Source organism: Helianthus annuus, chromosome 13, assembly GCF_002127325.2.
Source record: "Helianthus annuus cultivar XRQ/B chromosome 13, HanXRQr2.0-SUNRISE, whole genome shotgun sequence".
NCBI classification, from domain to species: Eukaryota; Viridiplantae; Streptophyta; class Magnoliopsida; order Asterales; family Asteraceae; genus Helianthus; species Helianthus annuus.
Window position 1 is genome coordinate 101,572,252 of NC_035445.2, and position 72,089 is coordinate 101,644,340.

Genomic DNA, 72,089 nt, shown 5'->3' on the forward strand with positions numbered 1-72,089 from the left:
ATATGTGTTTAACTTGGGCTATCTGTTGACTGGGTTATGTGTTGCTGTTGACTGCTTAATTGCTTAGGTCGGCCCAGTAACCCACTGTTTACTTATGTGCTTGATACGTGTTAGTTACGTACCTATATGTGTTTTACGTGAATGCTTGTACACCGAACCTGACCTATACCGGTAACCATGTTAGGACGTGGTGACCAACGTGATTGACAAGTAACCTAGACCTACCGAGCAACCCAAGGTGAGTTCACAACTTAAAAGCATGCGTTCCGGTGGTTTGGGACACGAGACTAACAACCCTATCCCCTGGTAAAAAGGGGATATCATTTACATACCTTCCCTAGTTATTGGGAACACAACTTACTTTTCCTTCCCTGGTATTGGGAAACCTTTTGGTTAATTACTGTTTATACAGATTGCAACTAACGGCACTAAACGAAACTCTATCACTCAAGTCCCTACTACAAATACCGATTAGTCGCCGGGTTAGGCGAACGGGTTATTAGTTGATAGCGCTATTTAGGTGTTTACCAGCCTCACACCGTGCCCTGGTTTGGGACGGTCATGAACTAATGTACTCAGAAATCCGTCAATGATGATAGAACATTGACATCGGGGCATCCTGCGGATACGCAACGGTTACCTAGTGTTCGGTATTGGAAAAACAGTTTAGTCGCTAACTTTTGGGGTAGCTCCTCAGGGCATGTATAAACGGATAAATTAACCGGTGAAACAAAGTTTTTGGTAATTAAAACTGGACAACTAGTGAACTCACTCAGCATTATTGTTGACCCCTTACTGCATGCTTTGCAGGTAACCAGTGACGAAGGAGCTTGCAGCTTGGGAACGTGTAGTGTCTGTTCACCCTTGTATTGGGTGTTACCTTATTTTGAATCATGAACTTTGTTTTAACTACCTTACTTATGCTTCCGCTACTTATTACTGTTTTGAACCTAAAACTTTAAACTCTGAACTTAATATTTGCTAAGCTTATGAATAGTAAGTATTACTTTTGTTATCAACTTAAGTATTCGGTATAATTGGTGGCTGGATCCTGGTCAGTCACGCCCTCGAAGCGGGTGTTATCCGCAGGTGGATTTTGGGGGTGTGACAAATTGCCTATCTTAAAATGAGTAACGATTAATAAGGTATATGTTATCATTATTTTTTTTTTTCCTTTTTAATCTAACATCTTAAATGGAATAAACTATTTTAAAAAGAAATTATAGAAGATAAGACTTTGTATTTATAGTAAACTTCGAATTTAAAATTATATTTAGGTATATTATTTCCAAAATTACATGGACTCATCTATTATAAATACCCTTCTCCTACCTTTTAATTCATACATATCCAACCTTCTTACCTTCTTTCATCGATACACAAACAGAGGTATGGTTACTATGGATGTTATTATAATGCATCATTATATATATTGTCTAAGTAATATAAAATGTTTTTCTTCATCATTGTTATTGCATTTTGTTTTAATAATAATGAAATTGTTTATACTGATGTTACAGTATTGAATGTTCATAGTTGTATTCTTTTCTGTTGCATACTTGCTTTTTCAACTGTGTATATGTTAATCTTATTTAATGTTAATATGAATTTAAATTAAACGATAGTGTTGTAATCAGTTTATATAAAATAAATATATTTCAACATCACTTATTTTTGTTTCAATATGCAGATGTAGATATGCTGAATTCTCTTAGTCACCCATTCTAAAATTACTATACGTACACTAAAATGTTTTATATATACAAATATATATATTTTTATTTTTATGTTCATCCATTATACTCAAATACGTTATACGTTGTTAGCTTTTAGATGTTAGTTTTTACATTGTTAGACAATAATATAAATGTTTTCATTATTTAAAGTAGTAAATTGTTAATTTTTATTTTATATAATATAAAATAAACAAATACTCACTGTATAGTTCTATATCATTAAAATATATATATATACAATTTATTATTGCTAGATCCTATTGTTCAATATGAAGTTACAATTTAAATATATGTATCCTTTTAATTTTAAGTAATTGTGTAATATTAAATTGATTTCAATCTTAATACAATTTTTAATTTCTCTGAATGTGTATGCTATCAACCTTATGTGGTCTTATTTTTTTAAATATCCCAACTGTATTTTTGTTTTTCAATATATTCTTATATAGTAATACTTATTTTTTTTTCTAAACATCTACATACATCAATTGTATTTCATTTGTTAGGTTTTCTATTCTAGCACAATAGATCGTAAAATGGAAAAGATTGGCATGGAAATGGTTGTCGACGAGATTTTCTCAAGGCTCCCTGCCAAAGCTGTAGATCGTTTCAAAAGTCTTTCGAAATATTTTCGTAAGGAACTATCAACTCATAATTTTGAGTTGAAGCATTCTCGCCGGGCTGGAAATTCACTACAAAAGAAAATACTGTCCTTGAAACATGAGTCGATAGTCATTGACGATATAGTAGGTGGGAATTTGGAAGTCGATACAAGCAAAACAATAACTTTCCCATACAATATCTATCCTTCCTTCTTACGTATTATATCGTCTTTTAACGGACTGTTGTTAGTTTGCAATGAAAGGATTTTTTGTGAGCTCATCCTTTGGAATCCAACAACGGGGCGCTTTAAATTGATATCCGACGACTACTTTAATCATCATTTTGATCGTAACTTCGATACCGGTGGAATGTACTTTGACCAGTTCGACGATCTCAAAGTGCTTCACATCAAGTGTTACCGTAACGTTGCTACTGCCCGTGTTTACTCACGACGTCTTGACTCATGGAGAAAAATAAATTTCCTCAACGAATCTAAATTTGCTTCATCGTCTTATTCATGGTCTCCTGCAACTTATTCCGGCAAAACCATATATTTCATGGTTTCAAATTATTGGTTTCCACCTGGCGAGAGGAACATAGTTACTTTTGATGTTATTTCTGAATCTTTCAACGTACTTTGTTTTCCCGAGCGTATGGAAGTCAATCCTTGCCAAGGACATTTTCTAACCATTTCGAACAAGCTGCATGTGATTGTCGTTGGACGGGACGATGAACTAATCGCTGATTTGTACAAATTTAAACATGATGACTGGGTCAAGGTGTTTTCTTTCGATAAACCTCACATACTTGATTATCAGGCAAGGCAACAAAGGACAAATATAATTCAAGACAACAAGTGGCTGATAACAAGTATTTGGGGTGATTTTGTTGAAGTTGACTTGTGCATTGAAGCTTTCAACTACCTCCAACATGTTAACAACTACAACGGTCCGAAAGGAGCCTTATTTATCGAGACCACTGTTTCTCCTATCGAATCTAAATTATGATTGTATTTTATACTTTTTTGTCTTTTGGTTCTAGAACTTTATTATTTGTTTCAAGTATCTGATGTTATTTGCTTTTTTATGTTTAATAATAAAATAACTTCTTATTGTATTGCATTTTTTCCATATGTATAATAAATGTATTCAGTAACTTATATTTTAGTTTGGTCTTATGGAATGATATTATTTCAAACTTTTGTCATGCTACTATTCTTTCATTGTATAATAGTATTTTTGGATCTAGGATAACATAAGGTACATATGAATTAGTATCTTAAGTTTAATTTCGACAATCTGATCCTTAGTTTCAATTAAAATGGAGTTAAATTTTGGATTGTCGTATTCTTACATCGTACCAGAATTTCAGGAATGTCTAAAAGCAAAAATATCGACTCTTCATCTTTATCTAATAACACCGGAAAGGAAAACATTTCAAGCGGTAATGTCGTAAATTTAACACTTCATTCATCTTTTATAAAATTTGTTTATGAACATGTTTAACTTTTATATAATCATTTTAATTACAGATGCTACAGCTTTTGTACCTACTAATCCATCCTCCAATATTACATCCGGTACGAATCTAACTTCGCAATAATATAAGTTATTATTTAATTATAGATATTAGTATTTAATACATAAATTAGCTTTGCCATTGCCCAAAGGAAATAAAGTAAATTTAATACATTATACTACGATTACTAATATGAATATCAGCCATGTCTTAAAAGTTAATGCGTTTTTCTAAAGTTAACATCCTTTTTCTTCCCGCGCAGTTCGTCGAGGAAGAAGACCACTGTCGAACATTACAAACGGTACTACTTAACAATATGTTTTACTTTGATTTGTTTTTAACTTTAATTTGAACTTTCTGTTAAAGTATATTTTGCAATTTATGTATGCTTTTTTATTTAAAAAACATCATTGTTATGCATTTATGTGTTAAATTATTAATTGTGATCTCTGTTGATGGTGTTGTAGCTGTTATCCCTATTGTTACTCAAGATCAGGCAAAACAGAGTCGGAAAATAAGGAAATTATTATTGGATAACAAGAAGTGTAATTTACATGGATGTCCATCAGATTCTGTCAATACTAATGTCACAACCGATGATTCGATAGTAATTCCGTCTGTTTCACGTATTGTTACAAAAGACGTATCGGTTTTATCAGAAGGTTAATTATTATGCTTCTTTTTAATAGACGCCTTTAAACTAACATATAATAATAAACTTGCATTTTACAATATTGATATCTATATTTATTTTAACTGAATCTTATGTTTTATTTTCATGCTTTCTTTATTTCCCACCTTCTATTGTATTTGAATACATAGATAACAGCCGATTAAGGGAATTAATTTTGGATAATAAAAGATCTCTTACGAGACCCATCATATCAGACACCAATATAAATTTACCGACTTCTTATCCATCGAAGTCAACTCCAAATGTCATCGCTAATGTTACAGCAACCCGACCATTCAGGCCACGAAGTAAGGACTTATTAACCTTGATATATTTCACTGTTATGCATTTGTGTTAAATTATTAATTGTGATCTCTGTTGCTGGTGTTGTAGCTAATATTCCCATTGTTAGTCAAGATCAGGCAAAACAGAGTCGGAAAATAAGGAAATTATTATTGGATAACAAGAGGTGTAACTTACACGGATGTCCATCAGAATCTGTCACTAATAATGCCACAACCAATGATTCGATAACAACTCCTGGTACGCGCATTGTTACAAAAGACTTATCGGTTTTATCAGAAGGTTAATTATTATGATTCTTTTTAATACCCCCCTTTAAAGTATCATATAATACTAAACTTGCATTTTACAATATTGGTATCTATATTTATTGTTTACTGAATCGTTTGTTTTATTTTCATGCTTTCTTTATTTCCCACATTCGATTGTATTTGAATACATAGATAACAGCCGATTAAGGGAAGTTATTTTGGATAATAAAAGATCTGATACGAGACACATCATATCATACACCAATATAAATTTACCGACTTCTTCTCCAACCGAGTCAACTCCAAATGTCATCGCTAATGTTACAGCAACCACACCATTGATGCCAACAAGTAAGGACTTATTAACCTTCGTATATTTTTCTGTTCTTTATATAAATTAATATCTTTAGGTTTTTTTATAAACTTTGTTTGTATATCTTAATAGGTAATGTTAGTTGTATTACTAACAATGTCACTCAACCAACAAACTGTACTCCGGGTCATATTTCTTTTAACCTGACATCATTCACCGGCACCTCCAGTATGCTTCGAAATACACCTTTGGAAAGGTTGTCATCCGGAAAACGAAAGTTAATTAGCACACCACGAATTACATCTCCAATACCAATTATGGATTTCAATACAGAGGAAATCGTAGATCAAGATCCGTTCAAGGGTCTTTCAAAAGGTACATGTCTAATGATTTGTAGTATAGCCTCCGTAAACTATAAAATGTTACAAGTAGATATTATTTTTCTTATTAAATCACTATTTTATTTGCTTTTTATTAATTTTCAAAACAGATTATTTGGATCATGGTGACCAATGCGTTACCTGTGAAGTATGTAATGCAAAGTTATGGGATGCAGAAAAAGGAAGAGGAAGAGGAAGAAGAAAGGATGGGAAAATGTGTTATTTCTTATGTTGTTCTTACGGCATAGTAGAGCTTCCAGATTACAAAGATGCCAGAGGAAGTTATCGGATCCTATTTAGTAACAAAAATAAGGAAAGCAAGCACTTTTTGAAAAATATTCGCCGTTACAATTCCATGTTCGCATTTACTTCAATGGGTGGTAAGGTTGACTCAACGGTTAATAGAGGCAATGCTCCTTTTTGCTTTAGAATTAGTGGAGAAAATTACCATACAATTGGAAGTCTTATGCCAAACAACGGAGCGCAACCAAAATTTTGCCAACTATACATATACGATACTGAGAACGAACTTTCAAACAGGCAAGCGATATTTAGGTAATTTCCATTGAATATTATTAACATTCGCATATTTATTTACATTATTCTTTTGTATTATATGTCAATCTTAATAATATTTGATAACTTTTGTTAACAGTCGTTCAGAGGATGCATCGTCTTCTTATTCTGCTACTCTTGATCGTAAGTTAATAGAACATATAAAAGATGTTTTAGATAACGACAATGAGATGGTCAAAACTTACAGAAGAGCTAGGGATTCTTTTCAAGATAGCCCTCATGTAAATTTGAAGCTTCGCCTAATCGGAACAAGAGAAAAAGATGGTCGGACGTATAACTTACCAACGGCGGGTGAGATTGCCGCTCTCATTATTGGAGATATTGAAAATGTAATTGACAGTAGAGATATTGTTGTTGAGACTCAAACTGGTACAGTGAAAAGAATTAGTGAGTTGCACCCGTCATATCTCGCACTACAGTATCCGATTTTGTTTCCGTACGGAGACGATAGCTACAGAATTGATATCCCTCACAGAGGTGTCATTGATGTTGTTAATAAGAAACGTCCAAATTGTACTATGAGAGAGTTCTTTGCTTATCGTATGCAGGATCGGATAAATCAGTTTTCGTTAATCTTGAATTCTAAGAGGCTATTCCAGCAGTTCTTGGTTGATGCTTATACTATGATAGAGAGCGAGAGACTTAGCTATATACGATATCAACAGAAAGATCTTAGGTCTGACACATATGAAAGCCTCCGTAAATTAAAAACACACGATCAAGATGATATATCTAAGGCTGGAAAACGTATCTTCTTGCCATCTTCCTTTACTGGTGGAGCACGATATATGATGCAAAACTATTTAGACGCTATGGCTCTGTGTAAATGCTTTGGTTATCCGGATTTTTTTATAACCATAACATGCAATCCCAAATGGCCAGAAGTTCAACGCTTTCTCAAAGACACCAATCTCAGTCCGGAAGATAGGCCTGATATCCTTTCCAGATTGTTCAAAATTAAGCTTGATTCAATTTGCAAAGATTTAAAAAAGAATCATCTATTTGGCAAAGCTTCAGCAGGTACTGTTTTTAAAATACTATTCAAATTAATATTATGCCGTAAAATGTACCAATTTGTTTGTTTTTTGTAGTTGTTTACACAATCGAGTTTCAAAAACGTGGTTTGCCTCATGCCCATTTATGCTTATTCATGGAGCCTGAATCGAAATTACCTACGGTGGACCATGTTGATGCATTTATATGCGTAGAAATACCAGACAGAAATCAAGATCCAGAATTATACATGCTTGTGAAAGAATATATGATACACGGTCCATGTGGTAATGCTAGGTTGAGCTCTCCATGTATGGTTGATAGGAAGTATTCAAAAGGCTTTCCCAAAGACTTTCAAGATCATACTACACTAGATTCAAACGGGTTTCCATTATACAGAAGGAGAAACAATGGCTCTTTTGTTGTGAAAAATAAAATGTTGGATCTGAGTTTGATTTTGATTGTATTTTATGTTTGTAAATAAGATGAAGATGGATGAGTGTGCAGCGGAAAATATAATGAACACAAACTTTGCATACAATCAAACGAGAGTAATACTTTTATCAAACATCTTTACACAATGAACCGAAAGATTGAATTTATTTCAAACACGATTACAATGATTGATGAATGAATGCAAACTCCCCCTCAGCCAGAGCTCAGTAGTTTGTTCGTGCAAAGAAGACGAATGATGCAAAGAGCTAATAGAACAGTACAAAGTACTGAACTATTTATAGGCACTTGCAAACTACTGAGCATCTTAGCTGACGTCACCATGAAAGTGACATCTAACCTCCTAACAAACTCTAACCTCTGATCTATACAGACACTGCTTGTGTTAACTACTGCTAATAGATTCTATTACAAAGCAGACTTTAGAACAGCTGATGCAACCTTCTACTGCTGTGAACCCAGCAGCACTTGTCCGGATTAGCAGTGCTTGACTCAAGGCAGTAGATTGAATCAGCAGGACTTTAGTCTTCCATCAGATCTTTAGTTGAGCAGCAGTTATGGGTCAGCAGTTTAGCAAGATCAGCAGATAGGAGGTCATCAGTAGTTGTAATCACTTTCAAGGGGAGAGATTTGTATATCAACATCTGCTTATTCAGGATCCACTGCTCTGATCCAGTTTTGGCTTTAATTATCTGCTCCTCTGATAGGGTTCAATCCCAACAATCTCCCCCTGGAACAGATAATGCCAAAACCCTTCATTATTTGTGGACATTTTATTACCTCATTAACAGCTCCCTTATCTGACCTTTAAATTGTAATTCAAAGTCAAGGGCATCTGTATCTTCATCATCCCTGCTAAGTGGAAGATCAAGGAGATCCTGCAAATCTTCAAGACTCAGGCCAAGAGCTTGTTCCCTTGATATTTTCTCCACTTCTCCACCAGACCTGAGCAAAGTCAATACGCAGGTCTGTTTGTCAGTTTCCCACTTTTGTATTTTTGAGCCTGGTGGGTTTCTTGGGAGATGCTTATTTGCAGAAGTATTTGGTGAGGCTGGCCTGTTCATCACTGGCTGAGCAGTGGTAGCAGAGTTTTCCTGTTCAAGTTCTTCTTTTAACTTTCTTAACAAGCCTTCTTTTACAACAGCATTTCCAGTAAGAATTTCTTGAACTGTTTCAGCTCCTAACTGGCTTTGTTTCCTTCTTTTGTAAAAGGCAGTACCAGTAGGAGCAGTGGTTTTCCTGGTGTGCAGCTTTGTTGGCCTTTTTGAAACCTCTGCTTCAGGATAGTCAGGTTTTTGAGGAATTTTTGGATCTTTCTTTCTTAATTCCTCCAACCTTTTGTAGGTTGACCTGACCATATCTTCTTTCCATCTAGCAATTTGTCTTTTTGTACCAAAATCAGCAGCAACCAGTTCTTCTTTCATTCTCTTTAGTTCCAACTGTTTGTCAGGTACATTATTTTTGAACTTTGCCCAATCAGGAGGAGTGTGAGTGACTTTCCTTTTTATCATGTCTTGAATTCTTGCTGCTTCAACTTCAAGCTCAGGAACAGTCCACTCTTTGTACATGTGTCTCTCTCCTTTGTATCTCTTGTGAAACATAATGCTTTCAATGTAGTCTTTCTTCAAAGTTTCAGCTGCTCTTTCTGAAATTTGTTGACTGACATTCTTTGCAAAACGTTCTAGGGAACTGACTTGTGTGAGCAGATATTGATAGTATCTTGAAACTTCTTTGTCAGATTTCCCTTGTGTGTTTCTTTTCGAGATATCTTCTGCTTGCTTGGCCTTTATCTTCAAATATTCATCAATATTTTTGGGCCATGGATATCCTTTGATTGAAGGCAAACTCCTTTTGGCAGTGTCATCCTCAATATAAAAAGATTTTATTTCTTCTCTAACAGCTTCTAGTTCAAGAGGAAATTGAACACCTGCAGGAGGTAAGGGTTTGTGCATTGGAACTGAAGAAAGTGGAACTGGTTTTGGTACATTGACAAGAGCTAAAGATTTTGAAGATGTTTGTGATGGTGAAGAGACATCATCTTTAGGAATTAGCCTTCTCCTCTTTATTTGAGGAGGGACTGATGATGTTTTGGATGGAAAGGTGGTTGTAGTGGCAGTGGTGGGTGATAGACTAATAGCTGTTGAAACAACTGGTGTTCCAACCACTGTTGTCTTTACAACAGAAGTTATAACAACTGTTGTCTTCTGCCTTTTGACAGGAGGTGATTTTGATTTTGGTGGTGATGGTGGTAAAGCAGTGGATGTAGTGTGTGTTGAGATGGTGTGTGTTGAAGTGGGAGCAGATGTTGAAACTACTGAAGTGCCAACAGCAGCTGATACAACAGGAGTTACAACAGCTGTTTTAGGTGGTGGTTTTTGAGCAGACTTTGAACGTCTGACTGGAATGGATTTGGGTAGCCTTACTTTTCTTGTAGGCTTCTTCTTTTCATCAATAAGATTTTCATCATCTCTTGACCCTGAAGTACCCTGATCCGGATAATCCACCCTGGCTTTCTTTTTGGCCTCTCTATCCCTTTTCACACATGCAAGTGCTTCTGCAAGTGCATTTGTGGTCACATCAATTTTCTTACTCCCATCTGGCAAAGGAATCTGTTTGGTCATATTTGAATTTTCTGGTGCAAGGTAGAGACCATCTGTTATTCCTTTCCTTCTCCACTCCTGAATTTTCTCCCCCTTTTTGGCATTATCTTCAGGGAGGTGATCAATGAAGAACACAGGTGGAGGAGCAGTGCCAGAGTTGTGCAGGATCTGAGTTTTGAGAGCCTTTAGATCAGCCTGAGTGTCTTTGAACCTAGACTCCATAGCATTTCTCAGCTCTTGAACATGTTTTTCATGTTGCTGATCTGCTACTTGTGCTTGTTGATGGAGAAAAGGTTGAAAGAGATTCCAGAGCTCATTTGTAGCAGGTGCTTGTTGGAGAGCAGGTGCTTGAGGTGGAACAGCAGTGGATTGTACCTTTTGTACCTGTAACAACTGTTGGAGCATATCTTTGAGCTCTGCAACAGAGTTATCGAGTTTTTCAACACGAGCCGTCAATTTCTGGTACTTTAAATCATCACCCAATTTAATGGGGTCATCTGATTTCCCACTAGCAGTGGTTTTATCAGTGGTTGAAGTAGGGAGTTTACTCCAAACATTTACCACTGATGCCCCTTTTTCTTGGTACTGGGGTCTTCTTCCTTCAACACTTGACAACCTTTTGATGTTGCCAGTAGGATAAATAAATCCACTGGTGGTTGGCAGAGGTGCTATAAAAGGAATTGCCTCCAAGGAAGTCTTATTGATGTAACCACTGTCCAACTGTAAACCAGTGGGTTCAACAGTTGTAGTGGCTGCTTCACTTGGATTACCACAAAGAGTTACTTGTAACTCAATGGGTGTAACCTCCTCAGGTTGTGTTGGTGGGTTAGCAATGAATGATACAGTAGGCTCAGTCATTTGTTGAGGCATATTCTCATTGACAGGTGAGTGAGAAGGACTGGGTAATGCCTGGTTCAAATCAATTGCATCCAACAGTAGTTGTGTTTTTGGTGGAATTGTGGATGTGATGGTTGGTGTAGAAAGCGGACTTGCTCCGGGCATTGAGCTGTGGATGATGGAAACGAGTGTATCCAGAGCATCATAAAGTGGTGGCCCTTTGTGTACAACCTGTTCTTTTTGTGAAGAAGCAGGAGGAGTTAAGGTTATGGGTTGAGATATTTGTACCAACTGCTGTGAGGAAGAAGCAGCAGTGGTTTCTTGTGACATTTGTGTTGTCACAGGCATTAACTCTGGTATCTCATCCTCCAGAGTTGCCGTTTTGATTGGTTTGGGGGGTTTTTGATTTTTCTTTTTGTAAAGCCTTTTGGGTTTTGTAGGTGTGGGTTTCAAAACAGTTGGTCTGCTGCTTTGATCACCTAGAGCAGTAGGCTCAGCAGCAGATACCTGAGGAGCAGTGGTAGCTGCTAAATTCTGCTCAGGCACCCCTGCTTGTGTTTTGCAAGGTGCTAACATACGTGAAAAAGTTTCAGATGTTAGGCAGTTTATTACAGTTATCTCACCTTGGTTTATTAAAGTTAAATCATCCTTACTGAATTTCTTTGCAAAATAGTAACTTAAAAACCTTGGAAATAGTAAGAATGATTTGGTTTCAACATTATTAACCAAATCTTTAAAGATTTCCCGAGAATAGTTAAAATTTTCTTCTTGAAGAATTGCATATCCCAGATTTTGAATCTTTATAGGGATCTCATTAAAAGAAGTGGTTTTGTTTGAAACACATAGTAGGAGGGTATGAAATTCTGGGTGCAGGAGGAAAATAACCTTTTTCTAAGGTTAGTTTCTTCATCATTGTGGCTTCATACCCTCGTTCAATGAAGTCAATGTGCAACTCGTTTTTAGTGAAGGAAGTTTTACCTGCCTGTTCATCGAGTTGAAAGACTTCGGAGATGGATTGTGGCGTGATTTGGACCTTTTTACCCTTTATAGAAGAGTGTATGGTGGTTGCAATGTCTCCTTGTTCGGCAAGGGTTGCATTCTTCCAAAATTCCCTTTGGGTCGCCAAATAGATTGGTGCATCGGCGGTGAACAAAGTTTTGTACTTTGATTTTGCCATGATGTTGATGATGGAATCGAAAACATCGGTGGTTCCTGGTTTTGTTAGAAGACCCAGGAGATTGTGAGATGATTTGTATGGAATTTCAGTGGAAGTTGCCTTTTGAGAGGCTGTTTTTGATGATTTTGATGTGGGTTTTGCAGATGACTTCGATTTTGTCATTTTTTAAACGAATGATCGAAGGAATTTGTGAGAGATGAAAAGAAAAACTGCTTTGAGAAGAGAATTTTTAAGAATTCAATTCGACAGTAAAACCCTGTTTTGGTGGTGAGTGGGGAATTTTATAGGAAAGAGAATGAATGCTGACGTGGCAGCCGTTACAAAAGGTCTGACTGCTATGTATTGCCCATGTGACAACCACTGGTGAAAATGAAGGACAGTACTTTTGATGAAAGCAACTGATGAAAGCAGTGGAAAGGGGACAGTGCATGATTTTCACTATCAGTGTATAGCATATCAGTGGATAAGACACTGCTTTTGAACAACAAAGGTTATCAAGAAATGAGAGAACAGAGGTTGCCTTTCAGCAGTGGGCAGGCTTTTTGAAGTAGAGCAGACTTTTGGACAATCAGTGGTTATGGCAGGCTTTTAAGGATTTTAATGAAATTTTCATTTTTAGCTATTTTTAAGGATGGATTTTTGATTTTCTGAAAACATTTTGTTGCTTTTATTCATAGAAAAACAAGATGTTGCTTGTTATTCCATGTTTAGCATCCCAATTCTAGAGACCAAGCTTTCAAAAGTGGCTGTATCAAGTGCTTTTGTGAGCACATCTGCCAGCTGGTCTTTAGTTGGGACATGATGCAGAGAAATCAAACCTTTTTCATAGCAATCCCTCACAAAGTGATGTCTGATGTCGATGTGCTTTGTGGTAGAGTGGGAAACTGGATTTTTTATGATATTTTTTGCTGCCTGGCTGTCCAACATGAGTGGTGTCTTTAAGGCAGTGATACCAAAATCCAGCAACTGATTTTGAAGCCACAGGAGTTGGGTTGTACAGCTTGCAGCAGCAATGTATTCAGCCTCAGCAGTGGATGTTGAAACTGCTGCTTGCTTTTTGCTTTGCCAAGAAACTAAGCAATCACCTAGAAACTGGCACCATCCTGAAGTGGACTTCCTTGTGGTATGACATCCAGCAAAGTCACTGTCTGAAAAACCTGAAAGCTTGATATTCCCATTAGCTGGATACCAGATACCAAGTGTGGGAGCACCTTTTATGTATCTGAGAATCCTTTTTACAGCACTGAGATTTGATTTTCTGGGAGCTGATTGACTTCTTGCACAGACACATGTTGCAAACATGATGTCTGGTCTAGATGTAGTTAGGTACAATAAAGACCCAATCATGCTTCTATAAAGTGTTTGGTCAATCAGCTCATCCTTTTCATCAGACATGACCAGCTTATTTGTGGCCATGGGTGTGCTGCATGATTTACAATCATTCATATCAAATTTGGTTAAAAGTTCTTTAGCATATTTGCTTTGATGAATGAAGGTTCCATTTTGCAATTGCTGTACTTGGAGACAAGAAAGCATTGCAGCTCACCTATTGCACTCATTTCAAACTCAGCTGTCATGAGTTCTCTAAACTCTTCACACATTTTGGTACATGTGCTTCCATAAATAATGTCATCCACATAAATTTGGACAATCATTAAATCTTTCCCTCTCCATTTAAGAAACAATGTTTTATCAATGGTACCTCTTTTGAAACCATTTGAGAGTAGAAAGTTGGAAAGAGTTTCATACCAGGCCCTTGGTGCTTGTTTCAGGCCATACAAGGCTTTGTTTAGCCTATAGACATGATCAGGATAAAATGGATCCTCAAAGCCTGGAGGTTGACATACATACACCTCTTCTTGCAATGTACCATAGAGGAAAGCACTTTTGATATCCATCTGAAACACCTTCATGTTGTGGTTGACAGAAAAGGCCAGGAACAGTCTGATAGCTTCCAATCTTGCAACAGGGGCGAATGTTTCATCATAATCAATCCCCTCTTCCTGTCTGTAACCTTGAACCACAAGCCTGGCTTTGTTCTTGACAACAATGCCCCTTTCATCTGTTTTGTTCTTGAAGACCCACTTTGTGCCAATGGGACTAACCTCTTTTGGCAGTGGTACAAGCTCCCATACTTGTTGTCTTTTAAACTGTTGGAGCTCCTCTTGCATGGCTTCTACCCAGCTGTTGTCTTTTAGTGCCTCTTGGTACTTGACTGGCTGATGGAGTGATAGAGAACCAGCAAAAAGACAAATGTTTTGGGTTTGGCTTCTTGTGAGCACCCCTTCATTTATGTTGCCAATGATTTGATTAGGTGGATGAGATCTCAAGAAGATTAAGTCTCCTTGGTATGGTATGATGGCATTTGTTGGTGAAGGCTGCAAATGTGTAGCATCTGAGCTAACCACTGCTGGAGACTTTGATGACCCAGCAGTGGCTTCAAAAGGTGGTGGAATGGGTAGTAATGAAGTGGACCACTGCTGACTTTTATCCACTGTTTGAGGACTTTTGTCAGCAGTGTTTGAGGATGTGGAAGCAGTGGTAGATGGGCTACTTTGGTCAACAACTGTTGAGGTAGCAGTGGTTGAGCTTTGGCAGCTGTTTTGAACAACTGGTGCTTTTCCCTTTGTGGCAGACCTTTGAGGGATGATGATTTCATACCCATAGTCTGGTGATGTATCCTCTGATGGACCTGCACTGTTAGTCTTGATAGCAGTATTTTCAAAAGTGAATTTTTCAAGATCAAACAGATCAGCAAGATTTGCTGGGATTTTCATTGATGAAAGTTCATTGAACTTTACATCCAAAGTCTCCTCCACTACCTTGGTCCGTGCATTGAACACTTTGTAGGCCTTGGCAGTGGTTGAGTATCCCAGAAAATAACCACAATCAATTTTGGCTGCAAATTTTGAAATGGAATCTTTTAAGTTCAAAATAAAGCATGGGCAACCAAACACCTTGAAGTGTGAGATCAGTGGTTTGATTTTATACAGAATTTCATAGGCAGTCTTTTTGTGCCTGGGGTTTATTAAAACTCTGTTCTGGACATAGGAAGCAGTGTTTACTGCCTCTGCCCAGAAAGTTAATGGCAAACCTGAATATGCAAGCATAGTTCTGGCAGCCTCAATCAAAGTTCTGTTCTTTCTTTCAACAACCCCATTTTGCTCTGGTGTTCTAGGGATGCTGTACTGCCTTACAATCCCTTTCTTCACACAGAAGGCATCCAACTCCTTATTTTTAAATTCTGTGCCATTGTCACTCCTAAAGCTTTTTACTGGAAGATCAAATTGCTTTTCAACCTGTGTCACAAAGTCTTGCAAAATGCCTGCAGTTTCATCTTTAGAGTGCAAAAAGAAAGTCCATGTAAACCTAGAAAAGTCATCAACTATAACCAAACAATATCTTTTCTTTTTGAGGCTCATGACTTGAACTGGGCCAAACAAATCCATGTGTAGCATTTGCAAACACTGGGTTGTTTTGGACTCTTCAATGGACTTGTAAGAACTTTTATGTTGTTTTCCTTTTAAACAGGAAATACAATGTTCAGGACATGAAAACAATTTTTGTGGTAGGCCTCTCACCAAACCATTTTTTGAAATTTCTGTTATTGTCTTAAGATTTGTGTGCCCCAGTCTTCTGTGCCAAAGTTTTGTCTCTTTGTTAGAGGCAGCTGAGAACAGACAGGCATCAGCTCTGGGACACTCTTTAGACATGTCAACAACATAAACATTGCCACTTCTTTGAGCAACAAGTTTAGTGTGACCAGTTTTGATTATTGCTTCAATCTTTTTGACCATTTCTGGTCCAACAATCCTACAACAGTCTTTTGTGAAGAATGACCCAAACCCTTTGTCACTCATTTGAGATACACTCAGAAGGTTGAATTTCAGATTGTCTATTAGATTGACATTTTCAAATTTTACATTACCAGATTGCACTGTTCCAGACCCCAGAACTTTCCCTTTACTATTATTTCCAAAGGATATATCACCCCCACCATGGATTTTAAAGTCTTTGAGGAGGGCTTTACATCCTGTCATGTGCCTGGAGCCTCCACTATCTACATACCAAAGGCTATCAAAGCATGCAGAAGCTCCCTGCACATGAAGTAAAAGGATTAGTTCATTAAGGACTCCAAAGCCAACAGGGCTTTGGATGGAGTCTCAACAGTGTCTGGTATGGATGCAGTGTGATGGACAGTGGTTAAGTAAGGGGTTTGGACAGTTTTAATACTGTTTCTTGCTAACCACTGTTGAGGGTCTTGCCCAATCAGCTGCTGATACCCAAAAGGATGCCTATTCACTCTGGGTTTAGAGGGCTTTTTGTAGACCTCATAAACGTGTGGAATCCTTTGGTAAGACTGTTTTTCCTTGCCTTTTCTGAACTGATTGGCAGGAGGTGCATCAGTAACCTGAACATCTCTTTTGACAGATGTTTGGTTCAGCTGTTTTGTGACAACTGTTTGAACTGGCACAAACAGTGGTTGTTTCTTTGTGAATTTGACAGATGGTGATGATGCTGATGAACTCAAAGATGTTTTAGCCATGTACTCATTCTTCTTCTCATTAAAGTTTTTGAGATACACACATGCCTGAGTTTTATGGTTTGTTTTACCGCAAACACTGCAACTTTCAGCTGAAGTAGTGACACTTGTTTTAGTTAAATCATAAGCTTTTAAGTGGAAGCAATCTTTTGTTAGATGGTTCCTCTTCTCACAGAATTCACAAAACAAGTTATCAATTTTTCTTTCTTCTTCCTCTTTTCAGACTCCTTTGCAGCAGAGGTTTTGACCACTGCTGGGATGTCCTTAAGAGGAATGACTTTAGCTTTTGGAGCTTTAACACCATCAGTTGATGTAAAGTCCATTGGCTTGAAATTTTCAAGAATATCACACTCATCAGACCATTTTGGTTTAAATTGATGATTTTCAATCTCCTCAAAAACAGAGGGGCCCATAGGTCTGTCAAGTGTGATTTTGTTACCAAGTTTGTCAGTGATTTTCACTTCTTAGCCATTCTTGTTTGTGGGGATGAACTCAGCAGTTACATCAGTGGTTAAAACAGATTTTTCAAAAGCAGTGTTTTCATCATCATGTTTTCTATAACCAACCCCAAATTTCACATTGCTTTTTATCTGTTTCTCAAGCATAACTTCATACCCTTTGCATGATTCCACCCATCTCTCACATGTGATCTGGGTGGATTCTAACTCCTTTTTGCAACCTTGGTATTTTTCTACCAAAGTTTGAAGTTCGGTTTTGGTTATGCTTTGCTCTTCTTTCATGCTGCAAATCTCTTTCTCTTTTTCAGCCAATTTGTTTTTAAGTTCTTTTAGAGACCTTTCAAATATGACTTCATTAGATAAGATTTTATCACGAAGGGTTTCATTCACCTCTTTGATGTTAGCAAAAGCAATAATGCAATTGTCAGAACACAATTTTTCAAGAACTTGAGGTGATACCTTTGCAGCAGCCATCATTGCACAATCACATTTAGGATTTTCCTCATCTTCAGCTCTCTCTTCTATCTCACCTGTCTTTTCTTCTTTGGACCATGGATCTGTCAGTGGTTCAATCAGGGTGCCTGAACTTTCTTCCAACAGTACTTCATTAGCCACAGCAGTAACCACTTCTTCAATCACCTCATCCACTGTTTCAGAGACCAGCTGTTCCTCTTCAGATTCAACACCCTCCTGTATTGACTCTAATGCCATCAAACAAAATTCATCATGAGAAGAAACATTAGAAGCATAGAGTGCAAAATTTTCATCACTAAGGTCTTCAGGCATACTGCTCCAGTCAATAAATTCTTGAGTAAAGAAACTTTGTTGATCTGGTTGTGTTGCTACTGGAGCAGTGGTTTGTGGTGCAGGTTGCACTTGTGCCTGGGGAGCAGGGGTTTGAACATATTGGATCTGTGGAGCAGCTGTTTGGACATAATGCACTGGCACAGGAGCAACAGCATAGTGAGTAGTGTTCACATGTGCTGCTGGGGCATATTGGGCATAGTGCACAGTGTTTTGATTTTGAGGTCTAGGATTTAAACTAGGGTGAGTGATTATGGGACCAGTTGTTTGACTCCTACACTCTCTAGCAAAATGTCCTAACTTGTTACACTTATAACACTTGATTTTCGATTTATCCAACCCAACCCTTAGATTACCATGCAACCCTGGGAATTTTCGCCCTGTTCTTTTATAAAACTTGCTAGTTCTAACACTTAGCAAGGCCAGTTGGTGCAAGATGTCCATTTCCTCTAGATCAGTGGGGTCGAAATGTTGTAGATCATTGAGTTCAAAGCTTAAATTGTCTGACATCTGGTTTTCATTTGCAGTGAATGCATAACCTGTAGAGTGAGGATCAGGGTTGTTAAAATTTGCACCAGCAGTTACGTCAATGAAGTGATCATAACCCTGACCCTTACCACTACCACCAGATTCTTCTTGACCCAGAAGAGCAGTGTTACCAAATGAATAATCATCAACGGTTTTCCCTGACTCTTGTTGTAACACCTTGAAAATTTGTGTCCAATAAAGTATAAACACGTGTCATAAGCTCTGAACGTTAGAAAGAATACTTTGGAGGGACTAAAGTTGACAAACAGGGAAACTATGTGAATATAAGGGTCCAAAGTGTCAACAATGGATAAATATATTCTAAAATAGCCCTACATAATGTTTATACCTTCCAACGAATAAATCATGGATCATACGAAGCGAAACATAAAGGAAAGTGAGAAATTACAAACTACAGGGGCTAAAAGTGTCAACATGTGCAAAGTATACCTCTGAGTGACCTTTTGGCAGACCCGAAGCTTTGTAATGATAAAATATACTCACTAGAATATGTGGTTAAAATTTCATAAAGTTTCGTTATCGTATGAGAAAGTTATGATCAAATTCGTGTTCGAGGGGTTAAAAGCGTCAACATTGAATTCTATGGCCTTATGAGTGGTTACAAGGTTAGTCAAGGACTTAACCAAGTTAGTAAATGTCCCAAGGCCCTTAAAAATCAAGTTTGGAGGCTGAAATGGCAATTTAGAAGCTCAAAACCACGTTACAAAGGACCAGGGACCAAAAGTGCAAACTTTGAAAATTTGTTGACTGATCAGACAGGTCAGGCGGCCCGCGTTAGAATTCCCTATATCCTCAGGCGGGCCGCGTCAGGGTGCCAGCGACAGAAAACACCTGCAGGTGTCTGTCCAGCCTGTTTAACCGACTTTGTGGCCTATGAAATGATACCAGGGGCTGTGCAAATTGTTTTTCATGCACTAGGGACAGTTGTGATGATCAGGAAGCATGCATAGGGTCTTGTGGCATCATCTTGTAAGATCAAAGAGGCTATATAAAGGCCTCATGTTGTAACCATTTGAACACCCACTTCCAAGAAGTTCACAACTCTTTTCCTGGAGCTCTCTGGACAGCAAGCAAGCCTCTTAGTGGTCCCTAAGCATAATTAGGACTCTAGTAAGTGCCCTTAACCCTTCCTAATTCGTTTTAGCTTAGTTAATTAGCTAAAAGTCAAACCGTCGTAATTAAGGTTTGACTTCGTGATTAATTAAAATGTGCTCTGTCAAATCACGAATTAAAAGTACCTTTAAGTAGGTAATTATATGGGTAACAAACCCTTAAAAGGGTATTTCCAGTTTCCCACTCTAACTATGTTAATTGTCGAGTCAAAGCTTGTTATAAAAAGTCAACAGAAAGGTTAATTGCGAATTAATACATAATTAGCAATGTAGGATCCATGCAACCTGTTTAATCATTAAAATAACTTGGTAATTAATGTAAGAACATGTTCCAACATGTTCAACTCGACAATTTTCAGTTTAGGCTCGGTTTGGAACCGAAAGTCGCAAAGTTTGACTTCTTCTCTGACTTTCAGTTCTGACCCGTTTAAGCCAAGATTAGGATTTCCTTAGAGCTTCTTTTGAACCTATTTACATGTTAGTATAACTCTCTGAGATTATACAACTTGGTTCATTAGATATCCTATTCACATGCATGTTTCCGTTAATCGCTTATATGTTGACCATTATGCCCATTTGACCTTAAAACGGGATTTTTGAAAATGTAAAAGGGGAAGCACCTTAGCTTCTAATTTATAAACTTGCACCCAAAATTTGAAGTCAGTTTGAGGTCTAGATTAAGAGTTATGCTCAATAGCGTAATTAAGAGCTTCTTTGATAATTAATTAGCGTAAATTATGTATAGCCCATCAAAACCCAAATTTTTATACCAAACTTTATACCTACTGTTATAAGATAATATTTTGGGATTTTTGAAAATTTTTATTTATTTTTAGGCTGAGCATAACTTAGTGTTCTAAGATTAATTCGGTTTATGCCGGTTTTGCCCTTTTTAGCCATAAATTGAGTTTTACAAATCCTTTTGACCTCAAACCAATTTCTACTGATTTCTACTGATTTGTTATGATAAATTGAGCTTTTTACAGAAAACCCGGAAATGGCTCCAAATCGCCTTTTTAGGCATTTTTAACACATAAGTGTGCACTAGAACCTTATTAAGCACAAAGGTTGATACCTACTGATATGTTTAGTAAATTTTTATACTTTAAACAGTAGGCAAATGTTTTGAACTCAGAATTCCAGAATTGACCTTTTAGGCACATGTGAAATTACCAAAATGCCCCTACGGTGCATAGTAAGGTTAAAGATAATAAATTTCACATAAATTTGATACCCTACTGTTATAACTTAGTAAATTAAGTATATTTACTAATTTAATCAGACCTGTAACTCAGGTTATTATTTTAACCCTTTTTCACCTTATAAAATGACCAAAACGCCCTTATGAGGCATAGTTTGGTTTAAAATCATTTGGGGCATAATGGAAGGTATCATTCTGATATCACAACATATTTTGAGCATATTGACTTCAGAAACTTGTATTTGACTCTTATGGTTACTCGTTACACTTTTTACGCGTTCGGATCGGCTTAAGTGACTAGTTTGGCCATTTTAGCCGAAACGGGTCAAACCATATCTTTTTAGCCGAAACGGGTCAAACCATATCTTTTCAGTCTCAAAATTCAGAATGTGATTATGTTACCCATATAAGACAAGTGTGCAAGCTTGATGGGTCAAAACCACATTCTAAAACGGTCTTCGCCTTATTGTGCGTTTAAAACCGTAATCTTTATATGAAACTAACCGGTCTAAGCTTAAGACCCGTTAGGATTCTAATAGGTTATTAAAACCTTAATTTCCAGATCTAGGAGCCTAGTAAAAGCTACTTGCACTCGTTATATTTGGTTTATACTTGCTCAGGTAAATACGTTTAACTTATTTTCCCTATACGGGCTTGGGGTACGGTATATAAAATACCGCTTGGTCGGGAAATTGACCATAACCGGTCTTGGTTATGTGTAGTCAAATGAACCCGTTTGAAAATGCTATTTTGTTTGTTTAACGCCTTTGGGGGCTTAATGACCATGTCCCGGATATCCTTGGCATCATTCAAAGAATGGCCACGACCTTAGCACTCGGGTGTAGGCGTACACCCGTAGCGCTGTATAACATATATAATCGTCGGTACGAGAGAAGTCTCGCGGCGGAATTATATTAAGTGGTGTGTCTATTAATCCTTAACCCGGAACGAACCCGGGCTACTGAACGCAGAATGAACATGTAATTCTTTTACAAGATTATTAAGCAAATAATTATCCCAAGTTATAAAAAGTTTTATGCCACGTGCATTTAAATCAATTTTAAACGTTTTCAAAATGAGTCAGTTAAATTGTATTTACCAGTGTAAACTGACGTATTTTCCAAAAAGACTAAGTGCAGGTACTACGCGTAATAGGCTGGTCACTCCTTAAGCATCCATAGAAGTCTCGCAAGCTTAGGATGCATGGAGTCTGTTGAAATGAAGTTTCCTGTTTATTTGATTCTGCCTGTGGATCTTATTTCGACATTTTGTGATACTTGGATATTACAATAATTTTAAGTTGAAATAAATCTTTCTTTGCTTCCGCTGTGCATTATAATTTGTGTTGTTTGACTATGATGATATCAACTACGTCACGGCAATCCCCCACCGGGCCCACCGGTGACACGTGGAATTTAGGGGTGTGACACTTGTAACTTCCTTTTCTGGTTCAACTCCCTTTCGTAGGTCAGGAGTCGACCATGGAGTTGGGTCAAGGTCAGATCCTTGAACTCAGGTGAATTTCGGGTGACAAAAGCTATGGTGTCCCATTTTTCTGGCAGTGACCTGAGGAACCTGCTATTTTGAGTTGAGTTTGTAAAAGTGGTTTTAACAAGCCTCAGTTCACTGATGAGACAACTGAAATGCTCAAATTGTTGCGTCAGTGATTCACCTTTAACATGACAAAATGTTTCATACTGTTGGTTCAGGATTTCCCTATTGTTTTCTATGACTTCTTCGGTACCCCCAAACTGTTTGATGTGCGTGAAGTGTGTTATATTTTTGATGAGTATTTAAGCCCCTTTTTACACTTTTAGCCAAGTTTTAAATTTATAAAACACGATATTTACTAACACTAAACACACATATGGGCAAGTGCACCCATCGTGGGCGTAGTATAGTGTTGGTAAGATACCGAGGTCGTCCAAGGACACAAGAGCTTTTAATACCGGTTTATCCTCAACGTCTAATCAAATCAAAAAGTGAGAAAAATGTTTTAAACTAAGAAAAATAAAAACTAACTAAATGCTGAAAAATAAAATAAAATAAAAACAGTTAGACAAGATGAATCACTTGGATCCGACACGTGTATTAGTATAACCTTTGATTATTTTCGCACTTTTGCACTTGTTTAAGAGATTATCTTAGTTATTGTAGTAGGCCCCTCTTTTGAAGGCGACGTTACCCTCAACCCAGTAGTTTGAGTCAGCAAGGATACAATCCTAAAGGGTCGGATTATTGAAAGATAATGAATTAAGTTATTAATGCAAATTGTGGTAGGCCCCGCTTTCGGCGGTGACGTTACCCTCGGCTAAGTAGTCTGAGTCAGCAGGGATACAGTCCTAAATAGCCGGGTTATAGTATTAATAGTAGTTAACTTATGAGGGGGTCAAAGAGTTTGGATCCCCGCCATCCAATACCTATGGGCATTGAAGGAGATCCTACTAAATTTGACCCAGGTCCCAAGCAGGACCTCTAAACACTGAACAAGGGCAAGACCCTTACCAAACCGTTCCCTTAACCCCCGACCAGGTAGCCAACATATCTCCATATAGACCGTGGAGATATGAATGGTGAAAATCTTTTATTTTATATAGACAGTAGAATAACGCCAAGACACCACGGACAAACGATAAGGAAAGATCACCTTCAACATAAGTAACTAGTTATTAAAGTCATTAATACAAAACCAAATAAAAAGTGCAAAAGATTAAAAATAAAAAGTATTATACTAAACACTTGTCTTCACCAAGTGATGTAAGAGACTTAGGCAAACATGGCCTTGATTGTCAAGAACTCTTACGATCAATCTTGGATCCCGAGACGACTCACACACTCTATGATGGACAATGGATGATGGTGGTGGATGATGGTGTTATGGTGGTGGTGGGTGGTGGATGACGTGTGAGAGAGGTGGTGTGCCAAGGGATGAAATGGAATGAAACCAAGCACCCATATTTATAGGCTGAACAGAAGGCTGGGCATGGCCCCGTGTCCGCTGGACACGCCCCCGTGCCCGTCTGACATTCTCTCTCTTCATTAATTGTAATTCGCAATTACAATTAATGCGCCTGCTGTACTTTCACCACGCCCCCGTGCCCACGGGACACGGCCCCGTGGTGGGCAATGGAAGCTTCTACTGGTTTGTCTTTTCTGCTGCTTCCTGGGCACGCCCCCGTGTTCGCTGGACACGGGGCGTGTTCAGTCTCTGTTTTCTCTTCTTTGCCTTGGGAGGTGCCGTTGAGGGTCCGGGCAGTCTACTTTTGTTCCTTTTCTTGTATTTATGCTAGAATTAGTTGTCTTTTTGCTTCTTTTGTGATTTTGAGCTCATTTCATCCTGAAAATACAAAAGGAAGACAAAAACACTCTTTTTCCACCATTAGTACTAAAAAAGGGTTAGTTTTATGTCTTAATTGATGTGATTTATATGTTGCATTTTACACACATCAAATACCCCCACACTTGAACTTTTGCTTGTCCTCAAGCAAAACTCTTTAAATGTGGCTTACACTCCCAAATGGAATAGGTAGAAGAGAAGGTTTTTAGCTTGTCCTAGAGTGTCGGGAATCCAAGGTCTTTGTAAGTTTTATTTTTATTTATTTACAATCCTATTCGTTATGATTTATTTTGAACGTTTCATAAGATAAACTACTTATTTGGGCATAGCATGCCTTATTAAAATTCCATTTATATACAAGTTCACATACCTCATGGGGGATCACTCAACACTCGGCCGAAGGTGTATATTTTTAGTGAATCACTCGAGAGCGGCATGGAACTTACGCCTTCCATAGGCTTGCCAAGCAATCAATCCTCCTCCTTTTTAACTTTTTACCTTTGTAAATATCAAGAGGACTTTTGGGTGAAGGGTTAGGCTTGGGTTAAAGGTGGGTGTTGGGTTAGTGGTCAGTAAAAAGGGCGAAAAATCGTAAAAGCGTCGGTTTTCGTAAAATACCTTGTCTTTAGCGACTTTTTATTTTGAAGTATTTCTCCAAACAAGCTTTTATATAGCTTTTGTTTGTTTTTGACTTCATCATTGGGTTTTTTTTTTTCATCACATAAAAAGGCGAGTTTACGAAAAACCGAGCTTGTTACTGAAATAAAGGGTGAAAAATAAAAAAGATTTTTGGTGGGTGAAAAGGGTTTTGGGGTAATGAAATGAAAAGGTTTAGGCTCAAAGGGGCTATCTAGGGGGATTTTGGGTAGGTGAAAAAAAATGAAAAATAATGGTTTTGAAAGAAAAAATGGTTAGTCCTAATGCCTCCATCATTTACTTACTTGGGTTTAAGTTGGTAAGGACCGGGAATGTATTGTCGTGGCAAGTTCTAGATTTGTAAGAACCAAGCGGCTATTCACACAAGAAACGAAAAATGAGCATTTAATCTAAATATGTATATTTTTATGCTCAATAAAGGCTCAAAACTCACTTTTGTGGGAATGGGTTTTTAATGTGATCAAGTATATATAATCGAATTTTTAACTAGACTTGTTATGCCGTTTCATAATTTTCTTATGTTGGTTCTTTGTTATCACGACGCTATCGGTTGTAAACTTATAAAAATATAACCTTTTTAGAACTTGTTATTCCCAACTTAAACTAAGACAAGTAAATAAATAAAAAAAATGAAAAAGTTTTTGAAAAAATTTGGGGTGTTTAGCGGTTCCAATAGAGTTTTGTGTAAGGCTTGTATTTAGGATTTGCAAAATTCAAGGTTTTAGCATCCCCCCCACACTTAAATTACACATTGTCCTCAATGTGTCCAAAAACAATGTTTTTGGTTGATTAGAATGTGTAAAAGTGGGTTAAAAAGCAAAGATTTATGTTACTGGCATCCTGGACACGGCCCCGTGGTGACCGGGCACGGCCCCGTGGTCAAGTGCCAGTAACAAAAATTAGAGAATTGAAACAGAAGCCTGGACACGGGGGCGTGTCCGCTGAACACGGCCCGTGTCCAGTTACCTGAACTGGGTGTTTTCCTGCAGGTGGCTCAGCACGGGGCCGTGTTGGTTGGGCACGGCCCGTGTTGAGCCTTCTGTGATGGAGATTTGTGTCGGGTTGCTCTATTCTTCGTGCATGGTTCCATTTTTCTCGTTCCCTTTTTCATCCATTACCACCATGAGTGTGTTTTATTCTCAAAACAACCATCAATCTTAAAAACCATCATAACATTGCGAACATAGAGAGACATTACATAAAGTTAAAGATGAAAGTACATAAATATTAAACTATGGAGTTCTAGCCCTATGTTTTATTTTAATTTAGCAAAATTTCCAAGAAGCTACTAATCTTGGTTAGATAAGGCTTTTTAGAACTCCTTCTTCTGGGTGTGGTTCTCCTCATATGTCGGCGAGCCACTCCTCTACCTCCCTTGGAAGGAGAAAAGAGGGTTCATTTGCATTAGTTTGAGGAGTTGCAACTTCCGCTGGAATTTCTTGTGGGTTTTCCATGAGAGGTTCTGCGGGAAAGTCTCCCCACCCGGTAGGGTTGTTAACCCCGAGTGCCAAGTTCCAGTCTTTTTGTGGAAGGACTGGTTCCATAGGAGGTGCTACCAGAATGTTTAACCTTTGGTGCAAAAGGTTAATCTCTTGGAAGCTGCTTTCAAGTCCCATCGTAAGATCGTTAATACGGTCAATGAGGACCTCCTCTACTGACGTCATTTCGTCGAGAGCTTCCCTCAGTGCTATCACATAGTGCACAAGTGTAGCTTCAACGGAGGGCCTTCTTCCCCTTCGGCTGTTTGAGGAATGAACGGATGATGTTTCGCTGTTCTCACTCGCCATTCTACGAAAAATAAACCAAAAGCAGTTTATATGACGAAACAGTTTCTGGACACGGCCCCGTGCTCACTGAGCACGGCCCCGTGTTCATCTTTCTGCAGAATTTTGGAGCAAGGAATCTTGGGTTTTTAAGTTATTTCCTGAATTTATGTAGACTTTTCGGCAATAAATAACTTTAAACAATGTTACACAACATGTTTTTACCAAGATTCCATGATCAAAACTCATTGTTTCCTACCACAAAGGTTGAAGAATTCAAACTTTTCATGGTAGTTCTTGAAGAAAGATGAAAAAGAAGGAAATGTCTAGAAGAGGAAAGGACAAGATGGGTTGTTGGAAACTTCTTTTAGACTTACCTAGGATTGTTTGAGAGAAGATTCCTTCAAATCTCTGTCCCAAGTTGGTCCAAATGTGCAGGATTTTTGGCTGCATTTATAGAAAACGACAGCCTTCTGGACACGGCCCCGTGTCCGCTGGACACGGCCCCGTGTGCAGATGAAATTCTGACACAGTTTGTCCGTATTCTGACGTTCTGATCAGAAGGGAATCTTTTGGTGGACACGGGGGCGTGTTGGCCGGGCACGGCCCCGTGTCGGAAAGCTGTTTTATGAAGTTTTGTCTCTTACTAAGGAGTTAATTTATATCGGGTGGCTCTTGATTTGTTGGAACAACCCCAAAGTGCCTAAGATACCTTAATTGTCCTATACTAAGGCGAGAACACAAGAGGTTATCGGTGAGGGTAATTCCTATTTTCATTCTAGGTGGACAAGTCCAACCCTTTTCCGGGCTCTCGTTAAAGAAGGTGTATGCCGAATCGCTCAGGTCTATGTATGCACCGAACGAAGTCGATGGGGAGTCCTTCACGGCACAATCGACACAGGGACGACTATCGTCCACGTCTTTTCTAGGTATGAAGGTATTTTCGGGAGCAACGAGGTTGTCGGAATGCAGTTCCAACATTTCCTCATGGTCATCATCTTGGGATGGATCTCTAAAATCCTTCCTAAGTTCTTTTGACCAATTGAGAATTAGTTCTTCTAGTTGAAATAACTCGTCAAGGAGCATTTCTCCTAGAATATCTGGCTGGGCGTATTCGAGGAAGAGATAGTGCTTATTTTTACTTTCGCTCCTCTTAAGGTTACAAGGAATCGGTGGGTCTATATAGTGGGGCCTATAATTGAGAAAATAACATTTTAATTCCTCATGTTCGCCTCCACATAATCGACACCACAAACCATAAGAGTGCCGAAAGTAAAAAGAATTACTATCACTCATGTTTGTGTCAGAAATTACCAACCGCCGGGATCTAACGGTTCTGTTTTCAGTAACTGAATCTTGGGCACGGGGGCGTGTTGAGTGGACACGGCCCCGTGTTCAGCTTACTGTCTGACTTAAAACAGGATTGCCAGTTCCAATGATTGAGCACGGGGGCGTGTTCAGCAGGCACGGCCCCGTGTTGAGCTCTGCAAAAGCTGAAAATCTAAGAAAAAATCCTAAAAAATTAAAAAAAAATAAAAATATGATTAGGCCGTTGATTCCTAACTTTCTTAAAATCCTTGTGTCCCCGGCAACGGCGCCAAAAACTTGATGTGCGTGAAGTGTGTTATATTTTTGATGAGTATTTAAGCCCCTTTTTACACTTTTAGCCAAGTTTTAAATTTATAAAACACGATATTTACTAACACTAAACACACATATGGGCAAGTGCACCCATCGTGGGCGTAGTATAGTGTTGGTAAGATACCGAGGTCGTCCAAGGACACAAGAGCTTTTAATACCGGTTTATCCTCAACGTCTAATCAAATCAAAAAGTGAGAAAAATGTTTTAAACTAAGAAAAATAAAAACTAACTAAATGCTGAAAAATAAAATAAAATAAAAACAGTTAGACAAGATGAATCACTTGGATCCGACACGTGTATTAGTATAACCTTTGATTATTTTCACACTTTTGCACTTGTTTAAGAGATTATCTTAGTTATTGTAGTAGGCCCCTCTTTTGAAGGCGACGTTACCCTCAACCCAGTAGTTTGAGTCAGCAAGGATACAATCCTAAAGGGTCGGATTATTGAAAGATAATGAATTAAGTTATTAATGCAAATTGTGGTAGGCCCCGCTTTCGGCGGTGACGTTACCCTCGGCTAAGTAGTCTGAGTCAGCAGGGATACAGTCCTAAATAGCCGGGTTATAGTATTAATAGTAGTTAACTTATGAGGGGGTCAAAGAGTTTGGATCCCCGCCATCCAATACCTATGGGCATTGAAGGAGATCCTACTAAATTTGACCCAGGTCCCAAGCAGGACCTCTAAACGCTGAACAAGGGCAAGACCCTTACCAAACCGTTCCCTTAACCCCCGACCAGGTAGCCAACATATCTCCATATAGACCGTGTAGATATGAATGGTGAAAATCTTTTATTTTATATAGACAGTAAAATAACGCCAAGACACCACGGACAAACGATAAGGAAAGATCACCTTCAACATAAGTAACTAGTTATTAAAGTCATTAATACAAAACCAAATAAAAAGTGCAAAAGATTAAAAATAAAAAGTATTATACTAAACACTTGTCTTCACCAAGTGATGTAAAAGACTTAGGCAAACATGGCCTTGATTGTCAAGAACTCTTACTATCAATCTTGGATCCCGAGACGACTCACACACTCTATGATGGACAATGGATGATGGTGGTGGATGATGGTGTTATGGTGGTGGTGGGTGGTGGATGAAGTGTGAGAGAGGTGGTGTGCCAAGGGATGAAATGGAATGAAACCAAGCACCCCTATTTATAGGCTGAACAGAAGGTTGGGCACGGCCCCGTGTCCGCTGGACACGCCCCCGTGCCCGTCTGACATTCTCTCTCTTCATTAATTGTAATTCGCAATTACAATTAATGCGCCTGCTGTACTTTCACCACGCCCCCGTGCCCACTGGACACGGCCCCGTGGTGGGCAATGGAAGCTTCTACTGGTTTGTCTTTTATGCTGCTTCCTGGGCACGCCCCCGTGTTCGCTGGACACGGGGCGTGTTCAGTCTCTGTTTTCTCTTCTTTGCCTTGGGAGGTGCCGTTGAGGGTCCGGGCAGTCTACTTTTGTTCCTTTTCTTGTATTTATGCTAGAATTAGTTGTCTTTTTGCTTCTTTTGTGATTTTGAGCTCATTTCATCCTGAAAATACAAAAGGAAGACAAAAACACTCTTTTTCCAACATTAGTACTAAAAAAGGGTTAGTTTTATTCCTTAATTGATGTGATTTATATGTTGCATTTTACACACATCACTGTTCCTTAAGCGCGTCCCACAACTCTTTGGCACTGTCACAATGTAACTGTCCAGCATATATTTCGTTGGGCAGCGCTGATGCTATGATACTAAACGCTTTAGCATCTAGTTCAAATTTTTGATAATCTGTTTCAGTATAATTTTCAACAGGTTTTGGAACTTGTTTTTTAGCATCTTCAGCGCTTGGCACTGTAGGAACATGAGGACCAAAGATGACAGACTTCCAACAACCTGTGCTTTGTTGAGCGAGGATGTGACCCATCCTCCTCTGCCAGATGTTGTACTCATTTCTTTTTAGCATAGGTGGTTTAAAAAGCGAACCAATGTTGTTTTTATCGTCCTGAGATTGTGACGTCATTCTTGTTGTTTTACAGATACTGAGAAATCAACTTTAATGGTGATTAATCCTTACTATGTTTTTCAACGACGAACAAACGATCAGTATCAACTATTATGAGCTGAACTATTTACGTCAAAATGATTGTTAAATCAAATTTGACTGTCCAAGCTCTGATACCAATTGTTGGATCTGAGTTTGATTTTGATTGTATTTTATGTTTGTAAATAAGATGAAGATGGATGAGTGTGCAGCGGAAAATATAATGAACACAAACTTTGCATACAATCAAACGAGAGTAATACTTTTATCAAACATCTTTACACAATGAACCGAAAGATTGAATTTATTTCAAACACGATTACAATGATTGATGAATGAATGCAAACTCCCCCTCAGCCAGAGCTCAGTAGTTTGTTCGTGCAAAGAAGACGAATGATGCAAAGAGCTAATAGAACAGTACAAAGTACTGAACTATTTATAGGCACTTGCAAACTACTGAGCATCTTAGCTGACGTCACCATGAAAGTGACATCTAACCTCCTAACAAACTCTAACCTCTGATCTATACAGACACTGCTTGTGTTAACTACTGCTAATAGATTCTATTACAAAGCAGACTTTAGAACAGCTGATGCAACCTTCTACTGCTGTGAACCCAGCAGCACTTGTCCGGATTAGCAGTGCTTGACTCAAGGCAGTAGATTGAATCAGCAGGACTTTAGTCTTCCATCAGATCTTTAGTTGAGCAGCAGTTATGGGTCAGCAGTTTAGCAAGATCAGCAGATAGGAGGTCATCAGTAGTTGTAATCACTTTCAAGGGAGAGATTTGTATATCAACATCTGCTTATTCAGGATCCACTGCTCTGATCCAGTTTTGGCTTTAATTATCTATTCCTCTGATAGGGTTCAATCCCAACATAAAATTGACCTTGATAATAGAAGTGTGGTACCATATAACAAAAAATTATTGAAAAGGTATCAAGCTCATATAAATGTTGAATGGTGCAATCAGGCCGCTTCGATAAAGTATCTGTTGAAATACATTAATAAAGGGCCTGATAGAGCCACTATAGCTGTTGTGCAAAGCGATAATCAATCTGAAGAACAAGTACAAGACGAGATAAAAGAGTATTACGATTGTTGGTATATATTAGCTTGCGAAGCATCTTGGAGGATATTTGCCAATGAAGTACATTATAGAAGACCTTCTGTTATGAGGCTTCCGTTCCATCTACCTGGCCAACAACCTGTTGTTTTCGTCCCTGACGAGGATATTAACTATGTTCTAAACAAACCATCTGTTAAATCTTCAATGTTTCTCTCATGGATGGAACGTAATAAAGACCCAAATGACACGTTGGCCTGTACACTTACATATGTTCAGTTCCCCAATTTTTATGTTTGGAAGCTTGATAAGCGAGTCTGGGAACCTAGACAAAGGAAAACAGCAATTGGCAAGATTCATTCCGTCCCTCCGTCACTAGGTGAAGCTTATTTTTTGAGAATTCTGCTTAACAAGGTCAGAGGACCAACATCGTTTGATGACATTAAAACAGTTAATGGTCATGTTTACCATACATATAGAGATGCTTGCTACGTGCTCGGTCTTTTGGATGACGACTCCGAGTATGTGGAGGCAATAAAGGAAGCAAGTTTATCAGGAAGCGCTTCATATATTCGTAATTTATTTTGTACCATGCTGTTATCCAGTAGTCTTTCTAGACCTGAGGTTGTTTGGGAAAGTTCATGGAAATACATGACAGACGATTTTTTATATAGACTTCAGAAATACCATCGAGTTACAGGTAAGTTTTGTTTACAATAAATGTTAGTATTTATATTATCAAATACATTATTTAATGTTTTAGATATTATTTAATCTCGGTTATGTTATTATGATGAGTTTGATATATTTTTCGTATTGCACAGCGTTATCAATTCCGGAGCACCAACTGAAAAACTATGCTTTGTGCGAGATTGAGAAGTTTTTACTGCGAAATAATTCATCCTTGCGAAGATTTCAAACAATGCCATTTCCAGATATGTCGTCTTCAGGTAGTTCAGATAGTCGTTTGATATACGAGGAGCGGGCCTATGATATAACACATCTTGGAAATCTTTACGATAGTCAGTTGACAATGTTAACTGATGAACAACGCTCTGTGTTTGAAGAAATTATGGCAGCAGTTAACGGTGATAACGGTGGGATTTTTTTCCTTTACGGCTATGGTGGAACAGGTAAAACATTTCTATGGAAGACATTGTCCGCTGCAATCAGATCAAAAGGTCAAATCGTCTTAAATGTGGCTTCAAGTGGAATTGCATCGTTGTTGTTAGATGGTGGCAGGACTGCACATTCCAGGTTTCACATACCTTTGAATCTTACTGAAGACTCTGTATGTAATATAAAACCAGAAAGTGACGTGTCTAAATTACTGCATGAGACGAAATTAATAATTTGGGATGAAGCACCTATGGTACACAAACATGCATTCGAAGCGCTGGATAGAACAATGAATGACGTTTTCAACATCCACCCATCTCTCAATTCAGACATCCGGTTTGGAGGTAAGGTAATTGTTTTTGGTGGCGATTTTAGACAAATATTACCTGTCGTTCCAAACGGTAGAAGACAAGAGATTGTTAATGCCTCCTTATGTTCGTCTTACTTGTGGAGTAAATGTAAATTGCTAAGATTAACAAGAAACATGAGGTTAACCGTTGGAAGGTCGACGGTAGATATTGAAGAAATAAACAGTTTTGCCAAATGGCTTTTGGATTTGGGTGAGGGTAATGTTGGTAGTCCAAATGATGGGGAAGCAACTATTCAAATACCACAAGATCTTCTGATTACTGATGAAGCTGACCCAATTGCAAGTTTAATTGATTTTGTTTATCCATCAATCTTGCAAAACAGCAACAACCATAATTATTCCAGTGAGCGCGCTATACTTGCACCGAAGAATGATGTTGTGCATGAGATTAATGACATGTTGCTATCAATGTTTCCTGGTGAAGAAAGAGAGTATCTTAGCTCTGACAGTCTTTGTTCGACTGAAGATGTAAATGCTATACAACAAAGAATATACTCTCCGGATGTGCTCAATGGTCTTAAAATATCAGGCTTACCAAATCATAGGTTGGTGCTAAAAGTTGGTGTTCCAGTAATGTTATTACGAAATATTGACCAACGGAATGGTTTGTGCAACGGTACAAGGCTACAAGTAAAAAAGTTGTACAACCGTTTAATAGAAGCCGAGATAATATCTGGTGCAAATATTGGTACTTCTACATATATACCTCGAATTAATTTGATTCCTTCTGATAAAAAGATTCCTTTTGCTTTTCAAAGGAGGCAATTTCCATTTTCCGTATGTTTTGCAATGACAATAAACAAAAGTCAAGGCCAGTCGCTTTCGAGAGTTGGTTTGTACCTGAAACAACCCGTCTTCTCTCATGGTCAATTGTATGTTGCTTTGTCAAGGGTGAAAACAAGAGATGGGGTCAAACTACTCATACTTGACAACAATGGAAAACCGACAGATAAAACAAGTAATATTGTTTATAAAGAGATTTTCAATGAATTGTAATTGCTAAAGGTATAGCATTGCTTCTAATTAATGACAAACATTTGATGATTTGTGATTGTTGCATATTCATGTATTTTTATTTAAACACTCTTCCTAATAAATTTTATTTCAATCAAATGATTTATTCATTATCCATACACAACATTAGTGTCACACCCCGGCCGCGTATAACATGCAACCGCGGCGGAAACGCCGGGGAGTGTTGTGGACAGAATTAATTGTTATACAACCATGGAAATTAAAGTTACATTTTATTTATTAACAAGGGTGTTACATTGTCTTAAAAGGAAGTACAGAATTCAAAACACAGTTATTCTAGTTCTATCTTCAGTTTTTAGTCTCTAAGGCACAGGTCCGCCCTAGTGTCGTGTTCATCGTCCTATGGAACAGCTCCTGAAAACACATGTGAAAGTAGGTACGTCAGCATAAAAATGCTTGTGAGATACATAGGTTTTGTAAAAATGGGATTCATGACTTGGGTTTAGAGAAAACGTTCAATAACAGTCAATCATGAACCTTGTAAATTGTTTTGTTTTGTAAATCATGTGAAAAACGATAACATCAAATGATATGTATAGATAAGTGCAAGGTTAAACGAGTAACCAAGTAAAATGAGTTGAATATAATAAGTTGTTTTGTAAGACAATGTTTTATGAAGAGTATGTTATTTGTATAAAATGTTTTATGTCTGAACTGAAATGATTTAGATAACGCCCCGATATGTAATATTATACAAACATTTATATATAGGAAGTACCAGCGGCGTATCCACCATGTTTGTATCATATTACATACGGCACGTTACTCCAACCATTTACCCAAACCAATCCACCATGTAAATTGTTCATGTATAAACCAAATGTCAAGTGTTATTGTGTAAACCATGTCAAATGTTTATGTTCAATGTAAATCATGTAATGTGTATCCCAAAATGTATCATGTATGGTAAGCGAAATGTATCAGCTTAAACCATATGTAAAATGTACAAAACAAGTCGTTGAAGTAACACGTGGTTTAAATCAACGTTGTGTTCTGTGGAAAAATGCATGCTCTATTGATATTAACATTTATGCGGTATTGTAAACTATGCATACATCCAAGCCTTGAGACTGCGGCGATAAACCCTTAAACAAATTAAAGGTTTATCTAAGTTATGTATATCGAATTCGGTCATTCCTTCCAATCCTATCAAACCCAGGATTTCAGGAACGGGAGTTGTCAATTCCTATGGTACCACTACCTACTAACGAACGGCGTAGCTAATGTTAATGAATGTATTGTCCCATGTTAAACAAACCAAATGTCATAACAAAATGAAGGCATGTGATGTAAACAATTGTACTAAGTATGCTAAGTAAACATACGAAGCAGAAATGTTCATGTAAATCAATGTGTCCATATGCTGAGTAAACATATACAACAGAAATGTTCATGTAAATCAATGTGTCCATATGCTGAGTAAACATATGCAACAGAAATGTTCATGTAAATCAATGTGTCCATATGCTGAGTAAACATATGCAACAGAAATGTTCATGTAAATCAATGTGTCCATATGCCGAGTAAACATATGCAACAGAAATGTTTATGTAAATCAAATGTACTAAGTACGCACACAATGGGCATACATAGCATGAAATGTAATGAAATCGTGTACTATAATGTACTAACAACATAGCAGGCATATGATGTGAAAACATGGAAAGCATGAAAGTAACAGATAGGCACATGTGTTTCACCCCAAAACAGTTTGGAAAACAGTAAAAGATGGGGTTCTATGTACTCACCTGAGATTGCTTTGAATTCCTTGTATAATAACCAGATAACGCTGGTGATCACAGGATATCAAACGGCACCTAATAGGTAGCTATATTAATATACCGGACCAAAATCGGAAGGATCGGATAGTATGCGGGTTCGTAAACCAAACGAGTATGGAGACTCGTGTAATATGGTTTAACAAAGCCTACATACTAAAATGAAACCTAACCTAAGTGCTTACGCCCCATCATGACCCGTTTAGGTAGCTTAGGCTACCCTAACGCGTCGTTCGTGTAGAACGCGTCTGGAACGCCTAACATCGTGACCACAAGGTATAACCTCGGAAGGTTATAGCTATGGTCACCAAATGTGTTTGGTCGGGTCCTAATGACCGACCAAATCGGTCGGGTTCGAAAGGATAAGCGATGGTTTAGATCGCTTCCCTTACGACCCTATATAAGCACTAAACTAAAAGTGACGAGCTAAGCATGTTAGAACATGCTTAACTAAGTTTAGAAAACAGGGTTGACATCAAAACAAACGGCTTTGATGCTCACGAGTAGTTTGGTTACAAAATACGCAAGAATGCGTATTTTGGCCGAAACTACGACTCGTCACTGAGCCTAGATAACGGGGTAATCAGTAGGTATGGTCACTACGGACCATAACCATCGTGATCACGCTCACGTTATGAAGTTCCATGAACTTCGCATCGACCATAAGCTGGTCAACGCAGAAAGTCAACTAAACGTCGACTTTCGGACTCGAAAAGCGAATAAAAGAGCGAAAGAAGACTTACGGAGGGTCCCCGAGTGCTAATCTAGATCAAATAGCTCAGGTATGAAACAATGGTTTCAACTTAGAGCTTTAGATCTGATTCTTGTGGGTTTTTACACAAAAGGGGGGGGGTGTTTATAGGAAAAGTGGAACCGTTAGGATCGTTTATCGAATATCGTGTCGCGATCTCGAGCGTACACTTGTCAAATTCTTGTGGTAAGTCAGAAAATGCCCCTTGGCTCTTGATTGGGTAAAAGGGCATCGCCTCTTGATCGAACGAAGGGCCAAGTTGCATTAAATGCAAAATATATTCTGTCAGACACCCTCACGCGGCCCGCGTGAAAGTGTGTGCAGATCTTACGCGGGCCGCCTGGCCCCGTCTGATCTGCACCACTTGCAGAATTTACATATTTGGTCCCTGTTGCGTGTTTAAGCTATTTCCAGCCCTTCTAAGACCTGTAAAGCCATCTTTAAGGCCCTAAAATGATGCCTAAACATTGTGGACATGATACATGCCCAAAAATATGTCGGACGTCGGTTCGTTTGGCCGTACGATCGCGATGTTCGCTTAATTACGACGGAATGCGCATAAGCGCGAAAGACGATCCAAATGACGCGACGAATGGATTTTTCTCATGCCAAACACTAAAGCATAATATTATAATGCTTACATAAATTTTTGGGTGTCCGGATGTATTCAGAACGTAGGTTATGCGCGAAAGTGCAAACTTGTGCACTTTTTGACACTTTTAGCCCCTGAATGATCCAAAAAGTTTGTTTTAGCAGACCAAACCCCTCAAAGCCTATTTCTAAGCTATGTAAAGGATATTTATGGTATGTTTAACTTATGGACATGTTCTGGAATGTTCGTTACAGTTCGAATTGGCATACTTTCGCAGTTTGTCAATTTTAGTCCCTGTAAGCGAATTAACTTGTTTTTGCTATACCAAAGCCTTCAAAACTTATTTCTAAGTTATGTAAAGGTTATTTAAGGTATGTTGAGTATATGTTGATGTTCCAGAGTATTTGTCGCATTAAACTGAGTACGTTTACGCACCAGTTTGCGTATAATGCTCCAGGAAGCGATGTAGAGTTTGAAATTGAACAAAAGTTAAAACATGAAAAATGTAAAACACAACCAAACAAACATTGGGATCAAATAACATTATTTTATTGATAATAGAACTGTTCATGATGATTACAAGCACAAATGTTACAATTAGAAATAAAACAACTAATATCGTTTATAGAGAGATTTTCAACGACTTGTGATTGTTGCATATTCATGTATTTCAATTTGTGGTTGAAATCTTATATATTTGTTCGTGTTTTAACGTGTATGAAATTATAATATTTATGTTAACGGTGATATTAAAGATATTTCCTTTTCGCATCCCATGAAATTCACGGGTACTTAAACTAGTAAGTATAATATCAAAATATAATTGTAAATGCATGCAAGCCTCCACGTGAGATGATACATGTGCTACGTAACCCATTACTAGGCACATATCAACTATTTGGGGTGGTGGTCCGGTCCCCGATACAGCCCCGTCATCAGTAGCTAAAACCAAGGCCCTAGAAACCGGTGTGAAAGAGAGAGGGAGAGAATAGTTAAGATTTCACCCTTCTTTGAGAAACCTATAAATTCCATCTATTAGACCACCTATAGTGGTTGGGCGGTTTTTGTCCTAATCCACGCCTAAACACGTTCGACCACCGTTTTCTTGGGCGTTTTTTTGGAAAAAAAAAAGCTCCGAGCGTTTAATTTAAAACGCCAAAATTTTGAAAGTTTTCATGTATTGACCGTTGTGAAGGGTCATTTAACTGTAATAAAAAAATATTTTTTTCTTTATTTTTAATCCATTTTTTACCTATAATAAAAACCCCACTTTCAACTCCATTTTTTATAAACTTTTCCCTCTTCTCTTCACTGCTTCATATTTTATAAAAAAAATATATCATGAATCCCTTCTGACCCCCTTTCAGTGTTCCATCTAGACCCGGAAACCAAATTTCATATCGCCCGAACACCACCCAACCGCAATCGTCTTACAATTTCCAAGATATGGACCCGAGTATAATGGCTTACACACAATTATTAAACATGCCTCCGCAATTATTTCACGGTCCAATCAGCTTTGCATCCATGGGCGGTTCGCATGCGGCTCAAGCAAATGAACCGATATAAACCATAAATGTCATTCGTTCCAAGAAGTTTTCCAACGCACAAAAGATAACTGGGGTAGCGGTCAAAACAACCGAATATACTAACAAGAGCGTTGGAGGAGTTCAACCACACGAGAGACGGTTTTACATACTTGAATTGTTGGGAGCTTCTACGCGGAAGTACCGAGCATGACGTCTAGTAGTAGACGTAAAGCAAAACGGTCCAAAACATCCTCCTCAGTTGATCCAGAAACATCCACTTCTGATGCTCGAAACGTCGACTTAAACAATAATGTGGATGACGAGTATGAGGAAGTGGAGTTGGTCCGACCGCCCGGCAGAATAAGTGAGAAAAAAAGGGGAAGGGCGGAGTCGTCTTCGGCGGGCTTCAAAATGAAGCAAGATTCGAAGAGATGAATTGACGCCTACAAGACATACGAGACCTCAGACATAGGCGTTTGGAGATAATGCAAGAAATAAACGCCGAAAAGAAAATTTAGAGCTACAAGAATCAAGGCAAATGGAGAAAGACTTAGAATTTTTGTCTAAATCGATCGATCACCTCGAAGGACACGCGATGATCCTAGCGCAAATACGTCGACAACAAATCCCTAACAAATACGGACTCTAGATTTTATGTTTTGTTAGCATTTTATCGGGTTTTTTTTTAATTTTTAGTAATGTAATTTTTTTATTTAATGAAATATTATTAGTATTCATTTTAAAAGAAAAAAAATATAATTGGGTAATCATTGGATGAGACGTTATAACACTACATCTATTTTAAACTAATGCGTCATTGCTAACTGGACTGGCACGTATTTAATCATGCGCAAGAAAAGGGCATTAGATTCAAGCCCCAATAGACCAATACACATGGTTTTAAAGAAAAACCCACCACCCAAGTTTTTACATCCATTAGTTACATCTTTGAGAAACCAATTGATTCCCTATGCCAACAACTACCGGGAGACAAGAGAGATGGCCGGTTACCGTAGGGGGGATGATGTGGGTTTGGGTATTTATTTATTGCTTTTATTATTTCTTTAACAAGTGATCATCATCCATTTTATAACATGGTAAAATAATCATGGGAAAAGATCAAATAGGAAGTTTATTTTGGCTAGGAAGTGTAGGAAGCAATAGGATTAGGACACGTGGCAACATTTAAAATAAAGAAAAAGGGTATTTTAGTCAATCCAATCATTTCTTCTTCATTTTCAAAACCCAGTAACTTCAAAACCCACCATTTTCAAAACCCACCATCTTCAACCATTTCTTCACTTTCTATCTCAATAATCACTACATTATAGTGTGATTTTCATCACCAATCAATGATTCAAACACCCGATCAACGTGTTCTTCAGTTTTTTTTGAAGAAAACCCAGTTTAATTTCATAAAAAATCTTGTTTTTTCCGGTGATTTTGGAGATAATCACTCAATTCGTTCGACTCGAGCGCTGATAACTGTTTCAATCATTCAAAATTCGTCAATTGTTGAAGAAATCACTTCGATCCATGTAAGAAATTCTTTAATTTCGTTTTTACGATCTGGGTTTTTTATTTAGTCATTGCGTTTTACGATTAAGGGGGTGTCCGGGGGCAGCGCCCCTGGTAGCGGGGTCCCAGGGGCGGCAGCCCCTGGCGGGGTCCAAGGGGCAGAGATTGGCTCATTTCGAAGACAGTAATTCGTAGACAATTCACAGACAGTTCCTAGACAGTTTTATGTGTCCATTGCGATTTAGAAATAAGAGAGTTTTATGTGTTTTCTGGCTATTGGGTTTTAGAAAAAAAAAAACACATTTTTAAGTGTTTTTAGTCATTGCGTTTTAGGTAAAACACATTTTTTAGGCGTTTTCAGTCCATTGCGTTTTAGAATGAGTCATTTTTAAGTGTTTTCTGGCCATTGCGTTTTACAAATAAGACATTTCTTTGTGTTTTTGGTGCATTGCGTTTTAGGTAAAACACATTTTTATGTGTTTTTAGTCCATTGCGTTTTAGAAAGTACATTGTCTTTTGAGTTTTTTTGGCTATTGCGTTTTAGAAATAAGACATTTCTTTGTGTTTTCTGGCCATTGCGTTTTACAAATAAGTCATTTCTTTGTGTTTTTGGTGCATTGCGTTTTAGAAAAATGTCATTTTTTAGGTTTTTTTTCATTGCGTTTTACGTAACTGGGGTTTTTTCTATTGCGTTTTACGCAACTGGGTTTTATTATTATTTTTTTGAAAATATAGCAATAGTATACTCGTTTTAAAGATAAAAAACGCTCGTTTTTTGGTGCAATTTTTATAAAAAAAAATAATGTCGTATGAAAAAGTTATTAACGTTTAAAAAATGGGGGGAATTGGAGGAGAGAGAAACTAGTGGCTTGGATTGACTCATTTGCCCCTAAACAAACTCATGCGCCTCTTTTATTCCCTTCAATTTCCATCATTTAATCTTAGCCCGTGATTTACTAAATGGATGGTCAAGATCACTTTCTAGCCTTACTAGCCAAATAAACTTCCTATTGTATCTCCACCCAAATAATCATTTCCAAAAATTTAACATAAACTTTAACGAAAGTTAGTGTTAGACATCAATTTTATTATACAAATTTAATACGCAAAACTCAAGTGACAAACATCTAACCTCTAAACTCAGGTCACACATGTATAACAAAGGACAAACCAAAAACTATTTATGTAATTAACTTCTTGGAAAATACTATATATAACCATTAGATTTTTTTTGAACAGCAACAACAAAGATTTTATTCATCCAGTAAAAAATTAAGCAACATATAGCAAGATGCTATATATCGCCATTTACAGCTCAAGTATACAATCGAGAATCATCAAAAAATTACATCAAGGGTACAGAAGGAAATTATCTAGTGACAAAATACCTATATCTTGAAAACTGCTTACTCCATAAAAGAAAAATTCTTCCACTCGTTCCATGTTACCCTGATGCGTCTTGTTCTTAAGCTTATCCATTCAAACGACTCCTCTTTAATCTCTTCTACCAGCTTCATTGGCTCCGTGATTTTATCGTTATATACCTTGTTGTTCCTATTTTTCCATAGGCTCCATGCGGCTAAAAGGTGTATTGCATATATGATCTTTTCTTTTTTCCTTGGCCAATCCGACTTTTCATTGAGTCTTGTTTTCATACTCTCTCTATGATCGCGGATGGGGATTTTCATCCAAGACCATAAACGCAGCCAAACCTCCTTCGCAACCGGGCAATGAATAACGACATGGTCAGCCGTTTCCGATGCAAGACCACACAGTTTGCATACATCCACACCGACCTGCAGCCCCCTCTTCTTTAAAGCCACCATTGACAGAATTCTTTCTTCGACCGCTCTCCACACGAATAAGTTTACTTTTGTTGTTGCGATTTTGCTCCACTCAAGGTTATTTGGTTCAGCGTTTACATCAATAATTCCAGCCAAATCTCTCCTAACGTCCTTAACCGAGAACCCAGTCAAGTTGTTTTCCTTCCAGCCCCACATATCACTGTTTTGACTCAAATTTTGCTGTAACAGTAATGCCTTCATCAGTTCCCATTCGTTTTTTTCTTTGACGCAATTAGGTAGCCTTATCCACTTCCAATCCCATAGCACTCCACCTTGGTTATTTACATAATTTTGCTGCACTTTATTCATTTTATTTTTTGCCAATCCAAACATACGTGGAAATTCCTTTCTTAGTGGCCTATTAGTCGCCCATGAATCCAACCAAAAAAGTGTTTTATCTCCAATACCAACTCTGCTCCTTAGACATCGGGTCGCTTCAATGCCTACCTTTCTGAATTCTTCTTCCATCCCTACTATTGCTTTCCATACGCCTGATGCTGACTTCTTTAACGGTACGTCTTTCGTGATCCTACTATTCCTATGTATTGCTTCAACAACCTTAACCCAAAGCTGTTCCGGTTCTACTTTAAATCTCCACCTCCACTTCATCAATAGTGCCATATTCATTTCTTTGATCCCCCCTATCCTGAGACCCCCCATATTTTTTGCCGCCACTATTTTTCCCATTTCATCCAACGTATTTTGTTCACACCCCCGCACCCTCCCCATAGGAACCGTCTTCTAATTCCTTCTAGCAATTTTATCACCCTCTTTGATGCTTTATACAAGGATAAAAAGTAGTTCGGTAAGGACCCAAGTACCGATTTGACTAGCGTAAGTCTCCCCCCGAAAGATAATAGTTTTGCCTTCCAGTTTGACAATCTCTTATTGAATTTGTCTATTACCTCCTTCCAATTTCCCACCCTGTTCATGTTTGCGCCAACTTTCAATCCTAGGTACGTGAACGGGAACCAACCCATTTTGCATTTCAACGTATTGGCCATGTCTTCAATCTCTGCTTCACTCAAACCGATCCCGTATAGACAGCTTTTATTGTGGTTAACCTTCAACCCCGACATCATGAAAAAAATTCTCAATATTCTACGCATTGATTTCAAATTTTCAATATCCCATAAACCCATAAAAATTGAATCATCTGCATAGAATAAATGCGATACGCATGGTCCATTGTTCGGTAGCTGAATCCCCTTGAATACACCCGACCCCACTGCCTTTACCATAAGTACATGTAGAGCTTCCATTGCTATCGTGAATAAGAATGGGGATAACGGGTCGCCCTGTCTTAAACCCCTCTTGTATTGAAACTCCCCCGTTGGAGTTCCATTGACCAAGACCGACGCTTTGCCAGAAAAAAGAATTCCCATAACCCACGTTTTCCACCGGGAAGGGAAACCCATGTGTGTGAGTACTGAGATTAAAAACTTCCAATTTAAAGTATCATAAGCTTTTTCAAGATCTGCTTTGAATAAGAAAACCTGTTTCTTTTGTTTTTTTGCCCACGACACTACTTCATTTAAAACCAAGGGCCCATCCACTATGTTCCGACTAGCGACAAAAGCAGATTGTTCATGTGATATTACACTATTCAAGACCCCTTTCAAACGGTTAGCCAAGGTTTTAGAGATAATTTTATTAATGACTCCGATAAGTGAAATAGGTCTGAAGTCGGATAAGGTGACTGGATCACTTACTTTTGGTATCAAAGAAATGAAAGATGCGCTACACGATTTTTGTATAGACTCGTGAGTATGAAATTGCTCCAACATTTCCATCACGTTTCCTTCGAGCTCCTTCCAGAATTTTTTAACAATGGCAAAGCTAATACCATCGGGTCCCGGCGCCTTTTCCGAGCCGCACTCCCAGATTGCAGCCTTAACTTCCTCCCGTGTGAATTTCTCAACTAGTTTATTTGCATCCAAATCTGATAACCTTGAGAACCCATCGGGTGGCATCCGGGGTCTTGACGCCACCGGTTCCATAAATTTCTTTTTCATACAATCTTGAATATACTTCATAATGGTTGGCGGATCAACCACCCAAGACCCATCAATCCAGAAGCCATTAATTTTGTTTCTCGCCATATTACTATTAACTATTGTGTGGAAATACCTGGAATTTTCATCCCCATCTAGTATCCATTTTGCTCTAGCCTTCTGTTTATAATCCTTCGCTTTCCTGCGAAACCAATCCCTGACTTTGCTTTTACAATCTCTCCAATTTTCGATTTCGCTTTCCCCTAGTACCCTTTCTTCCGCAGCTGCGTCCAGATCTCTTATCCGATTTATTGCTTCTTTGAATTCTTTTTCTTCAGCCTCTTTATTTTCTTTTCTCCATATCTTGACTTCATCCTTGATGCCCTTTAATTTTGCCCCCAACATCATATCTTTGAAATTATGTTCCACGCGATGTTCAAGACCCTTTTTCACCGCCTCCTCCAGTCCCGGGATATCCAACCAACTATTAAAAAATCTAAATGGGACTGGGCCATAATCCATTCTGCCCGTAGCTAGTATTATCGGGCTATGATCCGATATTGTTCTTTCGAGAGCTCTGAATGTTGCATTTGGCCACCTCATCATGAACTCACTGCTAACTAAGGCTCTGTCTATCTTGCTCATTTTCTTGCCATCTCCTGACAGGAATGTGAATTTTCTCCCCGACATCGGGTATTCTAATAATCCAGCTCCCCCAATAAAATTATTAAAATGTAAAGCATTGTTGATATCAAAATTGGAGTTCAATCTATCTTCTGGCACCCGTACTTCGTTGAAATCTCCAATTAATATCCACAAACCTTGTACCGAACCATGAATAGACAGTAGTCTGTTCCATAACCGTCTTCTCTCTGAGCCAGTACTTGGAGCATACACATTCACTACCACTATCTCAACACCTTCTCCAATCAAAGTTTTTGAAATAGCCTACGAACGATTTTCATGCCCACAGTTTTAACGTGTCCGCGTCACGGTTAAAATACATCACCGAGCACTCTTCCGGTGTACCATTCTTCTTGTTTCCCAACAACACATCCTTCCAATGACTTTGACCAGCCCCGTAGCCTGATTGTTTCTGTGTCTGACTTACCTCAACATGTTTTCTCTGGTTTTCTTGTCTCATGTTACCATTCTTAGCTGTTGGACCATTGTTTCTCCAGATATTGTCCTTCTCGGTCTTCCTTTTCCTATTGTCATTTTGCAATATTTGCCTTGAGTCTACCATCCTTTAGGTCCACCATATTGATTGCTTTCACCATTTTGTCTGCGTCTCGGACATAAGCATAACGTAGAAAACCGAATCTCCTCCCTAATGTGTCTTTCTTCTTGGCAATATAAGCATCAACCAGCCATCCTAAATTTCTGCATTTTGTCCATAATTCAGCATACGACATCCATAGTGGTATGTTGGTCACATAAAAAGTAGTGGCGTCCTCTCTCCTTGGTTTAACCTCTGCGTTTCCACCCGATTTAGGATTTTGTTCTGTTGATGGTAGTTCCCCTTCTTCTAACTCCTCAGTTCCTTTTTCCTTTGTCATTTTGTGATCTGGACCTCACTTGGATACGGCCCCAATGAGCAAACAATACCAAGTAAGCGAATGGAAAAATCGGAAAATCGAGATAGTATGGACGGAAGGGTTAGTTCCACAAACCAGTGTTCGGATCAATAACCTGACCACACACACTATCCCAATAACCTCCTTTTCGTCGAGCTACCGGTGAATTGTTCCCCAACAACAGAAAGTTCTCACAATACCGTATCCCAGACGGCGCGAATGGAAGGAGATGGAAGAACGAGATAGGATGAAAGGTTGGATCTGATTCACAGTATGGTTGTGAATCGAAACACCCTCGCACACTATTCCAAACTTCCTTTCTTCGTCGAGCCTCCGGCGACCGGTCGTCTTCTCACACTCTCTCTCTCTCGCAATTTATAACCATTAAATTTATGGTTAAGAGTGCTTTCTAAAGAATATTTTAAATACGAGGGTGAAGGGTATCAACCAAAATTTGATGAAACTTCTATAACACCACATCAATATCACCTCATAATTTCCCCAACTCCCAAACTCCAAAAATTAGAGAGTATCCCAAAAAAAAAAAAAAATAACCAAAAACCAAAATGATGTATACACACACATGTGTGTGTGGCTCTCACCAAATCGAGAAAGCATCTTGGTTGCCATCCAGATTTTGGTGAATTTAATTGGAGCCGTGGAGTCAGGACACTGTTGATCAGGGCCGCCCACCCAGGTTTCTTTTTGACTCTGATACCGTCATTGGCGGATCTTGAGCTTAGTTTTCGGTAAAATCAGGGGGACCAGACTCTTAGAATCCAGTATTTGACACTACATAATTTTTGTTTTCAGAAATTTCCGATAAAACTTACACTACGAAGCAAAAAACAAAGGAGCCTAGGAACCGAACCGTCTTGCCCGTAAAAAACCCGTCTCAGCATACCGTGCTCCCATGAACGATTAAGAAATGGCGACCAAAATCAATTTCTGATAGTCTAAGGGTCTTTCAAAACTCAACTAATAGTCCAAGGGGTATTTTTGTATTCTATATTCTTCATTCTTCATACATTTTCATCCCCAATTTCATATTTCTGAATTATCGAAAGTTCTGATTGCAGGCCCTTTTGATCTCCGTCACAATACACACTTAAATTGAATCGTTAGATACAGCAAAAATGCCTGTGAGAATGGTGGAATCGCCAACACCTTCTACTTCCTCTGGTATTCTTCACAAATTCTTATATTTTTCCACTTTGTTGATTCGTTTAATATAAGAATTATTACAGCCTGTTTGAACTTCTGTTATTATTATCATCATTATGTTTACTCTTTGGTTAATTTCATGAATTAGATGCCAATTGGAGTGTGCAAATTATTGATTTCTGTTAAGGGTTAGTGTCCTTTAAATGATGAACAATTTTTTTTTTTTTTTTTTTTTTAATGATGGGTATTGATTGTTATCAAATTTTGTTTATAAATTTTGAAACTTTATTGTTTAGATTGATTTTTTTTTTCTAACTTCATGTTGTGATTGTTCTCAAAGCTTATTATCTTTGATTAAGAATCTTTGAATTAATGTAAACAAGTAGGAGAAGTTGATAACCGAATGATCTCTTGGCCTAGTGGTCAAGCGGGAGGTGGGAAGCTTTGCTTCTCTTGTAGGTCCTGGGTTCAAATCCATGCAAGGGGGAATTTTAATACTAACGTACTACTACTAACCTGGTTAGCGACATCCTAACCATACGCCGTTCCCAAAAAAAAAGAGGAGAAGTTGATAACTGGTATCTCACTAGTCGATACGAACTAGATCGCTAACACATAGATTGTGCGGAATCCAATCTACATATCAAACAAACACAATGAAGACAAAGCACATAAATAACTTTTCTTGTCTATTCAATCACAGAATACGGTATTACAAAGTAGTCTCTTAGCTCACACATACACACACACGCTCGTAATCTGGATTCTCCAAAAGTCTACTTTGAAATACAAACACACACATATATAGCCTCCCGGCTAACAACGCCTAACTACTAAACGCCTCGGTTTTAAAAAGCGCGCCTAGGCGCGAGGCGCACTAAGGCGCAGGCCTTAGCGCCTCGGGCACTTGAGGCGCGCTTTTTCCACAAAGCGCAAAAAAGCGCATTTTTCTGGGGTTTTGAGGTCTGAGGCGTGCGCCTTATGTATTTTGGGTGTTTTTTTGTTGTTTTTATGCATGAAAGTGTTCTACAATGGATTTATTGGCTTGTACATGTAGGTAATATGATATATAAACCTTATTTTTAACTATATTTTGGATAAGGGGTGCTTAAAACCTATGGGATATATATAAAAATTTATATAATCTTCTTGCGCCTTGGGTACGAAAAGCCCGCCGCTTTTGCGCCTCATTTTTAGACCTCATCGCTTTTGTGCGCTTCTCGCTTTTTAAAACCAAGCTAAACACACACACACACTAACGTACACGAATTTATACAGATCAACACAAACTATCTAACAAGCTCTCGTCAGTCGTCACTCAGGAATGCATCTACAGCTTTTGATGATGCTAATGAAAGTTTTGAATCTAATGTGGGTCCCTAGGATCACATAGGGACCCGCATTAGATTCAAAAACATCCTCAATGTGGGTCCCTAGGATCTCATCAGACCATTCATTTGTGTGTTTTTGAAGCAAAATATTCTTTAACGGATTTATATTCTTATGCAACTGAGGTTTTCAACTGATTGTTTTCTCATGTGTTCCTTTTTGCGATTTGTGTTCAACTCTATTAGATTCTTCCGCAGCATATTTATTTTTGCAGTGCTTGGAACACGACGTTGCTTACAGTGTTTTGTGGAATTTTTAAACAATTCATCGGACGATCCAGAAAATGTGGTCTCGTTATAATACTGTTTTTTTTTTTTTTTTTTTAATTTTTTAACGTCATTTTTCAGGTGCAAATCCTGGACAAACTTGTCTACAACCCTGTTCACTTCTGAGCGTTGGACAGGTAATCTCTTCATTTGTTGCATCATTTTTACAATTTTCAATATTACTGCCATATATTTGTGTATTAAGTGTTTAATAAAGCGTATTTGAATGATTTTGCAGACGTTTTCAGGAACTCAAAATGTTTCAAGTCCACAAAAAGAGGAAGCTTGGAGAGTTAATGTGAGAATTCAAGGATGTGACCTGAATCATGGATATCTATGTGGCACCATGGAAGCTTTAAATGTTCCAATGGCCGACACACCAGTAAGCAGTATAACTTTTATGCGTATATCATATGAGACTTTTAAATATTTCAAAATATTCTCTATTGTTTATATTGATAAGTAATATATGATAAGGTGAATTGCGGAGAACTATGCAGTTAATATCGGTGATATATCGGTCCCTTAGTAAAATATCGGTGTCAAATATCGGTCAAAACATCGGTACCGATTTTATTGGTGATATTGACCGATATTTGACTGATATAACCGATATATCACCGATATTTGACCGATATAACCGATATAACCGATATATCACCGATATTTGACCGATATAACCGATATATCACTAACTATTGGTGTTAAATTGCTATATATATAAAGTCTGCATTATATTAAAATTACCGATATCTCACCGAGATAACCTATATTTCAAATATCGGTCCATTACCGATATCCGATATTTTACCACATTAACTGCATAGGCGGAGAAAAATGTAAACTGAATGAACTAGAAACGAACTTTACAGATTTCTCTGATTTTAGAAACTAACATCATGTTAACTAATTTTGCGTTCGAATTGTTGATGTGGCACGGGTAAATTCCGTGCCAGCCGCCACATCAGATGCCACGTATGCAAATATACGAATTGTGAATTACTTTAACATACCGAATTAATCAACTGCAGGTGGTTACGTTTTGGGAGGGAGAAATTGTTGATACAAAGAATTATACATTCTTCACCAACAAATGGAAAGCAACGTATGTATCTTCTCTACTCCGAACATTTTAGCTATAAATTTCTTTGTTTCCGGTTCCACACTTTTTTTTTTTTTTTTTTTTTTGCCAACAAAAAACATGTCACTTTGAATTTTGATATCAAATGGATTACTTCTGAAATTAAATAATAAAAAATGATCGAACTTTGACAGGTCAGAAGTTGACATAGATCACTGGACAAAATTTCCATCTTTTTCACCTCTTTTAGTAAGTCCACTAAATACATCACTAATAATGAGTTTATTAGATATTTAGTTTTATGCTTATAATCTCTTCTTATCAGAGTCAAGTTGAAGTTGATGGTGGGAAGTCATTGGACCTCAGCAACTATCAATACATATTTATGGTAATTTTTGCGTATTCGTCGTTTGCCTATTTGCTGTCTGTTCAGTGTATTTCCAGCTGACCAAATGTGCCAAAATAAATTTATGAGTAAAATGCCATTTTCGTCCCTGAGGTTTGGCTACTTTTGCGACTTTTGTCAATAGGTTTGTTTTTCCAAAAGGTTTGAAATCTTGCCATTTGGCATTTTCATCTGGCTCGTTAAATCCATCCATGTTTTAACGTTAAGTCGAGGGTATTTTCATCTTTTTAAACATTTTTTTTGTGATGATTAAAGGGTTTGGGTGGGGAGAAAGTCAACAGAGGTGGATCTTTATTTCTTATAGTGCTCGTATTTTAATAAAAAAATGTCCAAAAAGACGGAAATGCCCCTCCTTTAACGGAGAAAAATGGATGGAGTTAACTAGTTGGATGAAAATGGCAAGATTTCAAACCTTTTGGACCCAAATGCGGAAAAACAAACCTTTGGATGAAAGTCGCAACTCGCAAAAGTAACCAAACCTCAGGGACGAAAATGACATTTTACTCTATATTTATTAAAGAAGGAAACATATTATATTTGGTCAAAAGTTGTACAGCGTGTTGGCATACAACCTTCTTATCGCACGCCAAAATTTGGACTAATACTGAATTAATACATAATTTGTGATCAATATGATATAATACACTAGCTACTTATAATAAAAAGAATTAGACAAAAGTGTATCGGGTCAACAGTTAACAAGACCCTTATCCATCCAGCCCACCCATATATTTTAGATGACTTACTAATATTCTCTGTCATTTTGCAGAGATGGAAAGAGCAATATTTTGTGAATGTTGGATCCGATTGCGGGTTGACAATAGCTGGCTTTTACTATGTTTGTTTCTCGTGTGTGGATGGCTCGATCAACGGCTATTATTATGATCCAAACAGCAGGTTTATCTACTTTTCTTTTTTCTGTCATCTTACTTTTTGTTACTAAATGGGTCAATTCAAGTAATGTTAAATTTGACTCATTTACCTATAAATGGGTCGATTCAAGTAATGTTTCTCTCTCTCATCATCATCATCATCATACTCAGTAAATCCCACCAATAGCAAAGCAAAGGTAGGGTCCGAGGAGGGTAAGATGTAGACAGCCTTACCTCTACCCCGTAGGAATAGAGAGGCTGCTTCCAATGAGACCCCCAACTTGATAGTAGTTTTGCATCAAGCCTTGGACATAAGGCACATAACACTCAGCACTCGGGACAAAGACTGACTAGTGAATGTACCCTTTTGTCTTTCAGCTATCAACGTCACCACATGATGCATGATTAACCGTCCTTAGCTTTTAACGTTATTTTCACAAAATTAGTAAAATAACATAATGTTTCTATCTCTAAAGGGTTAATTGGGTCAAACCCAAGTTGCCAAATCTCTTAAAAAGTTAGATTTGCATTGAAATAATAAAATCTCTAAATCATATTCGACTCATGATTTTTTTTTAAGAAATGTTAAATTTTTGGAGAAAAAGTATTTCGAAACAACTCGACCTGACATGTACCAAAACTAGAATGTTTTGACCCGTTACTAACCCGCCCATTTCTACTTTTATTTTTATTTATTATTGTCTTATTTTTTTTCTGAACCAATATTACACAGCCCATTTCAGAAGCTTGAGCTAAAAACAACCAATGAAGGAAGATCAGGTTTCAGCTTCTCTTCTTATGAGCTACAATAAGAGTATTTGTTTATTCCTCTTCCGAAGAAACCCTAATAGCCAACGGGGTTTTGGGATCTGGGCTTTGGGCTAACGGTATCAAAGGTGGTCCATCAATCAACATGTTGCGGGTTCAAGTCCAAAATCGAACAAATGCATGAGTATTTGCTAAAAGAACATATACCCGAATGAGTATTGATGGTTATTGTTGAAATAGGTGTAATTTTGGAGATTCATATATTTTTGGGATAATTATTGTGGTATGAGAAGCTCTTTAAGTCAATCAAATGTTTGTTTCTTTTTACTTTTTGTAATACGTTGTGTTAGAGCATTTACAATGCGAGAGGTGGACGGGGTTAGCCGTTAGCCTCCCTGGACATTGTTTCAAGGACCGCGGCTATTCTCTCAGTAATTTACGCAAACTGGTCCATGCAATCAAATAGGGTTTATTACAAAAGTGGTCACTTTAGTTATAAATGCGTATATTTGTCATTTTACCCTAATTTAACAGAAAAACTAACGTTAGTTGGTTTAAGACCCTAACTTTGTTACGAAGCTGAAACCATAGAACCTTAGTCTATTACCGGAAAACATTAGTACCTAAAGATGTTATTTTAAGAAAACCACATGGATTATCTATGTAAGTAACTCACGTGGTACTTGATGAATGTGCAAAAACATGCGTTGATACACATGTTCGTTTTATGTTGATAAATGTTCCCAAGTGTATATAGATCATATAACAAACACTATGGTTGGTTGTTTATAGCTCCTAAGCGATCTCTGCCATTACCATCACCATTTACTCGAAACCAAACAATGCAAACAATCCACATGAGCTATATATAGATTTTATAGTTCGAAGTCACTTGACAATCTCTTTGAATCTTACATATTACTTTCACATTAAAGTATGATGATGGTATTTTTAAAATCTTAAATCGGATAATTCAAAGAGAATAGAAGACTAAGTATGCTTTGTGTATGAAAACTTCTTCATCTAAACTCCCATCATTATCGCCCAATATGCTGTTGATGACCGTTTACCATTGACTACTGCTGATGACCAACTATCATTGCTTTTAGCTGCTACTCACACTTCACACTCATGAACCGATTTTTTGATGATTTCAGGTACATAATGATTAGTGACAACTTATTGTTGATATTTAATTCCTATTAAAGATATTTTTGCAACTTTCAATTAGCCATGCAAACTAAAACACTTTGCAATGGCGGTGCTGCCCCTTGAACACCCCGTGTTGCTCCCCTTGAAACCCCTATTGGTCTAGGGGCCTTTGTCCCTAAAACCATCAAGGTTCTAAGGTGCCGAAAATCACAACAGTATGATCAAGTGTAGATTCCGCACCTATCTTAAGTAAATCCACTAAAACTAAAATGAGTCTATGACACTAACATCACTAACACTGGAATCATACTAACATTGTCGTAAAACACTTCATAACATCAACGATGGAATTTGAAAAGATATGATAAACACAATTAACTGCCTATATAATTTTATATTCATATTTATAATTTTATATTCATATTTACATGAAATATGAAATAGTTTGAACGTATAGGTAGACCTATAAATAGATGTGGGGTATGTTTTCCCAATCCCACATGTATACACTCTAGGACCCATTTACAATGTTCTAGGGCCTTTCACTACATCTTAATAATTTATTAAGAGTCAATTATCTAAACATAAGGAGACACCGGTTTTATTAAGGATGATGGGTAAGAAGAATATCATGAGAAGAACATGGTTGGAACAACTAAATGTATTCAAGATGAGAGGAGGTGATATATATCGACTTAAAAGTAAAAGGAACATTGGGGTGTTAATAAAAAATAAAATACTACAATTTCTAATCGGAATTAAAATCGAATGCTCGAATACAAATTCAAATCGAATTGACTGATTCTTAATCGAATACGAATTCAAGCAAAAATAAAAACTATTCGAAAATTCGATTCGAGCAACTCGAAAATTCGATATGCGATTCGATGAACACCCTAATGAAACCACATGCAAGCTTTATGCATCTATCATTCAACATTTTTTTGTGTTAATTGCAAAAGAAAGTGTCTCGACTCCTTTTGAAAGTGGTGGAAGTGCATCAAGTATCAACCTTGTGTAAAATGGTCTTGTTGTTATTAGTTGAGGTTACCAGTGTTCACTAGTTTAGTTTTATGGTCGGTTTGCTTTTAAACTTTAGGTCGGTTTTTTTTTTTTTTTTTTTTTTTATAACTTTTAAACCATATCAAACGTAGGGGTGCAAACGAGCCAAGCAGCTCGCAAGCTACTCGAGATTGGCTCGAGAAAAAGCTCGAACCGAGCCTAGTTTTATTGAGTCCGAGCTGCGCTTGAGTCTAACATAAAACTTGTTTAGTTATCGAGCCCGGACTCGAACCTGACATGCGAAGCTCGTAAGGCTCATCGAGCTTTAATGTAATATTAGTTTTTATTAATATTTAACAACATTTACCTCTTATTTAAAGTTGTCTAGTAAATGAGTCGAGTCACACTTATTTAAATTTGTTTACAAGCTGAGCCCGAACGTAAAAATAAGTTTGTTTAGTAAACGAGCCCAAGTCCGAACTTCACTTATCAAGCTTACGAGCCTAAAACGAATCTATTATTTATATTATTTATATTTAATATATTATTTAACAGATTATAAACAGCTTGAGAAACTACCAACAAACCGAATTTGATATTTGAAAACAAAGCTCGAACTAAACCAAGCTCAAGCTCTTATAAGTTAATCGAGCTCGTGCCTGGTCGAGCTCAGGCTCAACTAGACTCATCACTCATTTGTGGTTTGGTGTAAACCGAGGCCCGAGCGCAGTCGTATAAAACATGGTTGCCCTAGTTACCCCTCGCTCATCCTCTTCACTATATTCACGCACACCACCACCATCATCATCACTCGATTTCAAGCAAAACCAGGTATAATTTCTATATCTCCACCCTCCTCAATTTCTGCTCTTATGCTTCTAAATTGAGTGGGTGTATTTTAGATGCTGAGGTTTGGAGCTCCGTTACCTACCGTTACCTCCTCAACCGCCGTTATCAGCCGCACATCTCCGGCGATAACTTTTCACTTCCGGTCAACCGACGCCGCTTCTCTTCAAAACAGCAATTTTTGCTTCCAACAGGTTTCATTTTCTTATTCACTTATCATTTTTTTTATTCATTTTTTTTTTTTTTTGTAACTGACAAAGTGTTTGCTGGATTGAGGTTGTAAGCCATTCATCGCGAGTGAATTGTTATCGAAATAAGGCAACGGCGGAAGCTGCTGAAACAATGGCTGGTTCTGTAGCATCTCCGTCTGGTAATGATTACTGATTTTGTTTTAATTGGTGATGCATGTGAGTGAAATGATGGATATTTTGTAAAGTTTATAATGATATTAGGTTTTCTAACTTCATAAGAAAGGATGACTGTTATTATGAACTTTTGTAAAGACCTTGATGGCTTGATTACCACGCTGAGTATGCACCATGTTGTAAAAATCGCTAGCGGTGGAGTACCGGCTAACCTTGGTTTTAAAAAGCGAAAGGTGCACAAAAGCGATGAGGTCTAAAAATGAGGCGCTAAGCGCAAAAGCGTTGGGCTTTTCGTACCCGAGGCGCAAAAGAAGATTATATAAATTTATATATATATCCCATAGTTTTTTAGCATCCCTTATCCAAAATATAGTTATAACTAAGGTTCATATATGAATTTACCTACATGTACAAGCCAAAAAGCCTATTGTCCAACACTTTCATGCATAAAAACACCCAAAATACATAAGGCGCGCGCCTCAGACCTCAAAAAACCCAAAAAATGCACTTTTCTTGCGCTTTGTGGAAAAAACGCGCCTCGCGCCTAGGCGCACCTCAGGCGCGCTTTTTAAAACCCAGCGGCTAACTATTAATCGGATTGTAATTTTATATGTAAAGTACACGGATGCCGTCCCAATGGTTTACCAAAATTCTGGATTTGGTCCAAAGCTTTCCAAAAGTACACGGATGGTACCTGTGGTTTGCACTTTGTAACGTATTTAGTCCCCAACCAACAAATCTAAAGGTTTTAGCATGTCCAAGTTAGGGATTAAATGCGTTACAAAGTGCAAAGTGCAAACCACAGAGACCGTCCATGTACTTTTGGAAAAAAAGCTGGGGACTAAACGCGTTACAAAGTGCAAACCACAGTGACCATATGTGTACTTTTGGAAAGCTAGGGACTAAATCCAAAATTTTGGTAAACCACAGGGACCATTCGTGTATTTTACTCTTATATGTATGTATACAAAAGTTTTCAAAATTTTGTATGTAATCTTTCAAACTTATTAATCTGATTGGATTAATAAGTATAATTTTTCAAATACTTGATAGATTTTGAGCAATTTTGATGGAAAGTTGACCGATTTTTACTGTCTTTGATTGATTACTTATTTAGGTCAGACTAGGTGATATATAATCGGTAAACTATCGATTACCGATTAATTGGCGAATAATAATCCTGATTCTTACTTGTGTGATATGTCAATCCATTTCAGCAAGCAAGCAAGCGTTAATTTCGTTGTCAGACAAGAAGGATCTGGATCTTCTTGCCACTGGACTTCAAGAATTGGGGTGAACAATTGTTGAATTGAATAAGCGAAGTCAAGTTTTGTAAGTCAAAATTGTAAAGTTTGTGACTTGAACCTGCAGATATACAATTGTGTCAACCGGAGGAACAGCATCTGCTTTGGAAAAAGCTGGAATTTCTGTAACAAAAGTAGAAGAACTCACCAAGTTTCCTGAAATGGTAAAATAATCCACTAAAGCATTATTTGTATTGTTTCATCTGTTTACATGAGTTCTAGGGGTGTGAATTTCTAACACGACACGAACCTAACACGAAATTTGCGGGTTTGGGTTTAGTTTAAACAGGTTTGGGTCAGTTTCCAGTTGAACACGTGAACCGTTTAGCTAAATGGGTCGGGTTTGGGTTAACCTGGTCGAGTTGGCGGGTTGACCCGTTTAACTCGTTTATTATTATATTATATTTTTTTACAAAAATGTTTTATGTCATAAATTAAATTGGGTGTGTATTTTATGCGTAACTATAACTTAAAAAGAGAAATTGTATTATATAATTTAAATTTAATTGTATAAAAAGATTTTATAATTTAAATTTAATTGTATTATATATATTTGTGTATTTTTGTAATAAACTTTAGTTTAAATATTTTAATTTGCGGATGAAGTAAAAAAATCGGGTTGAACGGGTCGTGTTCGGGTCAACCCGCTAATATTCAGGTCGTGTTCAGGTTCATATGTATGACACGATTTTCGGGTTCAGTTCGTGTTCGGGTCGTGTTGAACCCGCGAACACAACTCGTTTAACACCCCTACTTTTATCATCTTTTGCAGCTTGATGGTCGTGTAAAAACTTTACATCCTAGTGTACATGGAGGGATCCTTGCCAAAAGAGACCAAAGCCATCACATGGAAGCTCTAGAAAAACACAGTATTAGTAAGTAACATAATTCATATTCCTGTTTAATGATCTCATTTAATTATGTTTAAACAATATTTGGTTATTTTAGGTACATTTGAACTAGTGGTGGTAAATTTATATCCCTTTTATGAAAAAGTTACTTCTACCGATGGAGTTGTATTTGATGATGGTATCGAGAACATTGATATCGGTGGCCCTACGATGATAAGAGCTGCGGCAAAGGTGGTTATTATTCCAACTAATTATTATTGTTTGTGCTGGTTTCTTGATTTACAATTGTAAGATTAATTATGTATTTTTTTTGTTTAAACAGAATCACAAGGATGTGTTGGTAGTTGTCGACTCTCAAGATTACCCTTTACTTCTAGAATTCCTTAAAGGAAACAAAGATGACCAACATTTTAGAAGGAAACTTGCATGGAAAGCTTTCCAACATGTTGCCGCTTATGATTCTGCAGTTTCCGAGTGGCTGTGGAAGCAAACCGAAGGAGGTACCCTCTACTTTGTATTCATCAAAAAAAAAAAAAAATTAAGAGTAAAATGCCATTTTCGTCCCTCGACCCTGAGGTTTGGCCAGTTTTGCGACCTTCGTCCAAAGGTTTGTTTTTTTGCATTTGGATCCAAAAGGTTTGAGATCTTGTCATTTTCATCCGGCTTGTTAACTCCATCCATTTTTCTTCGTTAAGTCAGGGGTATTTTTGTCTTTTTTGTTTACTTAAAGGGCAATTCGGTCTGTTGAATACTTGTGCATTATGCCTGTACATAAAGTGAAAAAGGCCGAATTGCCCTTTAAGTTAACAAAAAAAGCTGGAAATGCCCCTGACTTAACGGAGAAAATGGATACAGTTAATGAGGTGGATGAAAATAGCAAGATTTCAAACCTTTTGGATCCAGATGTGAAAAAACAAACCTTGGAACGAAAGTCGCAAAACTGGCCAAACCTCCGGGACGAAAATGGCATTTTACTCGAAATTTAATTTTGAAAACTGACCATTATGTTATTTTTGTTGGAAGATAAATTTCCACCTAGCTTTACGGTGCCACTTTCACTAAAGAGTTCACTTCGATACGGAGAAAATCCTCATCAGAAGGCTGCATTTTACACTGACAGCAGCTTGTCAGAAGTTAATGGTGGCGGTATTGCAACAGCTATTCAACACCATGGGAAGGTGAATATAATCTTCAGCCTTTATCTAATGATGTCAAAAGTACACGGATGGTTCCTGTGGTTTGCACTTTGTAACGCATTTAGTCCCCAACTTTTGCCAAAAGTACACGGATGGTGCCCTATGGTTTGCACTTTGTAACACATTTAGTCACCAACGTCTAGTGACTAAATGCGTTACAAAGTGCGTACCACGCGGACCATCCATGTACGTTTTGGCAAAAGTTAGGGACTAAATGCGTTACAAAATGCAAACCACGGAGACCATCCGTGTACTTTAAAAAAGCTGGGGACTAAATCTAAAATTTTGTTTAACCACAGGAACCATCCGTGTACTCTACTCTATTTTGAATGAAATAGATGAGTTAACATTGTTTTTGGTGCAGGAGATGTCATATAACAATTACTTAGACGCTGATGCAGCTTGGAATTGTGTTTGTGAATTTGAAAACCCCACCTGTGTTGTTGTAAAGCACACAAACCCTTGTGGGGTAGCGTCTCGTGATGATCTAATTGAAGCTTATAGATTAGCTGTAAAAGCCGATCCTGTCAGTGCGTTTGGTGGTATAGTAGCCTTCAACAAAGAAGTCGATGAGGTTAGTTGATCAATTTTTATCTATGCTACGTATTCTAGGAAATGTAAAATTTGTTTTCTTAACCAGAGTTGCAAGATTTAAAGTAAAATGCCATTTTTGTCCCTGAGGTTTGGCTAGTTTTGCTACTTTCGTCCAAAGGTTTGTTTTTCCTCATCTGGACCCAAAAGGTTTGAAATCTTGCCATTTTCATCTGTCTCGTTAACTCCATTTATTTTTCTCAGTTAAGTCGGGTATTTTCGTCTTTTTTGAAAATTGTACATTATGCTAAATGCTTGTGCATAATGTGAAAAGGACCGAATTGCTCTTTAAGTTAACAAAGACGCAAGTACCGCTGAGTTAACGGAGAAATGGATGGAGTTAACGAGCCGGATGAAAATGCAAGATTTCAAACCTTTTGGATCCAGATGCGAAAAAATAAACCTTTAGACGAAAGTCTCAAAACTGGCCAAACCTCATGGACGAAAATGGCCTTTTACAGTTTTACTCTTGAAATTAAGTTGCATTTTAATGTAACTAACCCTCATACGTATGGATGATTTTGTAATGAAGGCACTTGCTAGGGATATCCGAGAATTTAGAAGCCCGACAGACGGTGAAACACGGATGTTTTATGAGATTGTTGTTGCTCCTAGTTATAGCGAAAAGGGCCTTGAAATCCTTCGTGGCAAGTCAAAGACGTTGAGAATTCTCGAAGCGAAGAAAAATAGTAGAGGAAACTTATCACTTAGACAAGTAGGCGGGGGTTGGCTAGCTCAGGATGCAGATGATTTGACGCCAGAAGAAATTAAATTCGATCTAGTTTCTGAAAAATCACCAGAAGAAAGCGCGCTTAACGATGCAAAGTTTGCATGGTTGTGCGTCAAACATGTTAAAAGCAATGCCATTGTAATCGCAAAGGTTAGTTTCTTCGTAACTAGCTGTGTTCATCGGGTTATTCGGTTTCGGGTGTATTCGGGTTGGGTTAATCAGTATACGGATTTAAATACAAGTTGCAATGCTTACTTTATAATTTAATTTATAACATGATTATTATCAAGTAGAAAGAACAAAATGTCAAATAAAAACACTTCTCCAAATATTTCGTTCAAACCCATGCATTAAACATATATATTAACTAAATAAACGTCAAATACAATAAGCAAAAAACCAAACCGTATCAACCAATCGCATAAGCTAGAAAACGTCAAATCTATCAACCGAGCCGGATCTTTTTAGTCGTGTTACATACCAAACGAGAGAACTCAACCCAAAAGACTAGTCTGGTGGGTGAGAGAGCCCATTTGGTATATAAACCCCACATCAGTTGCCCATACAACCGATGTGGAACAAGTCCCATACCTTGCAATGGTATTAGTCCATAACAATCGACCCTCCTTAAGGGCCAACGTCCTCGTTGGTCACGGCCATGTTGGTCACGGCTGGCTTTTTCCAGGCCACCACTCCGAGCCTCGTTGGTCACGGCCACATTGGTCACGGCTGGCTCTCTCCAGGCCACCACTCCGAGTTCTGGCTCTGATACCAATGTTACATACCAAACGAGAGAACTCAACCCAAAAGACTAGTCTTTTGGGTTTCTCTCGTTTGGTATGTAACAAGTCGCTCAAACAACCAACGAAATAACGAAACAAAACATCATGTTCAAAACAAAAAAAAACAAAAATATGGGAAGAAATTTTGAATTTTATAGTTATTATATGTATTTATTAATATAATTGACATTTTTTTATGTAATTCGGGTTTATCGGGTCAACCCGATAAATATTTTTTTAACCCAATTACCAACCCGAATACTACTTTTGGGTTTTGGGTTACACCATAATTGGGTTCGGGTTGGTTTTTATTCGGGTCGGTTTTTGTGTTTCGGTTAAAAACACCCTATTCGCAACTATGTCTTAATATTTTTTAGGAGTTGGGACAATATTGTAATTATGGTGATCTTGTGGCAGAATAACTGTATGTTAGGAATGGGAAGTGGACAACCGAACCGTGTGGATAGTTTGAGAATAGCGTTGAGGAAAGCTGGAGAAGAGGTGAAAGGAGCCGCTCTGGCTAGTGATGCGTTTTTCCCATTTGGTAACCATTACCTCACCATTCTCATTATGTTAATTAATTTTAGAGTATGATTTTGTCGTTTTTTATAGTAATTGATGAATGTCTTGTTAAACAGCATGGAAAGATGCAGTTGAGGAAGCATGTGAAAGTGGGATCGGCGTGATTGCAGAGCCAGGTGGAAGCATAAGAGACGCTGATGCAATCGATTGTTGTAACAAATATAACGTTTCGCTTTTGTTTACTGGTGTGAGGCATTTCCGACACTAAGTCGTGTATTTGCTAGTTTTTTTTTTTTTTTTTTTTGGTCAAAGCCAGGTGTCTCAAGTATAAGAGCTTTTATGAACTCAACATCTTTGATGAACCTTGTGAGAGAATGTACCATCATAATAATTGCTTTGTTTTGATTTGGTAGCTATTATAACCAAGTTTTATGTTATATTTTGTCTTTTGTTCAGTTTTTATTCTATTTAGATCATGAAAAGCCATCTTCTTCTTCCTTGTCAATTTAAGTCATGAAAATCTACTATGTTATTTTGGTAAATGGCTGCTTTTAGTGGTTACGGAAATTCGGGGTTCAATGGTTAATACTCTTTTTGGGAAAGAACAAACTAAACTTTGGTTCAGCGTTTAGTTTTAGACTGGTGTGGTTTGATTAAAAAGTGAAAAAGTAAGTGATAACATTGTCACGTAGGCAGTGAGGCTTTTATCTGGGTTCACCTGTTTGACTAAATCAATTATAATGGGTTCACCCGTTTTTACTACCAAATCATAAAGTGAGTATCACGTCACTGACATATTACGACACCACTTTCACTCAAATTTTTTTCGTTTTTAGGGTGATGGATGGTTTCACATGTATTCACTATCCACCACACATTAAAAAAATTAAAATATACAAATTAAAAAACTAAAAAAAAGCCATAAAAGGTGTCAACTTGGGATTTTTTTTCATTGGCTATGAAAACTAAATCACCATTTTAGCTACTGTGAAGGGGCTAACGCTCCAATGTATCACGCCCTGTGACAGTCGGTTTGGCAAGGTGTACACAGACACGAAGGGGCCTTAGAGATCCAAGTTAGTATTGAGCGTTACTTCATTACGGATAGCCTAATGGTGATTGGTGCCCCCTTTCCTCGAAACCACCACCATTCAACAGATAATCCATCTTTGGCGCTTGTTAAGGGGTAAACGCTCCAAGCTTTGGCGCTCGTTAAAGGGTGGTGCGGCGTGGCGTACGGCTCACCATGGGGGTGATGTGGCAGTTGTTTAACAATTTATCTTAAACCGACCAACTTGTTTTAGTTTGGGTAGTTGGATGGTTTTAACGAGTTTATGTTTATAATCATCCCTAAGGGACATTTAAACCCAAAACCTACTTTTAATAACCAAACAAGATTTACTTTTAAAGTTTTAATAACCAAATTGGAACAAAATAAGTACACTATACAAATATACATCCCAAAAACAAGTAGATCTTAGAGATCAACCCCATTATCTCCTTAAAGATAGCAAGTGAACCTTTCTTAATGAAGTATTCAAGCAATCAAGGTCATTTCGACTTCTGGATAAATTTTCGACTTCTGATAAGTATAGAAGAAGATCAAATTCTGGTAAATGCTTCTAAATGTTATATATATATGTATATATATATATATATATATATATATATATATATATATAGAGAGAGAGAGAGAGAGAGAGAGAGAGAGAGAGAGAGAGAGGAAGGTTAACGTACATTACGGTTTAACTTACATCACGTACGACAGGTAATTACGCACGTTCATTTTAAAATCAGGCACGTTAAAACTCAAAAATCCAAAATCACGCATGTTGAAACACAATAATCACGCATATTGAAAACATTAATCACGCATGTTATAGAACAAATCACGCACGTTGTCGTACGTGAAGTACGTTAAGCCGTAATGTACGATATACTTTTTCTATATATATATAGGGTAAGATTCATGCGAGAACCACCTTTATTGCGAGAACCGCGAGAACCAATGTGAACACAACCTAAAATAGCTAAAAAAATCTAAAAAAACCTACCCCCCCCCCAAGCTAAAATGCTAAAAACTAAAACCCCAAAAAACCTAAAAAAATCTAAAAAAATAAAAAAAATCTATTTTTTTTAATATTTTTTATGTTAAAATCGCTACTTTTAGTAGCAAAAAAAAAAAAAATTTTTTTTGCCTACTAAAAGTAGCGATTTTTATATAAAAAATATTAATTTTTTGTGTGTGTGTTTTTTAGCTATTTTTAGGCATTTTTGGTGTGTTCACATTGGTTCTCGCGGTTCTCGCAATAAAGGGTGGTTCGTAAGGAATCTTTGTCCTACATATATATATATAGGAAGTGTAGAATACAAATCCCCTAATCATACATTACGTACGCGACGATAATAGCCCTACACATGTCCCTGATTCATTTTTCCTATGCGTACGCGGTTAGTGTCCGACTTTGTGAGTCCGGGTTTGTGAAGCCATGCGATTTTGGACATAATATGCGAACAACCATTTTTGTGAGTAAGAGTTTTTTTGCCTGGTTTTTTTACGCGCCGTTTTTTATGTCCCTTTTTACGCCCCGTTTTTACGCCGTGTTTTTACGCGCCGTTTTTACGTCTCGTTTTTACTTTTTCGTAAAAAAAAGTTTTTTCGTAAAAAAAAGGTTGTCCGTAAAAAAACACGGCGCGTAAAAAAACAACGAATAAAAAAAACGGCGAGTAAAAAAAACACGGGGTGTAAAAAATATCAAATACAAATAAGACAAAAAAAACAAATTTACTAAACTACCCTTTTGACATTAAAATATTAACACATAATAAGACAAAAGAGATTTAATATTAGTTTTAATTACTTTTAATCTCATCCATATCCATCTCCAAGATCCAATGGTTGAAAAGTGGTTCTCACGGTTTTCGCAACTGAGGGTGGTTTTCATTTTAGCGGCCCTATATATATATATATATATATATATATATATATATATATATATATATATATATATATATATATATATATAGGGCCGTTAAAATGAAAACCACCCTCAGTTGCGAGAACCGCGAGAACCACTCTCCACCAATCAGATAGTGACAACCAAAAGGGTAATATAATCATTTAATCAAAACCATCAAATCATCTCTCTCTACTCATTAAAGTCTTTTTTTAAAGTCTTTTCAATTTCTCTTTCTTCACATTTTTCTTTCTTCACATTTTTCTTTCTTCACATTTTTCTTTCCTCTTTTTGGTATTTTGTAAAAAAATTGTAAAAAAGTTTTTGTAAAAAAAAAAAAGTTTTTTGTGAAAAAGTTTTCATAAAAAAAAATTGTGAAAAAGTTTTTTGTAAAAAGAAAGTTTAAAACCGTAAAAAAAGTAGGGGTGTTCATCAAATCGAATATCGAATTTTCGAATTATTCGAATCGAATTGTTCGAATAATTTTTATTTTTCCTTGAATTCGTATTCGATTCGAATTCGATTAAAACCTATCGAATTCGAATCGAATTCGTATTCGAATAAAAAATCCAATTCGTATTCGATTAAAATTTCGAATTCGAATCGAATTCGAATAAATACGATTTAATTCAGATTCTTTAAAACATGTAAAAAACTATAAAAATGAAACATAAATTTTAATGCAGCCATAAAACACGATATGACATTAAAAAGTTTCAAATAAAGTACCATAAGTCTAAAATTCAAAACGAGAAGCCGGGAATAATCACTCCACATTATAAGTTAATTTTTATGTTTAGAAATCTATTGATAGATTTGTTAATTAGGTTTTACTTATGGGTCATGTAATGAGTAATTTTAATACTTGCAAAAAATTAGAAAAGAATTTATAGTATAGCTTAATAAAAGTTATATATTTATTATATATAAAAATAATAAATAAAAATGTATAATTCTTATTCGAATTTCGAATCGAATCGAATTTGAAATTATAAATTCGTATTCGATTTACTTGACTCGAATTGAATCGAATTCGAATTCGAATTCTTATAATCGAAACGAATTCTTGATAATCGAATCGAATTTAAACGAATTTCGAATTTTTCGAATTCGAAACGAATCCTGAACACCCCTAAAAAAAGTTTTCGTAAAAAAAAGTTTAAAAACGTGTGTGTAAAAAAACGGCAGCGTAAATACGGGGCGAAAACAATGGGGTGTAAAAAACGGCGCGTAAAAACGGGGTGTAAAAAACGGCGCGTAAAAACGGGGCGTAAAAAACGGCTCGTAAAAAAACCGGGTGATAAAACGATCCGTAAATACGGGGCGTGAATATGTGACAATTGTCAAATTTCCATGTATCCGGACAATAATTAAACAGTAATTAGTGCTTTAGTGACTGTGCTGATTTAGATTAATGACATGAATGTTTTCTGATTATTGTCATAATACATACATGTGCATCACATATTGCATAATGTCATATCATTATTGCACGCAACACTTTATTGATTCAAATGTTGCACGAAACAAAGCTAGCACAGTTATCAGACAAATCAGAAATACTGACGGGAGTTCAGTACTTAGACAGACATGGTATTGGGACACAGAATGAGTCAGAAACCAAGAGTTACACTAGTATAGTGTGTAGGAAAGTAAGGATCATAAAACTGCCTTCCTAGTGATAGTTTAAGTGCCGGAAAGTGCCTAAAACTCACCCAAACTGCAGAATTCTGCAGAATTCAGCAAAAATCAGCATTTAAACAACTAAATATTATGCAGAATTATGGTTTAATGGTCCAGAATACTTCCCTAAGTGTCGGGAATCAAAACTGTCACAATAGGTAACATAAAGCACACTAAACTGCGTACTTTAGCACCTTAACGAACCGATAACCAACCGAACAACCACACACTACCCGAAACACCAAATTTTCACTAGAAGCTTTGTTTTATCATTTCCGAGCTAGTTATGGTCCCCGAACACCATAACACATCATATAACAACATAACAACTAAATACACAAACTAAACACTTAGATTTCAACTAATTAACTTAACTAACCATTAAAGCCTAACCATACCCCCCCTCATGTATACGGTTTCAAGGGTGGCCCCCACCCTTGATTTTATTTGTTTATTTTATTAGATCATGTCTATTTCTTTTGCAACATAATACACCTTGGATTAAGTCTTGTTGGAAGATTATATATGTGACCACAAGTCCTTCATACTTCATTTTCTCACAACACACTTCACTTTCACCTCTCCCTCTCCTCTCCTCCATTCTCGGCCGAGAACAAGACCCACCACCACCATCATCTTCATCTCATCTTCATCCAATTTCAAGCAGTGGCGAAACCAGAAGATTTATTAGGGGTATCCCAATTTTTTTACCGTGTGCTTATAGAATTTATAGAATGGAGAAATTTTTTAACCTATATTACGGGGCAGGACCAATCTTGAAAATCAAGTGCCCTGGTCGAGCCAAAAAAAGACACTTAGGCCTTAAAGAATTAAATTTTATGAACTAGTTTTTTTAATGTTATTAGTATTTAGGTTAATGAATCCATATTGAGCATTTCACATTTGAGCTATGTTTTATGAATCAATATTGACAACAAGTTTTTAGGTTTTAGACCGGGCTAGATTTATTTTTAATTTTTACGTAAGGGGCCGATCGATTACGCAAAGAATGAAGACTGTGCGTTGGAGCAAGAAGGCTGTAAACCGAATTTCGTTACAAGACATACTAATTGTTTAATATAATGAAACTTTCTCAATATTTAAACACAACACAAATCCCTTAATAGTCCATCCCCACCCCACCTAACAGGTTATATTAAATTGTTTCTTTTAAGGAAATAATTAAAATGTATTTTTTTGGAATTGAAAGGTAAATTAAATTAACTTTTGACTTTCAGACTTATCTTCCCAAGATGTACTCCTCAGGAAACCTTTCTTCCTTGTATCAAAACCTGCAACTTTTTTTATTTCACTTCAACGCTAACAAAGAAACTTTACCAACTTCATCTTTCTTCTTTGTTTTCCTTCCATGGTTATTGTGCCAATATAATCAGGATTTTTTGGGTTTAATTTCAGTTTGTAAAATTTTTTTAGGGGTGTCCTAGTTGTTGTTGAGGGGTGTCCTTAATATAAAAATCGAAAAAAGAAAAATTTACACTACCGGATAAAAGTTGAGCCGTAGCCCGGGCTACGCCTCGGACTACACTAGGTCCGCCCCTGATTTCAAGTGATCATAAGGTGTAAGGAGCTAGGATAAGAAGCTTGGTGACCTTGAAGATTGAAGGACCTCTCTCTAGTGCTATTAACCACCAAGATTATCATCTTCATCTTCTTAAATCTCATTCCTAGCCTTGTGCTAGTAGTAAGACTCATCTAATCTCATTTTACTTCTTGTTATGTTGGTTAAAAGTGTATGTAAGTTGCTAATCATGAAGAACATAAAGAATCAAAAACATAATCACTAACATAAAGCTCTAAATCATCATGAACTATGTTGTTTAAGTGTTTGTATGCTTCTTGATTGTTGATTGTTTGTGTTTATGATGTTAAACATCATATGAAACTTGCTAGATTATGATTAAACACATGATCTAGCAAGTGAGAGGATGATTATGTGATGAATCAAGATGATCATCCTTATATGTAAACATGAACTTGAAAGATTAAGTGTTTTTCTTGAATGATGAAGTATGAAACATGTTATTAGTCATGCACATAAATGATTTCAAAACTAGTTTTCTAAAGAAACTAAGTTAAATTACAAGATTTACAAAAACATGAGTTTTAAAGAAACTAATCACATTTTTAGTGATTAATCAAGTGTAGAAACATGATGATGACAAGAAAAATTCAAGGAGAAATATTTTTTAGAAAATCAATTTACAAGTTGTGAAAGACTAATTTTCTCAAGAATGATGTTTTTAAACAAATAACCACACTTTAAAGGGTAACTAAGTCTACTAATTAACATGGTAAGTTACTACAAGTTTTTACAAAAATTTCAAGTTCATGAAGTAGTGTAAATGGCATGATTTTGGCTTATGGTAAGTGTTGTTTGATTTGTTGATGAATTGTGATGATTTTAAAAGAAAATATATGCTTTGAAAGCACGAAAACCTCCATTTTAAGGGGAAACTATGGCAAAATTTTTCTAGAAATTAAACACTTAGAAAAATATTTTTAAACAAGTGTTTAGAAGTGTATTTTAACCATGATTTTTCATGTAAAAAGTTGCCATAATTTTTGTTACAAAAATTTCAAATATTGGAGGTTGGTTTTTAATAATTAAAAGTGACTAAATATGTATTTAGGAAAATCTATATTTAGATGTCACAAATTGGGTGATTACTTTTATATTATGTGTATTAGTTATATTATTTTAGGACTTGAAATAATATAACTCACCAAAATACCAAGAATACAATATAAAATATTACCAATATTCCAAGAAAATAAATATATAATTTATACCCAAAGATTGGACAAACCGAACAAGGAATATAACTTACATAAATATTCCGGAATTAAATTCATAAGAATATTTTGATAAACGGTATTTTGGAAACCAAGAGAACGAAAATATGATTTCTACAAGTGTTACAAAAATATATAATATTTTTTATAAGAAGAAAATATATTATTTTTGAGTAAAGAAAAATATATATGTTTTCTTGAATTACTAGAAAATATAGTATTTTTGAAGAAATATATATTTTCTTAAACAAATTTAGAATATATTTTTTTGGGGTGAAAATGGATTTATAAACATTTTCTAAGTTAATCTTGAAAATATGTTATTTTTGAGATTTATATGAAAATATAAATATTTTTTGCCAAGGAAGAAATATAAATAATTTTCTATACAAGTTTCCTTAAAATATTTATATATTTTAAGAATATATATACATTGGTGATTTTTATTGAAAATAATATTCCGGAAAAATAAATACAAAATTAAGTATAAGAATACTTAATAAATACAATAAGAATACGTATTCTCGTACATATAGTTACACCGGAATACGTCACCAATACTTGGCAAAAATACACAAGTGTAAGAATACAAGTGTAAGTATACCCATCCTTGGGGAAAGATATACATGGATAAATACATAATGAATCAAGTTAAAATATATTATTTTAACAAATATTCCAATAATTAATAAATAGAATTTAAGTTAAAATATTATTATTTTAACAAATAATTATATACTTTGGGATAATAATGACATCAGGAAATGTAACTCAAAGATACTAAATAAGACTAAAAGTCAAGGCACGACCCATCCGTCTAATAAACCATAGCACGTGTGTAGGTAGTCGTGCGATCAAGTAAGAGCTTTGAGTTACTGGATCGAAGAATGCAAGACTGTGAGTTCATGTCCCCCTTTTCTTTTAACTGTTTTCACTTTTATAACTTCGGGGGTGAAATACATGTTACAATGATTACAAATGGTATGATTAGCTAAGGAATGAACTGTTAGATCATGTGAATGGGTAGGCGATTAACTTAAGACCATTAATCCTTGTATAAGGACCGAGGGGCATGAGTGATAGATCTATTGGGTGTTGCGAGCCCCACCCATGAGCTCGTGGGTTGGACCATGTGGTGACTATGTCGTTCCCGCCGGATGGCCCGGTACGAAATACGCATAAAAGGGTTGAGCCTTCCTACACCGTTGCACACATATTAATGTATTAGTTACACATTAATTGATCTGTTCATAGACGCTTTCATACCGGTTTACAAATACATACATACAAATGTATACAAGGTTATTCGTGCACGCATACAAAACACATGAACTCGCTCAACTTTTTGTTGATGTTTTCAAACTACATGTATTTCAGAAAACTGAATATGGATCTGGCGGGCGTTGAAGGTTTTCAAGTTGTGTCTTCAATAAACGATGTCATCCAGTGTTAGAGGGTTTGAATTGTGTATTCCATCTTTGATAGGATACATGGTTCAAAGCCTAGTCGTAATTAGTGTCTTTTGTTAAAGTCCGTTATGGAACTTAAAACTTTGGTTGTTATGTACTTTAAACTTGAAGTCTTGGTTTGTGGTTAAACAATGTTGGTTGTATTATTTTGAAACTCATTAATGGATGAACATCGTGGTTTCTATCATATAGTTGTTTGTTATGGTTAAATGCAACGATATTAAGCAAGTCACATGTAAACACGCTTCCGCAAAAGTCAGGGTAGTTTGGTATCAGAGCTTCGATTGTAGCGAACTAGGATTCCCTCTCGAGTCTAGACTACAATCAATAGGGCTCTCTCACGAAAATATTTTTACAGCATATTTTTCATTGCATACACAAAACGCCAAGATCCATGGAACAAACATTTTTACAAAAGGAAAAACAAGAAATACGATGGCAAGGTCACAATGGTGGTTTAGTTTGCATGGGGTAGACTAGGAAAGATAGAAAGATCTCATGAGGGATAATGTGCATACCTGACTAAGTGATAATTGTCTTCTTTGCATACTGAGTGTTAGTGGTTAATATATGTGCACGTGTTATGATTGTTATATTACAGGCATCATGTCATCCTCAGAGAGTGGGTTATCTAACACCCACGACCCATTGGCTGTCGTTTCGGATGACAAGATTATGCCCGAGCTAGAGATATTTATGTCAGACACCGAGAGTGATCCCGATATGCTGTCCGAGGACGAGGACGACTTCCAGCAATTCGCACTACCAGATTTTGGCGATGATTTACCTATTGCTGATGGCTTCCCTATTGAGGATCCTTTCGATATTCCTGCTCTAGTTCACGATCACCTCATCATTGGTCACCCTGACGGTGAGCACATCGTGGCCCCAACCCTCGATGTCGTTCCTATTATGGTCATTCCTCCCGAGGATTGGCCTTTCGATGACTTGTTTGATGACGATGTCGATTTGTTTGCAGACGGTCCCCCAGCTGATGCCCAGGGCGACGGGGAGAGTGATGAGGATGTTGTTGCTGTATCTCCTCCTGCTATTCCTGTCATTGAGTTATCTTCCGACTCCAGTTTGCATTCCGTTTCAGACTCCTTTGATTCTGTGACATCCTCAGGCCTGCAAGCGGCAGGACTGCAGCGTTATGCCACCCATTCTGATGACGACACCACTATGTCTGCTGCACCATCCCCTGCACGAGTTCCCACACCTCCACACAATCTAGAGCCTGTCCCTGAGCCGGACCTTGTTCCTTTTGGCCAGCCTGACATTGCACCTATTGACCCTGAGCCGATTCCCGATCCTGACTATGTCCCATTTGGATTACCAGATATTGCACCCCTTGTTCCAGATCCGATTCCTGCACCACCTGAGCTTCCATATGTTGAGCCATTCATTCCTCCACCTCCACCCGCTGATGTTGCTTCCCTACCTCCTGTTGAGTCCGACGTTCACCATACTGATTTACTGATTGTTTTCCTCCAGGACATCCCTGCACCCCGACCAGGGGAAGGTACTTCGGGCCAGCCCCTAGTTATGACCCATTTGCTTCAGCAGCTTTCCCTCTGATTCCTCAGTCTGCACCATTCACTCCCTATACTTCTACACCGCTTGACGAGCCATTCTCATGGTTCCCACCATATACTATGCCCATTTCCGACCCCTACCACCCCTCCCATTTTGTTGGATACACACGGGATGAGTTTCTTTTGTCACTTCAGTTACAGTTTGAGGTTTTGAGTCGTAGAGTACTGGAGCTTGAGCTGACTCCTCCATGCCCTCCACCTTGTCCCTGTCAGTCTACTTTTGTTCCTCCTCATTCATCGTCATCTGCTTTTGCACATCCACCTGCTGCTCCTGCACCTATCTCGGGTTTTGATGCCCGCTCCCTTACTGTCGAGTAGCAGATTAGTTTCTTGCTTCGCCGTGTGTATGAGCTCGAGGAGGAGCTCGCACATGTCCGCAGTTTGCTTTTCTTCCCTCCTCCTCCCCCGCCATCAGTACAATAGGTTTTTGTTCTTATGCAGATGCATTACTTTTGGTGAGAGCATTACAATTAAGCCGAGACAATGAAGATACGAAGACCATATTTTGATAATTACTTTTGTACATTGACAGACTTATTTGACAAGGGTGGTGTGGCCCTATGTCTCTTTTGATACGATACGATGTAGAAACAA

At 37.3% G+C, this 72,089-nt stretch overlaps 3 protein-coding genes across 3 annotated transcripts; all 3 read left to right on the top strand.

Moving 5' to 3' along the window:
• The first annotated feature begins 3,712 nt into the window (after nt 1-3,712).
• Nucleotides 3,713-34,068, top strand: LOC110901430. Its single transcript, XM_035982306.1, has 12 exons — nt 3,713-3,782; nt 3,871-3,918; nt 4,325-4,519; nt 4,680-4,838; nt 4,924-5,115; nt 5,277-5,435; nt 5,530-5,772; nt 5,888-6,332; nt 6,433-7,373; nt 7,445-7,770; nt 31,491-32,283; nt 32,408-34,068. The coding sequence occupies exons 1-12, from the start codon at nt 3,713-3,715 to the stop codon at nt 34,066-34,068; spliced, it is 5,232 nt and encodes a 1,743-aa protein (XP_035838199.1).
• Nucleotides 34,069-46,724: 12,656 nt separating this feature from the next.
• On the top strand, nt 46,725-51,963 carry LOC110898869 (glucose-induced degradation protein 4 homolog). Its single transcript, XM_022145726.2, has 8 exons — nt 46,725-46,872; nt 48,591-48,646; nt 48,748-48,891; nt 49,541-49,614; nt 49,785-49,839; nt 49,916-49,978; nt 50,766-50,893; nt 51,602-51,963. Exons 1-8 carry the CDS (start codon nt 46,827-46,829, stop codon nt 51,678-51,680), a joined length of 645 nt encoding a protein of 214 aa, XP_022001418.1. The 5' UTR covers nt 46,725-46,826; the 3' UTR covers nt 51,681-51,963.
• Nucleotides 51,964-54,461: 2,498 nt separating this feature from the next.
• On the top strand, nt 54,462-61,414 carry LOC110898870 (bifunctional purine biosynthesis protein PurH). The gene is made up of 13 exons (XM_022145727.2): nt 54,462-54,621; nt 54,693-54,830; nt 54,913-55,006; nt 56,219-56,294; nt 56,373-56,469; nt 57,078-57,180; nt 57,254-57,387; nt 57,479-57,656; nt 58,180-58,334; nt 58,717-58,926; nt 59,476-59,823; nt 60,873-60,999; nt 61,094-61,414. Exons 1-13 carry the CDS (start codon nt 54,532-54,534, stop codon nt 61,243-61,245), a joined length of 1,902 nt encoding a protein of 633 aa, XP_022001419.1. The 5' UTR covers nt 54,462-54,531; the 3' UTR covers nt 61,246-61,414.
• Nucleotides 61,415-72,089: the final 10,675 nt, after the last annotated feature.

Bases quoted from the DNA above. Each gene is read 5' to 3' on its own strand.
- LOC110901430 (XM_035982306.1), top strand. From the start codon at position 3,713: ATGTCTAAAAGCAAAAATATCGACTCTTCATCTTTATCTAATAACACC. The intron at 5,116-5,276 runs GTTAATTATTAT...TTGAATACATAG, and splicing joins CTTATCGGTTTTATCAGAAG to ATAACAGCCGATTAAGGGAA. The intron at 7,771-31,490 runs GTGAAAAATAAA...TGGTGCAATCAG, and splicing joins GAAACAATGGCTCTTTTGTT to GCCGCTTCGATAAAGTATCT.
- LOC110898869 (XM_022145726.2), top strand. From the start codon at position 46,827: ATGCCTGTGAGAATGGTGGAATCGCCAACACCTTCTACTTCCTCTG. The intron at 49,615-49,784 runs GTATGTATCTTC...GAACTTTGACAG, and splicing joins ACCAACAAATGGAAAGCAAC to GTCAGAAGTTGACATAGATC. The intron at 50,894-51,601 runs GTTTATCTACTT...AATATTACACAG, and splicing joins TATTATGATCCAAACAGCAG to CCCATTTCAGAAGCTTGAGC.
- LOC110898870 (XM_022145727.2), top strand. From the start codon at position 54,532: ATGGTTGCCCTAGTTACCCCTCGCTCATCCTCTTCACTATATTCACGC. The intron at 54,831-54,912 runs GTTTCATTTTCT...TGCTGGATTGAG, and splicing joins GCAATTTTTGCTTCCAACAG to GTTGTAAGCCATTCATCGCG. The intron at 57,657-58,179 runs GTACCCTCTACT...TTTTGTTGGAAG, and splicing joins GTGGAAGCAAACCGAAGGAG to ATAAATTTCCACCTAGCTTT.